The sequence below is a fragment of the Lepisosteus platostomus genome, chromosome 13 (genome assembly GCF_059453375.1).
Source record: "Lepisosteus platostomus isolate fLepPlt1 chromosome 13, fLepPlt1.hap1, whole genome shotgun sequence".
Classification (NCBI taxonomy): domain Eukaryota; kingdom Metazoa; phylum Chordata; class Actinopteri; order Semionotiformes; family Lepisosteidae; genus Lepisosteus; species Lepisosteus platostomus.
In genome coordinates, this window is record NC_142623.1 from 26,267,234 (window position 1) to 26,339,322 (window position 72,089).

Below are 72,089 nucleotides of genomic sequence, written 5' to 3' on the forward strand. Positions count from 1 at the left end.
TGAATTTTGGACATACTGCAGTTTGTTCAAAGTAGATTTAGATACCCCAGCAAATAGAGCATTACAGTAGTCAAGTCGAGAGAACACAAATGTCTTGATCAGCTTTTCAGCCACAGTTAGTGATAGCATAGGGCGTAGTCTAGCGATATTTCTGAGGTAAAAAAAAGATGTTTTGACAATATGCTGCACATGTGGATCAAATGTTAAGCCAGAATCGAATATCACCCCAAGGTTTTTCAATTTAGACTGAAGTACAGAAATATCTACAGATAGGGTTACAGGATTGGCTTTACGAAGTTGATGGGGGGTGCCAATAACCATGACTTCACAGTTAAGATGAAGGAAATTTTGAGTCATCCAAGTTTTTATGTCAGAGATACAATTAAAATAGAATAGAGACAGCCACAAACCAAGAATCAGGTTTGGTATGGATGTATATTTGAGTATCAGCAGCGTAGAAATGATAGCTGAGGCCGTGTGATCTGAAAAGCTGGCCAAGTGGAAACATGTAAATGCTGAAGAGCAAGAGGCCCAGTACTGAGCCCTGAGGAACACCAGGCTTAAGAAGACCAATTTCAGACCTATTCCCATTAAGAGAGACAAAGTGACAGCGATCAGGGAGGTAAGACTTGAACCATTTGAGAGCAGTGTCAGAAACTCCAAACACAGTCTCGCGATGGCAGCCATAGTGCACCAGAACGCTCACCACACACCAGCTATCAGTGGGGAGGAGAACAGAGTGATGTAGCCAATTTATAGATGGGGATTATTAGGATTGGTAAAGGCCAATGGGATATTTGGCCAGGACGCCGGGGTTACACCCCTACTCTTTTTGAGAAATGCCCTGGGATTTTTAATGACCACAGAGAGTCTGTCACGGAACCTATACATGGAATAGGAGGATCCTTATGCGTGACCGGAATCCCACAGGACGCAGAGTAGCAAAGGGACAATCCAAAAGACAAAATCCGAAGGCTGGGTCGATAAGGGAGGCAGAGGGTCTGGCAACGAGAGATATTCAAAAACAATTCAAAAGACAAAATCCAGAAGGCGAGGTCAAGAGGCGGAAGCAGAAGATTCGTAACGGGAGATCAGTCAAAAGGTTTGGAAACATGCACTTGAGAATACTATGAAAGGCTTCTCAATAGTGAGCATGGGAAGGTGTGCGAAGGGGGTTTAAATACTGAAAGAAAAAGGGTGTGATTGGATGATTGGTTAGGGAGTGAGAATTTGAGGAATCTGATGCATGTGAGAATGTGCTGGGTTCAATCAGGGATGAGATTGGGAAGCAGAGGTTCCGGGAATGTAACGTCGTTTGCGAGGGAGAGTGTGGGGCGTGACAGAGTCAGGACCTCAGTAATACATCTCATCTGAAGGACAGCGCCTGTTTACAGTATAGTGTCCCCATCACTATACTGGGGCATTAAGACCCATATAGAACGCAGAGTGGGCACCCCCTGCTGGCCCCTCTAATACCACTTCCAGCAGCAACCTTAGCTTTTCCCAGGAGGTCTCCCATCCAGGTACTGACCAGGCTCACACCTGCGTGGCTTCAGTGGGTTGCCACTTGTGAGTTGCAGGGTGATATGGCTGCTTATAAAGCCACTTATTGCTGCTAAGGACATGGGGCACAATGCAGAACTACACCTTCAACAGGACACCAGTCAATTGCAGGGCAAACATGCAAAACATGTTGCACGTGCACAACACAAGGTCTTGGCTAAGAGATAACAGCCTTCAAAAGTGCTATATAAAAGAAATGTGTTATTATTACTAATTATCATGACATGTTACATAACATTCAGTCAGTTTCAATGGGAGAGGAAGCAGGAATTGGTGACACCCAGTTTACTATATACAACGCTTCAGGAAAAAAAAAAATTAACAGTTTAACAAACACTGAAAGGGCTGGAAAACACAGAACCTAAATTCTGTGGGGGTTCCGGTGGAGAGGTGGATAACATTCTGTTGCTGCAGATACTTAAAAGGAGGCCAGAAGACACAGCAGTCTAACTTAAAATTGTCACGGACGTCCAAAGGTACTAACCGTGGGGAGCAGGAGAGCGGAAAAAGACCCATATGCGTAGCGGCGAGACGGGAAAAAGGCCCGGGCTCATTAGTGCAAAGAGTTCAGGAATGCCGTATAGAAACCTATGCCCTCAGGGAGCGGACGTGGGGCGCCCTGGTGCTAGGCGGGTCTCAGGACATCCGAACGTCAATGCTGAGCAAGGACAGAGTGCAAGACCCGGAAATATATAGCCCAAGGGAAAGAGAGGGACAGGAAGGACAGCAGACCGGAAACTAGGGACAGGACAGAGAAGGAGCGCCCTCTGGCTGCAGAGGGAGTGACAAAAATACCTTCTCAGGATTTTATCTACAGCTCAGTGCCACCTACTGGACACGTTGGAGATCAGAAAAGAGTTGTAGTCACGAAGCTAGTTAAAGAGAATTACCTATTTCATACAGATATACACAGATAGACTTTGCCATTTTGGTCAGGGGTTCAGACCCCTAACAACAACCTCATAAACAAAAACAACATCACAACAGTTTTAGTTAAGTACTGAGGAGACATACAGGCAGTCTGTTTTCCCACTAGAAAAAAAAAGCACAGAGCTTCAGGAATCTATGAAGTAGAAACCAGAGTCTCAGTCAGGGGCTTTATTTTAAGCTTGATAATGGTTTTCAAAGAGAATTCCGTAAAAGCTCTGAGAAGAGTTTAAGAGCACTACTTATTAGTTTTATAGTCAACGTTATTCTATAAATATACATATACTGTATTTACACAAAACGACTTTAACTTAATATATAGAGAGTTTTGTGCCTTGTTTCACTTGACTTCCTATATAAAAATATAGTTGTTTATTTCAATGTATTTTCTAAAACCCTTCTTCTTCTAGAATTGCAGACAGTCTGTTCAGTCTACCCACTTACAGCAGGACTGACTCTAATGCTTCTACTACTGCATATCTTTTCCCTTGCTTCATTAAAAGGCTAGTGCAGAGCACTTACAAAGGAGAGGAGGTCTTTCAGCCTTATTTTGCTTATCTGGATTTCTGTTAACAGAAGTGGAATTTCAGATCACCTATTCATCCACCATTTTCTAACCAATACAGGGTCACGCGGGAACCACAGTCTATCCCAGCAAGCAATGGATGCTCAAGGCAGAGTACAACCTATATGGGACACCAGTCTATTGCAGGGCAGACGTACAAACACAGACACACATACACACTCATAGTTCACATTTTCCCAGAAGCCAAATAAATTGCCAATGTTTTGGAACTGTGGGAGGAAACCTACGCAAACACGTAAACCATCCCAGTAATCAATATCTGCAGCATGATTTATCTATCCCTCACACCAACTACGCTATACAAATAAACATCTTCTGTGCAGAACCTATTTACACACAATCTGCAAGAATACGCTCGTGTCCTAGCATTTTATCCTAGAATTTGATGTTCTTGTTTATTTCATTGGCTCACATTGGAAATGTCTGAGGCCTCAATGAGTTATCCATAAACACCTTTTTACTAAGGAGATCCAGTTGTTCAAAGACATTTCAAAATAAAATTAATGCTTCGCATTTAGAGTCAAACTCTACATTTAGAATCAGATAAACAAAACATGCAAACATTCTCCTACACTCCTGTTGGGTTAAAGCCATGGCAAGTCAGGAGAATTTATTTGGACTTCAATGATGGATTGAAATTGTCACTCGCTAGAAACCCACCTGTTCCATTAACTGCTTGTCAACAGATGTCATTTTACACTTGATTCTGTGTTTCATTTTCACACAAAAGACAGGAGAATGCTGATTATGTGAAGAAGGCCAGGCTGGGGTTTCTTTGGCAGGCTTTAGATGTCATTATAAGGCAATAAAAAAATTTTAATGTGTTAAGCCTTAACAGAGGGTGTGCATGACATACAGTACTTAAGTAATAAGAAATGTTTTCAAATAACCTTTGGGACAGTGAGTTGTCAGAACCCATTTTGCATGGTAAAGTAAGGCAGACACATTCACAGGGCTGGAGGGACAAACCAAACTCTTCGCGCCTTTTTAATTTTAATCTTGAGTGTACTTGCAGAAAACAATGTTATTTCTTTTCATTTAGTGGAAATATTACAGCAGGAATGCAGCTCTTTCAATCATGTGTGCCCTGCATACTTAAGTAGCCATGCCCTTGATTATGGGTGTAAAAATAAATGAATAAATAATGTAAAATCATGAATCAGACTAGTGAGATCAATCAGACTATTCAGTGCTGTCATGTTTTGCACAAACAAACTTATATGCTTTGGGCCTATAAAAATAAGGAGAACAATTGTACTTTTTAATGTAAAATGAAAAAGGACTATAATGGGTTTCTATCAACTAGAAGTATCAAGAAAGACTATAATAACATATGTCCTGACTAATATTCAGATCTGTAATAGTTCTGGTCAATAAAACTAACCTGGACCACAAGTCAATTTTCTTACCACTTCTCCCCTGCAAGCAATAGGTGCAAGGCAGGATACAAGCTTGACATGAAACCAGTCCATTGCCAGGCAGACACACAGACACACACACCTTCAGGCCAATTTTCCAAGAAGCCAAATAGCCCACCACCACGTCTTTGGACTGCGGACGGAAACCTGAGTGAACATGGGAAAAAATACAAACTCCACACAGAAAGCACCCCAGGTCCAGAATAGCAATGTAGCAGTGCTAACCTCTGTGTCATCGTACTGCTCATTGCCAGAAATATATTATGTTCAACTACTATTATTATTATTATTATTATTATTATTATTATTATTATTATTATTATTATTATTATTATTATTATTACTACTATAAGTTGTAGTACTTAGTCTTCATTAAATTAAAATTTTTAATCCATTTTTGTTTTCTGAACATCCATTAGTAGCTAGCTTGCTGTGAGAGCACAGTTTTTTATTTTTGAAAGCCAAGGAAAAAAGGGCAGCTCGCAATCCTTTGTGCTACAATTATCATGTGGTATTCTTCTTCAGAAGGAGGAAAGATGTCTCAATATCATCCTTTATAAATAAAACACTTCCAAACTTGTTATTGCCAGGTAACTTTACTACCGCATTCTGGAAAGCTGATATAAAAAGAAAAGAAACAAGACCTCATACAAGCTTTACAGGACTCTTGTTTAAGGCCAACAAAGGATTTAATTAACAACAGCGTTTTCTGTATTCAGCGCTAAGTAAGCAAGAAGTGCTATGGTGTCATTAAGCACACAGTGTCAGAGTTCTGTGTTTTATTAAGTCCCATTCAATCTTTCGTCCCTTAAACCATGGAAATCTAAAGGTTGCACAACTCACTGATAGGCTGCTAAGATTAGAAACTTGATACCATTGATACACAAGGCACTGGGGTCACCTGACATATCACATGATATGCCTCTATAGCAAGCTATGCCACTTGGGACCAAGCAGAGATTGAAATCACTATAACCCTCAAGCCAATGTATGCTTCGGTGTGCACATTGTTATATTACTGGAGGAGAAGCCACTCTGGATTTAAATTCAACACAGGAAAATAAGAGCCCACACTCAAAAGAGAAAATGGAGGTCAAGGCTTTATAGAAGATAGTTTTTTAAATCATTCATCTCTAGCAGAAACTGAATTGATGTTCAAACATTTTAATGCTTGTCAACTTGGAATTGTGAGGTGTACAAAACATCACACTTATTCATTATCTTTTGTCATATCCTCATTATTCAGTTTCTGTGTGCAAGATAAGGAGAACTATTGCAAAAAGCTTAAAAACAAAACTCAGTAATAAAACTTCAAATTTCAACAGGACCACTAGGCTAATGCTCTTCCATATTTATATTGATGATCTAGATTCAAGTATACTTAGTAAACTTGTAGTCTGCTGTCATCTTTCAAGTCTGCAGATGATACCAAATTAGGAGGATTAGAAAAAACTGTAGAAGAAGCAAAGGAATTTTAAATAGATTTAAATAAAATACAAGAATGGGCAAACACCTGACAGATGACTGTTTAATGTGGATAAGTGAGGGTTTGGTATGCAGGTAGTAAAAATAGTAACTAGAAACCTAAAATGTGAGACAGAGCTAGAAAAGGCTACTTATGAAAATGACTGAGGTCTTTATGTTGAGACATAATTTCTATCTTGTGTGACAATGTGAGGAAGCAATTAAAAAGACAGTTAATATTTAATTATCTATTATATTTAGTTATAGATGTTGAATTTAAATAAAGGGATGATATGTACAAATTGTATAATGCACTAGTAAGGTTTCATTTGATATACTGTGTAAAATTATGGTTGACATGTGAAAAAAAAGCTGCTTTAAAATTGATCCAGAATTGAAGGACAAGATACATTCTAGGGCTTAAGGGAATGCCCTCCTCTTTAGTTTTGAATAGAGAAAATTACAAGGAGGCCTGATACAAGTATTCAAAGTCTTAAAGGGCATTGACAAAGTCAACCCAGTGGATTTCTTCAGAGTGAACATTGTAACACCAGCCAGGAGACACAAATGAAAACTACATTAAAAACTGAGAACAGAAGGAACTTTCATACTCAAAGGGTTGTGGGAGCCTGGAAAGAAGCTACAAAGACATGTTGTTGAAGTTGATACCCTGGATTCTTTAAAAAGCAGTTGAATGAAATCCATCACACTTGGATTACCTACTATCAAATGGATTAGAAAGGTCAAATGACCTCCCGTTATTTGAAAAAATGTATTATGCTCTTATGTAGTATGTATCCTGTAATGATGATATGGAAAAAGCTAACTGCTATTTCTTGGAAAACAATCTATTGCACCTAATACAGCCTGGTTTTCAGATGTGTATTCCTATGTATCTTCAGATGATGATCTCTTTTAAATAAAAATACTTAAAATTATCTCATCATTCAGAAAAAGGTTGTGCTTAGAGAATGGTAATTAGCAGACAAACATTACATTACAAATAACAAATACATAACGATACAAATACGAATGCAAGTCATTAATCAAAATAGTTCCACCAGAGTCAGTAGGAGTAATGTAAGAGAATGTAAATAATGTACATATTCCAGGCTTGAACTGTGAAATATCTTGACAGATGTGTCGTTTCTGTGTTCTCCCAGTTTAATTCATAATACTTACTAGTTAAAAATATTCGTCCTTTAACATACTTAGCTTTTCAACTCGTCCCGTCGTCACAGAGGAATTAAAATGTATCAATAACAAAACAAGGTAGTGTCAGATATTGATGGCAAGATTGACGTACATCGCAGTGAACATTTTAATCTACTAGTTAAAGGAAAAAACAATTGTATAGATGAATGCTATATAACTTGTTAATTGCTGTCTTCAATATGAAATGACCTGAAACTTTATTTGAACTTTTCTTGTTCGGAGAAGGGGGGATGCCCTTATCACTGTAACATCCCAAAAAATTATGTCAAAATGTCACCTGGGTTTTTTTGTGTAGGAAATGAGCACGGCGGTTATGTTTCTTCCCCTTACTAGATTTACCCTTATCTTAAGAGCGTAACTTAATTATTTTACAACAGAGTACACAATATGGAGTGTGCATTCAACAAATACTGAAATATTGTTTTTGCTTTCGGTTTTCACCGTCCCACAACTCCAGCCTTCCAGATCACAGAACTTACAGAAGAAGACCGTGTTGTTGTACCATCGCAAACGACCAACGGCGAGGCGGAGGAGGCGGTGCCAAAATGGTACTGTCCATGTTCTCCTCAGCCAATGGCTGGAAGTACGGTTATCACACACCAAAAATCTCACGGCCGCCATGATGCTTGTTTGCTTTCCGTGAGGCAGCTGCAGATACAGTGAGAGAGAAACAAAGAGAAAACAACACACTGGTCTTTACACATTGGTATGCGTTTTCAGGTAAAAAATATCACTTTTCTCCGATGTATAAATACATATATTAACATTTAATGTGTTTTTTAGACAGAGGTGCAAGGAAAACGTAACAATGAATAGATTTGTGCTGTCCAGGTGGCTAGTGTTGTTAGCGAGGCTTTATTATCGTGGAATACTCGTGTTCTAGAAGAGCAGGCAAGTGAGAGTGTTCTGATAACAAAATCCGAAACAAACGCGGTGGATTAGATCAGTATTAGGCTTTCTTGTATACGTTTTTGTTCTTGTTACATGTTCACGTCCTCAGTTCGTCGAGGTTGATGGTACCCCTTTTCTTACTAAAGTAGTTTAAACTTTTGTTTACTTTTGCTTCATTTAACCGTCTTGTAAGCATTTTTCACACCTTTAGAAATGGCAAACACCAGGAGTTTCTCTGAAGGCACTGCATCAGCGTTTTGGTTCGGAAATTGGAAGTTGAAGGGCTGTTTTGCTTTTAAAGTTCACATGCAGGCTGTGTGTGGTGTTTGTTGTGGCTTGTAGTTCATCGCGGTGAGTTTGATTTCTTTTCACCTACATTTTTTTCACCTGTTTCTGTACAACACAGCAAGTTCAGATAACAAATTTAACACCGACCGTGTATCGGGAATCGCGAATATAGTGCAAACAACGCACGGTTTAATCGTTTCCCCTATTGAGGCCTATCTCGGATTGAAGCCATTTAGATCTAAGCCGAGAAAAAGAAAGTCTTGTGATTGACAGCGCAGTGGCCCAATAATACTAAAGAAATTGTGCCTTGCTGGCTATAAACAAACATATGTTATTTAGAGATATAATTCACGAAAGGAGCCCGTCAAGCTTTAATTATTTTTTGTAGCTCCAATTATTTTTGTTTAATATTATCTTTTCTAAAATAACATACACCCCACTTGTTTTGAGTACTATTATTTTTTATTATCCTTGTTTATGTAACATAATTGGCAAAGAGTAGCATTGTTAAATCTGTACTAGATCCAGATAAACAGCAAGGATATGGTGATATCTGAGGAGAAAGTGTGTTTGAAAATAGTCAGTTCAAGTACAGATAACGCTCTGCACACGATCCAGTGTGATAAGGTATTTTAGAGTAAAAGTACATACTTTCGTAGCTTTTCAGTACCAGCACTTAAGCTCCGGTTTGGATTTTAGAAAATATAATAGGCAGTGGTCAGCATTTGATAATTCACTTAAACATTATTGTAAAGTGAGGATAATTGTCCACATAAGTGGACAGAAGTTACGGACTGTGCTGATTTATTGGTCATGGGTGAACTATAATCTTCATGTAATGTATAGTCATCGACAGTTTATGTAATTAGGCCCAGGTGGTAATTTAATTTGGTAGGGCAAGTTGTAATGTTTTGTCTGATGCAAGGGATCTCATACTATGCATAGTAATAACAAAAAGGGAATGAGAAGAAATTCAGCAGCAGAGCCCAGGAACAAGTCAAAGTATTTATTCACTGTTTATCATGATACTGGGATAATGGGAGAGAATGGGGTAAGCTTTTCATTAAGAATAGTAATTGTAATGCATGAGATCGGACGTGTTCACTAATGTCTGTTCTGTACATTTTAGTGATATTTTTCACAATTGTACCTGTTTATACATCTGGGCATTTTACCGAACAGTGAATGAATCAGTGAATCTCATCTGGAATATGAACCCATCACCCTCCATTGAGCCCAAAACTCTAATCATACCCCACACTGCTGCTTAACTAACTGCCTAGCTCTTACATAATTCCTGTCATAGAATAGATTCCTGTCTAGGAAGCGGAGGGGTAGCATGAAATAAATTCTTACTCAGTTGCCTATAGAAATAATTTCTTGCATGAAAATATTTTTTTGCGCAGTTTTATATTTTGTTCAAATATGACAAACCAATAATTTCAATCAGTTGAAGAAAATTGTTTGTTTGAGATGTTTGATGCAGATTTTTGGAATTTTTATTTTATCGTCCTTGTTTTTATTTTTAGGGTCATAATTTCTGAACCTCTAACTTGTGAGAGTTATGGCAGCCTCCCTTATTATGCAGACATCCTTGTAAAGAGAATGTTTTTTAAAGGTCTTCATTATCAAAAACTGTAAATGTCCTCAACAGATCTGTGAAGCCTTATGTTTATTTAAAAAAAAAACATCTTTTCTAATAAAAGGATCAGTTTAGTTTGTCTTCCAGAATTTGGACACTGTATTGTGTGCTATGAAGGGTCAAGTATGCTAACATGCTTGTTTTTCAAACATTACTGTTGATAGAAGTGCATATAAAATGTAGCTTTAGTTGTTTCAGAAAATGTTAGTTGATATTAAACACATTTGATAGGTGGCACACTGAGGCTATTTTACATTTTATTTTTTTTAATGGTTTTAACTGATGGTTTACGAAATCTCCAATAGGTAAAATGTTGTGGCTTAGCCTATATTTTCTCTATTGATAACCCTTAACAATATAAACTTTTTTATGGTTTTGAGACTCTTCACCACCATGGCATTTTTGTAAGAAACACCAAGTCTGAGAGCACATTTAGTAAAAGGAAGTGTAGGGAGTGTAATACACTTGCCTAAAGGTAATGGGTTTATTGTTGAGGTCGATTGTGGCCCGATAAAGGTGAGAAATAGCCTGCTGCACTAAATGCAAGCAGTGGAAGTATCCTTTATCAATGGTGGCCACCTAAGTTCATTGAGTGCTGACTTTATTTGCTATGTGAAAGCATGCATTTGGGGGTAAAACATGTTGAGTGGGACTTAGGTATGTTTTTAGCACTGAGAGCAGCTGTCATTTCAGTTTCATTAGTAATTGTTCATTTCAGATTAGAACAGAGAGAAGCATTTTGGCCGTTAACCAATTTATGATTATTCCATTTAGATTAAAAAAAAACTGTTGTGATGTAGCATGTTATTTCTTTTTTTTCCCAGGCTTAGTCAAAGTATTGCTGAATGGTTGAGGCTTGAAAAATTGACAAAGGTGATTTTATTTCTTATACATACAGATCTTGGATTCAGTGACAGCTTTAGTATTATGCTTCACAAGTTTGTGGAGTAGATAACATTTTCTTAATTTGTCATTCACTGCTTTGTGTTCATAGTGATCCTTGAGTTGTCCACAGATTAAAGCTCCTCTCCCCTTGACATCCCAGTAATGCATTTTTGTCTTATGTTCATCATGAGTAGAAGAAGCAAGGTTCTCTTTTCTAATGCATGTTAGTTGAAAATAATTAGAGGTGTAAATGAGGGTAAGCTGTTATTAATTTGTTTTCCTTTACATAGAATGAAAAAAGAAAAGGTGAAACTGTCCTGGGGACTTAGCACTATATCAAACACTGTTCACTAGAAGTCTAACTTTGCACTGTTCTTTTCAATTTTTGTCTGATGGTGAGAAGGAGCAGATACAGACTCTGGATGCTGAGTTAAAGAACACACCTGCAATTGTGAAGTTTATTTATACTTTGTAGGGGGCTGTCGTCACTTGGCCTAGCCTAGCATGCCCAAGAGAAATGATGTGGTGCTTCAAAAGAAAATGTAGAGGTAACATCTTCCTGTTTAATGGCTTAGAAAAGGGCTTTCAGTCCTAATTTTTTGTTTTGCACGTAGCAGAAATAAGTGATATGTGCTTGTGCAGAAGTTTGTATTTTCCTGGTAATGCCTTTAACATGTTATTAGCACCTAGGCTTAATTTTAAATGTAGAGCTACCTGTTCAATTTATTTAACTACAGAACTGTTTTTTCTTTTAACATTTTCAGTTATTATTCATTAATAAGAAGGTTCAGATATCCAGCAGCTGGATATTCAAGTATCATATGAATTTGAGTTATTTTCTTAAATAGGCCCTTTAGAGTTCATACTTAAGATGTATTAGAAGTCTTAGATCAGATAGGGGTTTGCCGAATCCAGTTATGCCAGAATTTTTCTTTAAGGCCCAACTCTGCACACACTAATTTCTCTTAAGTGCTCATTATCACACAGGTAGGCTTTGTTGTGCATCTGTCTGCCGACAGCTTTTGATTTCAAATTGTCAGGTTATTATTGGCCAGTTACAATTTGAATGTTAACTAAATTAATTCAATTTACAAGTTTTAAAAACCAGTATTGTTGTATACAATGTAACTGAACTGGAACTACCATTTGATCTTAAGAAGGAGATGCAAAATGTACTTTAGAACCAAAAAAAAAGAATACTTATTATTGAAATTATTCTGGTTACTCCAAATTTAGCACTGCCTAACACTGTAATGTAATGATAATAGTTGTTTCAGAAATTGTCTTCACTGAAACCTTTTAAAAACACTTGGGTCTGTCACACAACTAAAACATCTACATCCTTACGTACTGTACCAAAGGATGTAAGTTGTCTTTAAGTCCTTTCCTCTTACTTTTCTCTTTCTGTCATAAGTCATGTCAAAGCTCTCAAGAAAGTAACCATTTTCAGGAAAGCCAATTCTGAGATGTTTTCAACAAACATTGATAATCCTGTGGGTGCCCATTTCTAATGTGATTATTTATATTACATTTAGCAAAGAACTGATATAATAAAGAAACATCTGTATTGTGCTGAACAGAGCAGGTTGTGCTCAGTGCTGAAACAGGAAGTTTATCAGACATATTTCCTGTGCCCTTCTGGTAAACATGTATTAAGAATGAAATGTTTTGCCTCCAGAATATCAGTTTTTCTTCTCATTCCTCAGAGGATTTATCATTTTAAAATTTTGCTAGTGCATTAGTGCAGATGAGAGCTAAGTAACGAACAAAGGCTTCTGTCTGCAATGTAATCGGCTCTCAAAACCTCTGCAAAAGAAAACATCTCCTGCATGCCAAGAAGGAAGAATAACATAGATACTTAGCAAATGTATTTTCTTGACATGGATGTCAAAGGGAATTATTTTAATAATACGGCTATCTCCCTTTCTCCCTTTGGAACTTTTCTTCAGTTTTCGTCGCAAATGTAGTCTTAAGTGAAATGGTTTTGATTGATCTGAGTAATTGTGTTGAAAGAAAATGGTATTTACCTAATTTGGTCAAATAAGAAAACCAGAAATTAGAATTAGAAAAAAACTCCCTTCTATATCCTTAAATCTGAAGCTTTGTGTAGTTTACAATACCTAAAATCTGCAGAGGCTTGCTTTCTAACTGTCTCAATCAGTAAAGGCAGAAGGCTGGCAGAGCTGCCTGTTTTGGTACTTGTTCAATGGGAAAGAGTAACCAGAGGGCTTTATTTTTACTGGAATAGGCAGGTTTCTGTCTGGTTTCTGTCTCATTTTGCAGTACCTGTATAAAAGAGATATAAAAATCCCATAGTGTCTCAGGCCATTGGTGAACTTCTCATTGGCAGTCTCTTAGGACTTTCCTGCATCTATTAACTATCTTCATTCCATTTGGCTGCTGCGTTCAAAATTGAATTGCTTATATTCATAACAGTACATCTTGAAATCCGTTATTCTCAGTCTCTAGTTTATAAGGGATTGAGTTTTATTCACATTTTGCAGATGCAGTGCTTTTTTGTTCATTTATTGTGGCGAAAGGGTTAAGATTAGCTTATCAAAATGGCTGCTTCATCTCACTGCATTCCTCTGTTCTCTGGACTGAGCCACCTTTCAATAATTCATACACGTCTGCAAGTGCTAACTCACAGCCTGACCTCAAAGGAAACAATGTTATTATAACCATCACTTCAATAGTTACATATATGTTCATCCATTCCAAATACTAACATTTGTCTGTTGCACTAAAGACTAAATTAAACTTCAAAACAGGGCTTTCATGATAGTCTCAAAGGGCTTATCTTTGGAAATAAGTTTTAATTGTTTTAGGCAGTTAATAACAGGGGAAACATGGTTGTCGCTTTCTTTTTTGAGATAAAAAGGATTTTACCCCTTTGTTCTGTATTTTGCTTTAAAGGTTTAATAGTAACTAATATTCTTTTAGAAAGGGGTGGAAAAACTTAAATTCCAGTGCTTTTAACAAGTACAGAAAACTCCAGAGACTTTGATTGAAACTTCTAAGATTATTTGAACCTTTGAAACTTCAGTGTGCATTTTTCTTTATGCTGAAAATTGAACATCCGTTCTTATTTTTGCTCCTCAAATAAGCTTACATTACTATACTGTATGCCTAGGAAAAACAAAAAACTTATGAAGCACAGGGGTTAGCATTGGTGCCTCGCGGTGCTGGGGACCTGAGTTCAATTCTGTATCTAGGGTGCTGTCGGCGTGGGATTTGGTGTCCCATCCAAGTAATACCCTGCCTTGCACCCTTTTCTTGCTGGGATAGCTTCCAGCTCCCTGCTGACCCTGAATTGGAAGAAATGGCTGGAAAATGGATGGATGAATTTTGGGTTTGGTACTGTGTAGTTGCTACACTTAGTTTGTAGATGAAAGCACTTCTTTGCTTCTTCAACAATCTCCTTACTTGAACACTTCCCTTGTCTAACTATTACATTCAGATATGACATCCAGTGTCATGGCCTGCAAGCTAGAAGTTTGCAGAAGATAACAGCTTAAGAGGGAGGTTCTCTGCTACTGTAGCTTCTGTAGGAAAACGAGCATTTTCTTTCAAAAGTCTGTTTGTCACTTTTTTGTGTTTCTGTGAATGCTGTGTTGATATGTAGTTGCATTATTTAAATTTAATTTTGTGGAAAACATTTCTGCAATAAAGGGATTTATTTATTTATCTGCTCTGAGAGTATATGTACTTACATTACATTTTAATTCTGAAAACCATAATTGTTTTTCTAACAGTGTAGTGATTTTGTTAGGTAATTTTCTACTGTTAGGTTTTATAAGTATTTGTCCCTCTGAAAGCTTGCCTTTTATACCCAAAATGAAAGTACTCCCATTACACCTGCTGATCTAGCATGTGTTGCTTTTTTTCGGATAATTGGAAGGTTTCAGTTCTGCTAAATTTGGGTAAAAGATAGGGTAAGGGTATTTCTTTTGCAAAATTAATAATCAGCATGCGATGGATACTCTAGTAACGTCCCAAAGCTGTTTTACAAAGATGTCAAAACTAGAAAAATATCATTTTGATTACTTAATCTAAACTAGCACAAAACTAACTATGCTAGCATTTTTAGAGCTTATTTAGGTATTTGTCAGTGGTGATGTTTAAAGCTTTTCCACACAACAGTTCCACAAATAGTTTCCACCTGTGACTTTCTAAAATAATTTTAAAATAATGTTTCAGTCTGAAAGAATATTCTTTCGCTGTTACAGAACATCTCAGCTGTGTTGGTTTCATTTGTTCTTTGAGAGTGCTATTCAAGCATAAAAATGAGACTGGAAGTGGCATTTGTTTCTAAGTGGCAAGTTCTAGACTTGGTTTTCCTTTGTTTTTAAAGTTGAGAGAGAGCTCTATGAATTTTGTTTCCTTCAGAATGTATGCAAAGTGCACAAGGTATTGATTTTATAGCTTTGTCTGCTATACTGCCCTTCAGTCATGGTCTGATCAGCGTGATGCACTAAAAATAGAGATCTAGTGTAGATGCACTTATCAGGAAGGAGCGTTCCTTGGTGACTAGAATTGTCCGTCTGTTAAGAAAAGCTGCCTGGGATTAGATAGATGTCTGTTGTTGTGAGTGGAGCATGTGTTATCTCACTGGTGGGGCTTTTATTCCAGCCCTTTGCTGAGTGTGGATTCACAGTTCTCTTGCCTCTCCCGCCATGCAAAATGCTGCTCATTGCACAGTAGGGTGAGTGTGCTCCAGTAACGAAGCGCAGCAGCTCTGTGCGCATGGCTGCCGTGTTGGAAGATGGTTAGAAAACTTAAGGCCCACCCTAAACAAATGGCTGGCAAGTGCAGACTAACAGCTGTTTTCCTGCTGCTCTGCTTGAGTTGAGTGGCTTTGTCTCGGGAAAGGGATCACTTTTCTCACATAGCCTTGTGTGTTTTCTCTGCTGTGTCATTTTGATTAAGATACATTGCAGTTGGAACATCAGTTTATTAAACTTTGAAACTCTCAACTTGACATTGCTTGTATGGATGGTGTATTTTTAATAAAATGTGGAAGTGCTATATATTTAACCATACTTTTCCAGGCCTCCTCTGATGTGATGGTATACTCAAGAGTTTTTGAGATGGAGCTTATCATTAAAACTAGTCTATAATGTAGTTAGTCAATCAAGGAAGGCAGCAGTTTGTGTTCAATATTATTCTAATAAAGGATTTCAATTTCTATGTCTTTAAAGGAAAAAGATCAGCTCCACTCTTACAGCAATGTTTGATAAAAGTTTTTGGAACCTTTAATTCACTTACATTGCTTTATAATGATGTGTCTGTGTGGTGTGAGGAAAAATAGTCTTCATAAATGCTAAATGTCAATAGTAGTGTAGCAGAGCTAATTTTTTCTGCTTCTTCATGTGCCCCAACACGATGATCATTGTGCATGAAGAAAATTCTCAACACACTTTTAAATGTAAATATGTTGGCAGTTCAGACACAAACAAAGGCACCTTCATGCTGTATTTTCTTCCAAGGGAGGCAGTTGTGGTCTGAAGTTTAATTGGCTGCAGGGAAAAAAATGAAAACCAGTGGAATCTGTCATGAGAGCCACCAGTACATACCAGGACTTTGTATTGCACTTTCCCTCAAAGCCATTGTAAATGTGGAAGACCGTGTCACTGGGGGCAGAACATTCACGACAAGGTCAAGGTCAAGACTGCCATACTCTGAATGCAATTTTTCCTGAATGTGAAAATAAGCAAGTGATTACCAAATGATAGGCTTGCTCCTTTTTGACATTTTTGTTGTTGCACACAAAATGCTTTTTGAGCTTTATAGTTTTATTGAAGCAACATTTGACTCCTGCCTGTAGGCACCTATGGAGAATTTTACAGGATGGAGAACAAATTGGGTTTGTGGTTTGTTTTAGTCTCGTGCAGCAGAGTAGATTGTTTACTGTTGTTGTTCCTGTCTGTGATACTTTGAAGCAGATGGAATGCTTAGTAGCATTTTAGGGAGCTCATAATGGAAAATATCAGATTTTGCTTTCTGATAAAATACAAATTCAGTAGTTGTTGCACTTCCTATTTACATGTTGCTCTGATTAAGAGAAAAATCAACAGCTAGTAGTTCTATACTGACACTGTATGAGGTCTTTCAAGGATGGCCAAATTCTTGTGAGGAATAGATGGAGCACGTGTGTGAGTTTGCAGACAGCTGGATTTAGATGATTGAGATTTCTTCCAGTGGCACCTTAAACGTCAGTAACTCTCAGAGGAGAACAGATTCTCTTTGGAAGACAGCTGAGAAATAACTTGTCTTCTAATCCACTGTTTCCAGCTGTGAAAATGTAGTGTAATAACTGGTGTCTGCCATAGCATTCAGAGGCATGGCAGTCAGATGCAAGGCCCTGGTTACACATGTTGCTGGAAGAAATGGAAACAATCCTTAATGCCTAACAAAGTTATTCCAAGTGTTTTTAAGGCCTTAATTAGGCACACCTCAACTACAGTGAAACAAACCGTGGGTTAAAAGATCATATATCTGCCCTTGTGCAGCCTACAATGGAGTGGTGTTTCAGGCAGTTTCCACCCTGTAGAACAGGCTCAAACCAGATTCTTACTGAGTTTAGAACTAAAAATACACACAGTGCTGTGTACACAGAGGCCTGGGAACGGAAGAGGCTGTTTTATATTTGGTTAGCTAGCCATTCCTTCTCCTTCAGAGAGGTGTTAACTTGTTGGCACACCACAGCTCTGCTGGCATTAAAGACACCACCTGGGAGACTGACCAGGAATGAGAGTCATTTATAACCAGCGTGTGTTAAACCAGAGTACCTGTCATGTATTTTAGCCAGTCTTCTTGCTTCCTGTAAAAAGCTGTGTGTGCAGCACTGGTATATGGGATATGACAGCAGTGACTATCCCTGCTGAGACTTTTAACAGAGTGCACCCTCAGACAGACCTTGCAAAGAGGAGAGTTGAGTATTGTGATGCTGGCCTGAAGGCTCATTGAGAATGGAAATGTGGAGCTGTCTTATTTTTTTTTTACACAGGCTAGCTTACATGTCCAACTTAATCTGTTTTTCCTGGATGATGGTGGTCATTTGGCTTAAAGCTTTCATTCAATAAAAAATAAGTACATACACCCCCTTAGAAAAGGATCAGTTAAAATGCTGAAGCCTGAAACTGGTGGAATAATAAAAATAGTAAAAGCCTTAACATTAGAGAAACAATGTGGCAGATGTAGAATTAAAAAGAACATTGCTTGTAACATTGTTGGGTATGTTTAATAAATGTTATGTTTTAATATCAAGTAATTTGTAACACTGGTAGGAATCCGAAGCTGATGAGCGTGCCCACCTGAAATGGAAAGTAGAACAATTGGTTGGTGTTACTAGTAGGCTTTATGGGCTGTAATTATTAGTATTCCTAATTTCCATAAGAGCCCACACTGTAATAAACAGCCGGGGCTGCAAGCACAGGGTTCTCAGCTTATGAAGTTCCTTTATTTGCAAGTATAATAAAATCAACCTATGTAGATGAAGTGTTGCTGTATAAACAATTACAACATCCTCAGAATACAATGTAGTGTATACTGTACTCTTAAGGAAGATGGCCTATTTTGCCTAAAATAAATTTGTTTATTACCTTGAATGGAATGTATGCTAAAATCTGAATTTGATGCACTCAATTCCATTCATACACCCTCACCTATATTCACTCTTTTGATTTCAAAATGAGGAAACATGAAAGAGTAAGTTTGTATTCCCAGTAAAATGAAACCCTCCATGGTTTGTGTTCTGTAAATCAAAGATCATGTGCAAAGGTACTAATTTACTATAGGCTTGTTCTCGTTATTTAATTACTGCATGATGTTTTATTTCAAGAAACTGAAAGATGTATATTCATACCTCATTCATACCCTGTTCAATTTGTTAAATTTGTTTGAACTATTAGTTATGTAGCTTCACTCATGTCATACATTTCATGAAAACCCTGTTAGTAGGGTTGGGTACCGCTTCTGGAAAACGTATTGCGGTATGCCGTGAACTATTTTGCATGTTTATATATGGAGACTCTCTCATAATTTGATTTCATGATTAGTAAAGCATATTGAGGTGAATACAAAATAAAGTAACGAAGATGTTTTTTTTTTTTAATTGGAACCAAAGAACTGAAAATAACACTGAACAGTGTAACAGAACAGTTTAACAACATGCAGATTTTTGTCAATCATTAAATTATTAAATCAGGTGCTTGCAAGTTTAACATTTTTTCTTTACAATAAGTAAAGTTGGCATTTACAACCTTGTGAAACATGCTTAGCATGTTTGATTGCCCTTGGCTATTTCATCTAAAACTTCAAGGAATCCTCAATACTTGCTTAAAACATTGCTGAGACAAGACATTCTATATTGTCTTAAACTTAAGACAGTCTTACCTACAATAAATCAAAGCATGTCTAATGGTAGTAATGGAATTAAAAACATGATCAAGACTAGAAATCTTTCCCGACTAGAGTTAGTTAATTCAGAAAAACTAGAAAAAACAGTACGTTCAATGGGTCATGGGAAAATAAGTATGTAACATTTACCAATGTCAACGGTGATCAACCCTCAATAAAACAACAACTGTACTCAGTGGATTTGTAAAGGAGTATTTGATGATAATTTTCTCGGATTCTCCGTTAAAAATGTTTTGATTGGGAATGCCAGTATCAATGAAAATCAAGGTCGTTCTGAACTAATCAGCTGTTATCATTTCTGCGTGATTTCCGAAATCACGTCATATTTCTAATCTTATAGGCCAATGATATGCAAGAAATACCTTTAGTGTGACTTTTTTACTCACCCTTTTAAAGTTTACAACATTTTTATTGCAGTTACTTTGTTCTGTGAATCAACTTTGTTTTTATGAATGTAAGCAGTAGAAAATCTTTGTAAAAATTGGAAAAACAAAACTGCTGCCAGAAATTACTGAGCATACGGTATGTACTGCGTTACTAAAGAACCAGTTTACCAGTATACCGGTTTTACCATGCACCTCTACATATTAGTGTACTATTTTAAATATTTTTCCAAATGTTTTTATTTCCAAAACTCCCCGTGAAGTGATGTTAAAAGGTGATGCATTTTTATCAGTCAAGCTAGGAACTTATTTTTCACCTGAGAGCCATTTTTTGTTCTTTTTGAAGGCTCAAATATTTTCCTATATTTTAGGCCTAACATTTTTGCTATACCTTTTATAATCATTTTTCTATGTAATAATAGCATTTTTCAAAGAAATGCAGATGTCTATTGTCTTGCATCACTGAACAGTAATTATAAGAGCTGGGATGATGTCCAGTGCATGTTTATGCTTCTGGACTGCACCTCTCATGAAAACATTATATGCAGTTTTGTTCTCATTTGTTGAGCTGGTCACTTTTTAGGGTTTTCCCTTGAGGTGTTCTGCACAAATATTTTTATTTGATTTTATTGTGTAAATCTGTTAATTTTATTTTATGTTATTTATAAATACTGAAATAAACCACTCTGACGTGGTTTTCTTCGTAATAGCATTTAATAATAAAAATGCAAATATTTACGTTAACAGAAGTAGACACCTAGAAAGACGATGGGAAGCTTTTTGTAAATGGTGTCCTGAAATAGTTGTATAGTGTATAATTGGGATGCTAATATTTTTTTGAACGTAAAGACTCTGTCTTGTATCAGAAATAGCAGGCATTTGTCTTTCTACTTGAAGGCTGTGAGAGAAATAGTAGTATGTGAATGCATGCTTTAATGCATGTACTCAAGTGCCAGAGAGAACATCAATATATCGAAATAATCAGAAGGACCTGGGTCACTTGGTTAATTATTCCTGCTCTAATTGTGGCCTGCAACTTAACTTTTCTTTTGGCCTTGCATATTTTTGGGTCACTTAATATTTGGAATCCATTTAAAACAGGTTTTTTTTTTAAAGGGAGGTGTGGCAGTCAGAAGTGATTGAGAGCTCCACTGAATGAACGGTTTTGAGTATACATTTTTTTTTAAGTGGAAGGTTATTTTTAAAGCTTCTGTTGCATGGCAATCAGCTTTTGGTAGAATCGAAGAGATTGCAGTAGTTGATTGGCTTATTGCCTTCCTGCACAGTGCATCACAGCTGTCTGGAAAGTGTTCTTGGAAGTCATTAGGGTCTCCTTAGTTACAAGAAGAGGAGAGCAGTGGAAATTGCAGGCCTGGTGCTTTTTCACAGGTTCAGGTTTGTCACTGAAGACCAATATCTGAAATTTGCACAGGTCTGCAGCTGTCTTTTTTTTCCATGTGTAGCTTAACTTTGAAACATAATTGCATTAGCAGTTACAATAGTTACAAAGGTTCTTGCGGCACTTAATATAGCCTAACATTAAAGAGTATTTTTAAAATTTAAACCTTATGTCACAATTGACATGAGCATGTTTTATTATTTTGAATTAAATATATTATTTTGAATTACTTATAAATAATTATTTATCAAATTGCTTTCCCTTCTGATTACTTTTAGGTCTTTCAAATGAAATTTTGGTACATTGTGAATGTTTTAATTGCTTATATTAACTAATGTGTTCTATAATGTGATCTAGAGTGTGTATATTGCTTGTTTAATATGTATTTCATGATGTGGTTTGTACACTTTAGATTTTATTCACAACCCTTTAAGACTTAAGGATTGTGGTGGTCACACATCACACAAGTGAGTAATGTGTATATATAAAAACAGAGGTGTGAGGTGTGGTCCAGCAGTCCTGGAAGTGCAAATTTCTCTTTACTCATTCTTACTATACAACCTAAATTCTCTGCCTTGAAGTCCCCCCCAATCAGTTATAGAGCTAAGACCTTCTTGATATTCATGCTCCAAACATGATTTGTCTGATACTCCTTAGTTGAAACATTGTAAACCTACCCTTTACTGATTATACTGTCAACCCTGGTGGGCAAGTAAACCCTTTGAAAACCATCAACGCGAAAAGTTTTTCTTTAGTTGTAGTCGGTCAGAATTTCAAACAACTGGTCAAGAAAGGTGCTTTGCCACTCCTTTGTTTTTGTGCACCAGTAGTTTCACTTTGCCCACTTTGAAATTTAGATAAACATTCCATTGTAGTACTCAGCAGCCCAAGCCCTTTTTTAAAATGAACAAAAGCCATCATAGGTTAATGTGAAATGAGATGGAAGCCAGGAGTAATAAATTATGAATCAGCATGAATGTTTGAGCTATTAACCATGTTAAGGCAATAAGAGTTGTCATTGACCATTTCAGTTTCATTTAGCTTTTAAATTCTATAAACGCTCATAAGTAACTCTCAGTGAAACATGAGGTAAATATTTTTTTGCGGTTCCATAGTCGATTTTCCCAGGTTTTGGAGCAGTTCAGTGCAGAAGAATATCCACTATATCCATCTATTTCCAAAACCGTCTCATCCAAAACAACGTCACAGGGGAGCTGGGGTTTATCCTGGCAAGCATTGGGCTCAAGGTGGGGTACAACCTGGATGGGACACCAGTCCTTTGCTGCATGCACATTGGCACAAACACACGACGGACAGTTTTCACAGAAACAAATTAACCTGCCAGTATGTTTCTAAATTGTGGGAGGAAACCACCATACTGCCCTCTACACTATATCATGGTGTTAAAACACCTGAGTGATTTTCTCTTATGAAAGGGGCAGTAAGTGTGTATTGAAGGGCCCTGACTTGCCTTTTTCTGCAGTATTACAGGAATGCCCAAGGAAAAATATGACCCGCCAGATCCTAGGCGGATGTACACAATAATGTCGAGTGAGGACGCAGCCAACGGGAAGAAGTCGTACTGGGCTGAGCTAGAAATCAGCGGTAAGTGACATAACTGTACCAGACACTGAGATCAGTGGGAAAAAAAGAAATCATCTTGCATAAGTGCTGAATCTCTCCAGGTGTTCTCAGTGAAAACTGTAGGATCTTTTTACATTTTTTTCCAAGACTATTCTCATCTTGATTTCAGATTGTATCAAATGTGGTTCAGGGTCCAAGACTGCATTCTTTTTTCCTTAGAAATCTTGCTTTTTTTAAAAGGAAAATTGTATTAAAAAAAACAGACTTACAAGATCTCAAAGTTTCACTTCTAAAATGTATGAAAAATGTCCTGTAAATATGTGTATGTTTAAAGTGGCACAAAAAAATCATATTTTAATGGTAAATTTTTATCAATCATGATGCAGTTCGTAGCAATAAAGTTGCCCCAGTGTACCTAATTCTGCATCTCAATTCAGCATTACAACAAACCCATTTGTTTGGTTTTATTCAATGTAACATTTTCCACCCTGTGAGCCTAAAGCTTAAGCGGTGACTTTTTGGAATTATTAAAGGCCCCAGCTCTCATGCAGACAGACAATTACATGTAATTGGTTTTAAATTTTAAAAAATTGAGAGATGTTATAGCTTCTCTGTATTTTTGTTCTATAAATTGTACTCCCTTTCTGAAACAACGTTTGCCAAGGTATGCTGAATGACTTGGGTTCTTAATACAGCCTTTGATGATTTTTCAGTTCAGGTGACTGATAAAACTGGACTGAAAATGTCACCTACTTAGCAGCAGCTTATGAACTGTTCTGTCACATTAGATATAAATATAAAACGTTGGTTAAATATTCATTGCTGGTAGTTCTAAATTGTGGACAGTGCTCAGCATAATAAAGTATTTGAGCACAGTGTTTTTTTTCCCCATCCTTTGCAGGGAACGTAAGGAGCTTAAGCACTGCATTGTGGTCACTGACGCACTTAACCGCATTGCATCTCAGCGACAATTCCCTCTCACGCATTCCGCCAGACATTGCCAAACTCCATAATCTGGTATACCTGGACCTCTCATCCAACAAGATCAGGAGCTTACCAGCAGAGCTCGGAAACATGGTTTCACTCAGGTAAATGGGCTTTTTCTCAGCAGGGTATGAATTGCAGTATGTGAAAACATCTCACTAGAAAGGTTGTGGTGGACTTTTGATATTGGTATAAGGCTCAGGTGCCACCAGTAGGTTTTTAAGATGCCTTTAAATTGAGAGCTCCTCGAACTGGGAATAACTGTTAAAACAGCTCCAGGTAAGGTCATAATTAAGGCAGTTAAGCCAATAATTAGTTCAGTTGGGTCATGATGTGAACTGGAAAAGATGCAGACACAGCAGCCCTCCAGGATTGGGCTTGTCAAAGATTCTGCGACACAATTGCTGGAAAATGTGCACGCCCACTGAACTTGTTTGTGAAAACCTCATTTTCAGGGCTACTGGTAGGTTTTTTATTTGCCCTTTTCAATTTCAAGAAATAAACTTTTTCTTTGACCTTCAGCAGTTTCTTAAGTGATTGTTGGAAAACAAAACTGTCAGGTACAAATATTAAACCTTAAAAGGGTCAGTTAAATAAAACTAAACATCCTGTTGCCATGCTGTCTTGTTGACTGTCTTGTTGACGTTTTAACTATCTTTATTGGTTTTTCCATATTAAATATGAAATGAGATAATATTAACCATGTTCAAACATCAATAAAAAGGGAGAATATGATAAAACATCCAGACAGTTTGCATATTTAGAAATAGCTCAATTTAAAAAAAAAATATTTTTTGAATATTTGAAATATTCAAAAAAAGTCACATGGGTGTTTGTTTTTTAACATAGATACATGTTGTATACAAGGCTTAAATGTATTTCCTTTCATAAAGTAGTTCCCCTAATTTAAGCCCTTACCCCCCTTCTCTCTAGATGTTACCCCTATGATTCTCTAGAAAATTTAGAAATGAATCCCATATCTCCCTGAATTCCTCCATTTTTGATTTTAGGAGATAAATTATCTTTTCCAATGCATGGCATGAAGTCATCCCCTTCAGCCATTGTGACACACAAGGACTTTCTTCCTGTCTCCAAACACAAGCTATAACTCGTTTTGCTTCTAAAATGCAGATGGTTACCAATAAACGCTCCTTTTTATTCATCCTAATCTCTTCTAGGTATATATTAAGAATGGTTCAGGTGGGTAGCTGTGTCTGCATGTGTAGTCTGCAAAGGAACAAGTAATAGGTTTATTCCATGCTGAAAAGAGAAGAGAGAAAACACAATGTTTTGGCTGTTAAGCCTTCTTCAGGTGTCCGACATTTTGACTGAAATAAAACTGACATTTTAATTATATTGATTTTCCCTATCATTGATATGGGCAGTTTGGTCCACCTATTTATTGACTCTATTACAGATTCTGTTAAAGGATTATAATTTGCTGGGATGTTTGTTGACCACTGGGGTAATCTTAATGCCTAAATAAGTAAAACCCTCCTACTTCTCTCATAAGAACATTAAAGCTGATTTATTGTTATTTATCTTATATCCTGAAAAAAATCCCATATGTTTTAATCAAAATATAAGTGAGGGTATGGAATAATTTAATTGGAAAGAAATAAATTTGTCATCAGCATGTAATGCTATCCAATGTTCTACATTACCTATATTTCCACCATTAATGTTGGTATGTTTACAAATAGCCATGGCCAATGGTTCAATGGCCAGTGTAAACGACAAAGGACATCTTTGTCGTGTTCCTCTGCTTAGATTAAAAGGGGTGGATATCAAACCATTGGTTAGAATGTCAGCGGATTGGTTAGCATAAATGGCTTTAATCCTTTTCCTATCCCCATTCTGGATAGAACCTCAAACAGATACTGATGTTCGATCCGATCAAACGCTTTCTCTGTGTCTAATGATAATATTGCATTGTCAGGCTCCCCTTTCTTTTCATATACAAAGTTGAGTACCCTTCTAATATTGTGGAATGCTTGCCTATCTCTAACAAATCCAATTTGGATCACTATGAACTAATTGAGGCAAAAGAGTCTCTAGTCTTTTTGCCAAAACTTTGCACAAAATCTTTGGCATTATTGATCAGTGAAATGGATCTGTATGACCCTCGTTCTAATGGTGAATGCGTTTTAGTAACAACATAATTAATGTACAATTTAAAGGAGGTAAAGTTCCATTTTATGTGACTCCTGATAAATGTCCATAAGAGGCTGAATTAGCTTACTTTTAAATATTTTATAGATTTCAATAGGGATGCTACTGGGCCCTGGTGTCTTTCCTCCATGTTGAGAATGGCTTCAGACACCTTATCAACCTTTAAGTTATCCTCTAAAACTGCGACTAAATCCTCCTCTAGATGAGGAAACTCCAGAGTATCTAAAAAGTCTGACTGCTGGGGCTGGTAGGCCTCTGAATATTCTGAACTATATAGCATCTCGTAATAACATCTAAATGCATTATTTATCTCTGTTGGATCAACCGTAAGATTTTCGTCTTCAGACTGAATTGCATTTATTGCTCTCTTGATTGTTTCTGTTTGATGCGCCACGCCAGTAATTTGCCAGCTCTTTCTCCCTGTTTGTAATAACTTTGTTTCAGTCACAGTAAACTTTCTGTTGCCTGATTTGTTGATAATTCATTATAGAGGGCTTTTACTTTATTCAATTCAGAAATTAATTCAAAGGAGCTAGTTGAAAATATTTTGCCTTCTGGTTCTTTTGTTCTCTAATCTTTTCATTTTGAGTTGGGAGGCTTTAAATTCAGAGCTTGTATAGCTAATCATTTGACCTCTAAGAAATGTTTAAAATCTTCCCCATCTCACACAAGCTGAAGTTTGAGTTGTATTTACCTCCAAAAAGAAATATATTTGTGCTGAAATTTTAAAAAGTCTGGATCTCTCAACCAAGTTGTCTGAAAACGCCACCTAGGAGGTCCTCTGAGAGAGTTTGAACATAGATAATTAAACACATGCATGGTCTGAAATGATTATGCTGTCATACCAACATTTTGTAATTTTAGGCAAAAATTCTACAAATTTCAAGAAAGTCTATACTCAAAGTTTGAAAAGTGTCTGAATAAGAGAAAGCCTTAACTTTAGGGTTTCTAAATCTCCAAATGTCAAATAGGTTAAAATTTTGTATAATGCTGTAGCTCTTTCCTTGTTTGCTGATTAGAAAGTCTCAATTCCAGTCGACCTATCTGTTTCAGGGCAGAGAGTACAGTTAAAATCTCCCCCTAAGATAAAATGACCTTGCAGTTAGGTCAGTATCATGAATACATTTCTGTAAATATTTGTTCCATAAGCGTTTAGTTAATTAAATTTAACAGAAAGCAGTTCACACTGGATAATGACATACCTCCCTGAACGGTCACATATTGTATCTTTTATTTGTAGAGGGATCGATTTGTGTATAAGAATAATGACTCCTCTTGTCTAAGCGTTACACCAGGCAAAAAACAACTGTCCCGGCCATCTCTTATATACTCTATATCCTCAGACATTAAATGGGTTTCCTGGAGAAAACTATTTTAGATTTTAATTCTTATTCTGTTCATTACTTGCTTTAACTTAAGTTTAAGCCTTTAAAATTATGTGATGTAAACTGTATTTCAAAAGGCACCACCATTGCAGCACCATTAATTTATTTATTAGAATTGTGCCATCTGTGTTATGCTCACTGCCTATAATAGTAATCCTACTTTTTAAGATGTATTCACATTCAGAACAAAGAACAAGATAAACCTTGCAAAAACCCTTAAAGAAACACAACCAAAAAGAAAAAACATTGGAACATCAGGAAAAAAAAACACTTCAACAATCGAGCTACCCGTCGCTTCCCCCCTACCTTCCATCCTTTTCCAGCAAGACCAGGCTATGGAGCCTGTTTGGTCCTTGTTCTTAAGGAACAGTTTTAACAGTCTGGGCTGGACCCCTATAAATTACATTTACTAAAAATGAAACAGATCAATAATTTGGTGCAATATCTTAATGAAAACCAGTTCAACACCAGTCATCTTGAACATTACATAAAAATAAAAAGAATTTTAAAATATACAGCATTATAAACTTAACAAGAAATCAAATACTGTAGTCAGTCCGACTGAACTGAGATTAACAACAAACCTTTCTTTCAATAGCTAAGCACTGTACAATGCAACACATTGAAAGGCTAGAAAAGAAACTACAAAGCCAAAGTCATCCGTCACTTCCTGATTTTCATTTTTAAACTTCTAACGAATTTCTGTGCGTCTGACGGGCTATAAAAGGTGCTGTGTTTTTTCTTGTATCTCACACAAAATATTGCAGGGTAGATAATTCCATATCTGAGACCAGGGATATCAAGACCCCAAAGTTCCTTCTTCACCGCGTCAAACCTAATCCGTTTTTGGTGAAGCTCTGCTGAAATGTCCGGGAAGAACATTATTTGTTGATTTTCAACCATTATTGTTCCTTTGTCTCTTGCTGTTTTCATGACCCGAACCTTGTCGCCGTAGTAAAAAATTATTATAACAGCCCTTGGGAAGGACCTTGACAGGTCCAGGGGGGCATAAAAGACAGTCATCCAGCATCTCAGGAAGCCACTTTTGTAGAAAAGCACACATCTTTAGCCTCTTTCTTTTTTCAGGTAGGCATACAAGTTGCAGGTTCGATTGGCAAAAAAAATTTTGAAAGCATTTTTATAACCTGTTTATGTGATTATTGACATTATTATACAGAATTAGTCAATTGAATTACATTTATTTTTATAAAGCACCTTTCACAACAAGGTTGTCCCAAGGTGCTTAACACTGCAAGTGACCATACATTTTATGAATACAGAACAGAAAAGACCAGAAGACAACAGAGGAGATTAGTCCTCACGTAAACAAAATTATAAAGAAATTGTTTCCATGGTAAATTTCTTAACCTATGGTTTAATTTTACCTTGACATGTTTTTTAACAAAGCATATTTACATTTCAGATTTCATTTTTTGAGTATAATTAAAACTATTCATAGAAATATTCATGGGGGCATATATATGTGTGTGTTTCAGATCTTTCTTTTTCTTTTTCAGGGAACTGCTTTTAAACAACAACCTGTTGCGGGTTCTACCTTTTGAGCTGGGAAAACTATTTCAGTTACAGACACTGGGGTTGAAAGGTATGGTGCAACTGACAAGCCTTCTCAGCTCACTAAAGTGACAATCTTCAATTTATTGCTAGCCTGAATGACAGTCACCCAACCTGTTTTAGCAATGCTATTTAAGTGTCAATTAGTTACTGGCATTATCAATGTTTTTTTATGGTATTAATAGCTTTCTTTGATTTACACTCTTTCCTTTGTCACCACACAACTGAATGTGCTAAAACTTGTTTCATGCTTCCATTTGTCTTCTGCTTAAAATAGCAGTGTGAACTGTCTGATGTACTTTTATTTTTCCTCAGGAAACCCACTTGCACAAGAAATCTTGAATCTCTACCAGGAACCAGACGGGACACGAAGGCTACTGAATTACTTGCTTGATAACTTGGCTGGCACTGCCAAAAGAAGTAAGTTGGAGTCGTTTGGAGCCAATTGTGTGTGCTCTTCTGAAATAAACCCCACTTTTAACTGCAAAACCTCTTCTCTTCAGTTCCAACAGAGCAGCCCCCTTCAAGGTCATGGATTGTGCTGCAGGAACCAGACCGGACACGACCGTCAGGTGGGAGAGGCACCACTCTGATAGGGCTGACTGTGGGTGGGCTGTATTCCAGCATTCAGTTCTGTTCTTTATGTCCACTCCTGTTCCTTGCTAAACATATTTTCCTAGCCAAGCTGCATCAGCAGGTGGTGTCAATGGTCTATAAGGAGATTACTGCTGTCCAGTAAGTAGAATTAAACATAGCTTTTTTTCCCTACATAAACAAGTGAGAAACTAGATCTAGTAAAATAAATCTTAAATTAGCTTTTTTTCCAGTATTTTTCATGCCCCACACACAACCTGATCATTTTTATTTTACAGCCAAATAGTGTTTTTTCTTTAAATGCAAGCCTTTTCAATTTTTTTTTTACTTTACTGCCTTTCATACATAAAGCATTAGCAGGTAGATGGTACGCAGTGTTGAGATACGAATATTTATATTTCTCTTCCTAAACCAGAAATTGAAAAGTATGTTCTTTTAAAGTTGTGAAACAGACTAACGGTATTTGGATCAAACAGGACATAGATTGAGAGTAAATGCAGATTTTAATCTGGAAATATTTGCAGTACATCCTTGTTTGCTTGTGCTCTGTAATATTCCTTATTGGGATGTGTTTACCATCCATGAGTAGAGTGGGAGTGGTTTGTACTAGAAGAATCAAATTAAAAATTGGGAAATTTAAAATGTTAGAATGAGGATCTTTTAATTCATTCTATATTATTGGTTAGCTTCTGACACCATGAATGACTGATTGTTCCAGATTTGAATGTGTAAATTTTACTTGGATTTTGTTTTTTCCTCCTTGCAGCTCTGTTTTCTGTTATGTGCTACAATGTACTCTGTGATAAGTATGCTACTCGACAGTTATATGGCTACTGTCCATCATGGGCTTTAAACTGGGAGTACAGGAAGAAATCAATCATGCAGGAGATCCTAAGTTGCAATGCAGACATCATTAGTCTTCAGGTAAAAAAACAACCTAACATTTTCTAGATAGCTTTATACAGTGGTCATACTGGTATATTGTGAAGTTAGATTTAATGACGCTATGGGATTTGGTGACTAACTGAAACCTTATATTGTTGAGATGGTCCTTCCTGAATCTGTCAAACAATGAGTAGTTCATCCAGTGTTACCAATTATTTATACAACATGTGCAGTTACTTAATGGAGTATGCATACAGAGAAAACAGAAAATATTCTTGAACTTTATATAGTCCTGCATGCATAAGAATCAGGTTATATTACTTTTTTGAGCAACCTTAAGTCTTTTGCAAGGCAGTGTAAGTACCAGTAAGTCTAGTATTTCTAAAACTTGCCTGAGCACAGGTATAAGCAGCTTATGTTCAAATTACACAGTGAAGTAGATAGTATTTGCTTTACCTTTGTAACCTTTGGTCCCCTCTATGTAGGAGGTAGAAACAGAGCAGTACTACAACTTCTTTCTGGTGGAGCTGAAAGAACAGGGCTATGATGGCTTCTTCAGTCCCAAATCCCGAGCCAGGACAATGTCTGAGTCAGACAGGAAGCATGTGGATGGATGTGCAATATTCTTCAAAACAGAAAAGTAGGTGGTGCTTCAATCGCAATCCTAACAAACATATGCAAAATGAAACTCTGCTTTAACTGAGTGTTTTTTGTCATAGCCTGCAGTCTTCTCTGAAATCTCACTGTTCATAGACCTGAACTGTACAATGAGACTAATTGTGCAGATTGTATGAAGTGCAATGTAAATTTTCACTTTTATATTTTTGAAGGAGAGCTTCTTAGCTGTATAGTCCTTAAAAAAGTAAGTCACACTCAACAATGAGCCTTAAAATCTCTGAAATATACAGTAATCAGCACTGTCAGTATAAAAATATGCCATTTTACAATTACTTTCCCTTGAATAGCTTGAATAGTTCCATGCTTTCTGTAACTTAGGGGACATAAGCGGCTTGCTTCAGAAATTCTAGAACACAGTATATTTGTCCTGCAGTCCTATTAGAGGTTTTCAGCCTGTAACCTTCATCTTTAAACTTATCAGTCCGAATATTAGCCTTATGTTCTTGCAAAGCTTTACAATTAACTGATGGTACATTCTGTATACTGATCAACATTTTAATGGCATGGTTCAATCAACACCCAATCTACTGTCAAAGTCAAAAGCTAGTTGTAGCTAGTAGGAAGTACATCTGAGATACCTTCTGTGCACCAGGTTACAATTATCAGAACAACCGGTAACTCACACACACTGATTCAGTACACAAGATACATTTATTTATTGTGCACCAAACATATATATCAGGCTGCCTGGATACAGGTGGCAAATCTTATTGTGAGGGTTACCAAAATTGCAAGGTATATAATAACGAAGAGATTCAAACACAAAGAGATACACAACAGAGAATATACTTTGGTATACTGTTCGGCTATACCAGATCGTTAATCAGTCTCATTAACCACTGCTGGTTTTACTTATCCACTGTATATGGATTTGGATTTCCCGGCACAGACACCAAAACCAGCTGGCAGGCTCTGTTGCAAGCTCTGTCGCAGCGGTTGAGCAATAGGCGTTATCCCGTAATCCTCTTGCTACCAGCCAACTAGTCCGGGTGCAGCTCGGAGTAGGACAGAGGGAGGAATCTACGGTGTGCAGTCCAGTCGGTTCTCCCAGGGGTCTACTAGCAGTCCGGCTGACTAGTAGAAAGTCTCTGTGCACAGAGGGTCACCGCGGGTCTGCTCAAGTCACTCTTTAGTTTAAAAGCTTACTCTGTGCCTTACAGGTTTAGCTTGGTCCAAAAACACACAGTTGAATTTAACCAGCTAGCCATGGCCAACTCGGAAGGATCGGAAGCCATGCTGAACAGAGTGATGACCAAGGACAACATCGGGGTAGCTGTGCTGTTGGAGCTGCGCAAAGAGATGATTGAAATGTCCTGTAAGTTGTTCACCCTTGGAACCGTTGTATCATCTTCATTCTTTTGTTATGTATTTTTTATTCTCTCCTGTGTTGATCTGTAATTTGAACTGCTCATTCACCATGCTGTTTAACCAGTAATCATATTTACCAGAAATGAACATACACAGACTAGTCTTGTTTTTTCATAGGGTAAAATGTCTATGTGTTGGGTGTTCTAGACAAGTCTGTTCATCAGTCATGCATATAAATCCAGTGTGCTAGACTTGATTTCATATCACATTATAAGGAGACAGATATATATATATTTTTTTAATGGATTTAATGTAGGTGCATGATGGAAAGGGGGAACTTGAATTCTGCGGGCAATATTTAGTCCCTCCTGGGATAATAGAGTGTCTTCTCTCCAATTCAGCTGGGAAGCCCCTTCATGGCATGGAGAAGCAGCTCATCCTAGTTGCCAATGCGCACATGCACTGGGACCCTGAATACTCTGACGTCAAGCTGGTACAGACCATGATGTTCCTGTCTGAGGTCAAGAACATCATTGACAAGGCCACCCGAAGTCTCAAGTTATCCTCTGTGTCGGGGGAAACCAACGCCATCCCCCTTGTCCTGTGTGCTGATCTGAACTCCTTGCCAGATTCAGGTGAGTGCTTGTAGTTGTGGTGGCCTAATGCAAAGTATATTTTAGTGCATTTTAAAAATGACAAGTTTTTAGAAGGATTTAAATTGTGCCAAGAATTTAATTTGTAAATGTAATTGATGTGCATGTGAATTTCAGTTTGTGAAGCTTGACAAAGGGTTGTTCAAGATCGAAATGGGTTAACCTGTTGCATTAATTACCCCCCTTAAACTGAACAAGGTAGATGTTTCAAAAGCACTCACCTTAAGCTTTTTGATTAAGTTTTCTAAGCCTTTGGCTCTGGTCTATTTTTAACATGAAAGGCCTTTGTTTCCATAGCCTGCTTTTGATTTAAAGCAGCCAGGTTAGTGGTTGTGGGTCTGTTATAACTTAATGTTTACAGTATTAGGTTATGGATTTGTCATGCCTAAAAATAAGGTCTATTCTTACATTGTTGCAAAACGGAGACTTCTATTTTTTGGTCAGTATAGTATAGTACAGTTTGGTCAGTAAGTATAGAATTACTGCATTTTTAGTTAGAATGTGACAGTGAGATGTATTGAGAGTTTGCTGTATGCAAATTTTAAAACCTTTTTTGTTCCCTAGCTCTTTGAAAACAAATATGTTTTTAATATTTAACTCCAGGCTTACACAAATTATTCAAACCACTGCTAGTGGTTACAAAATTAATTAAATTTAAATTGCGGTAATTAAAAGACCTGCTGTTACCTTTAGTTTATTCATACATGTTATTGTGATTATGATATTGTCAATTAGATTGAAACAAATTCATGATTTGTCCATATAGAGAGAGATGTTTATTTTGCATGGTGTGTATGGCTGTTGCCAAAATGTATGGTAAACTTGATGAGCAATTTCATATAAGGTACTTAAATACAGACTGTTCCTTTAACAACCAGCATACAGTAAAGTTTCTAAAGTCCTTTTGATACTTGGGACTTGTTGCATAGTAGTCCTATGTAGATAGTGGGAAACATGAATGTATTTAAGCTATCATATAATTTGTAATTCATTATGTTGTGGAAATGTAAAATATGCAGACATGTGATTTAATTGAGATTAGGTAGCACAGTTTGTTTTAAAGCTTTATTGAAAAAGCATTAAATTTCATGCTGCAGTTACAATGTGTTATCTATTAAAAGGTTAACACCTTTATAGGAGTTAAAATCTAGAACTTGATATTTTGGGAGGACTGAGTGTATACAGAAGCTGATCAGTTCCTTAAAGCTCAGCATCCTGTTGTGCACTGTGTGGAGTTGGTTACACAGCCATGACCTCTGTCCTATTCAGCTCCCTCTTTATTATCCACATATATTACTTCCTAAAATGCTAGGTTATCATTTGTGCAAACAGTTTCTTGATATACAAGATTTATGCATCTTATTTACAATTCAAAGTATAGTTATTAATTGGTTTGTATGTGTGAAAGTTTATAGGTTCACAGCCTGCTCTTGAAAGTCCTGCCTTCAGGTGACTTAAATAATTATTCATACCTTTGGCATAAACAGTGTCCATGACATTGAGAATATGGAGATTTACTGGCACTAGTTTGCGTTTTCCTTCGTTTGGTATTCTGCAGTGTGGTTAAAGCACTGCCCTTTAAGAAATCCCGTTTGTAGCTCTGTGCTGACCCCAGCTGTGTGTTCCCAGGTGTGGTGGAGTACCTGAGTACGGGAGGGGTTGACTGCACACACAAGGACTTCAAAGAGCTGCGCTACAGTGACAGCCTCACCAACTTCAACTGCAACGGCAAGAACGGCACGTCCAACGGGCGGATAACTCACGGCTTCAAGCTCAAGAGTGCCTACGAGAATGGCCTGATGCCTTACACGAACTACACGTTTGACTTCAAGGTGCGATCACACTTCGAAATATTGGATGTGCTTTCTCTTGTCTTATGGCATTTAAAGTTCTTGAGCTATGAGATAAGTTTGGTTATAAAACTGCTGTTAAATCATTAAGTAGTTTAATGCATAAATCTCTATGGTTATGAGCTTAAATATGCAAGCCACCTTCCTTTGTTACTTAGCCTTTTTTAACCTTGCTTATTTCAATAATATGCAGCTGTGTGCCTTCATGTGCACATTCATGCCTGTTGACCCAGAAGCAGTTTCCACAATGTTTCAGATGTTTTAGACAGAAATGAAAAAGTAGCTCAAAAGACACAAGTGGAAGGTTCATTCCATGCTGAAAAGAGAAGAAAGGAAACAACGTTTTGGCTGTAGAGCCTGCTTCCTACTTGAACTACTGCTCAAAAGACATTCTTACTTTTACAGGAAGAAATGAAAGAAAGATGCAGGGAGGCATTGTTACAAAGGAAACTGCTTTGTTTCAGACATTTCAGCATGGGGAGAGCTGGGATCTTGGGTGTAAGCAGCAGTACTGGTTTGATCACACAGGTGTCCTGTAACTTTTTTTTTTTTTACAGGGGGTGATCGATTACATCTTCTACTCCAAGCCTCAGCTCAACGTACTCGGCATCCTAGGCCCTCTTGATCCTCACTGGCTCATTGAGAACAATATCAGCGGATGCCCACACCCGCACATCCCTTCAGACCACTTCTCCCTTTTTGCACAACTGGAGCTCGTGTTGCCCTACCCACCCCCTGTCAATGGGATCCACCTGCCTGGCAGGAGGTAGTTGCTAAGCCAGCTGAGGGCACACCTTCCCTCGAACTATCTTGTAAACAAAATGTAAAATCAAACGTATAGAGGAGTGAGGTATGGCCAACAGGGATTTTTTTCTCCTAATTGTTTTCACGAATTTTAAGTCAATCTTATTACTAAGTTCTTTTCAGGCAAAATTATGAACCCCTTTATGCTTTGTATACTGTCAGAATGGACCTTTTTTTGTAAACACCTTCCTTTGGTATTTGGATTTTTTAACCTTGATTATTATATGCCTTTAAATGTGCGCATTCATGCCTATAGAAGTACACAGGGTTTGCACAATGTACTGCCTCTGTTTTAGAGAAAACATTAAATGGTGAAATCCTGCATTGTATAGGATTAATGTTAAAATTCATATATGAGATAGAATGATATCCACTGTGAGAAACGTAACATCGAGTTAAACATTGTCTCACATATTGAAGCCATTATTAATTTGTGTCGGACTACACTGGGCAAAGTAAGTGCCATTGATTGTGGATTATTTTGTCTTTATTATACTTGGGGTTATTATTTCACATCATTTCATTATTTCCCCTTAACAATATCCTCTGCAGTGCATACTCAGTAACTGGTGACCAAAGTTAAGACCAAGACATCTGATATCTAAAGACATGTTTTCACAGATTCAGCAATGCCGGAGTCTGCTCTCTAGGTGCTAGAAAAATTGCCTTTCTACAGAAATGGTGCAGTTTTTATAAAAGAAAAATACATTAGTGAATTCTGGAAGTATTTATTGGCTCTTAAAGCACTGTTTAAACTTTTGCTGTTTTTATGTCAAAATTGAGCAATCAGAACAGTAAAACGTCTGGTGTGTTATATTCTGCCTGTTAAAATAGTGCTTGAATATGGGGATGTAAACAGCTACACTTCGCCCAGCAGCAAACATGTTATTACTGTTAAATTAAAGCAGCTTTAAAAGTATTGCACTTTGATCACAAGAATGAATTTAGTGATTGATGACTTGCTGAAAGTAAGAAGAATTTCAGAACTGTGTAGTCATTTTAAGAGCAGATGTACCTTTCTGGCATCTAGCAGGTGGTTATAAAGTTGGTCATTTTTAATTTCTCAAAGTACTGCATAGCTCCTGTTGCTTGCAGTTAAATTGTTTAAAGGATATTTATACAAATGGACTTAAGTTTGTGGGTGATTACAGCTACATTTGTGTTGAACCCTATTAAATTGACAGTGACTAATGATTTTACAGTAATATTACCCTTGTGTTGTAATTTAAGTCAAGAAAGTGACCTACTTCGTTGTCACCTGCTTTTGTATGTGTGTGATTGTACTTTTATAGGCATCTGCGCACACAGGGATCTGTAGCACTGTCTTTGAGGCCAGTCGTAACCTTCTAAGGCCATTCTTTCCATACTTCACTCCAAGGTTTTTTTCAGAGAAGTGTTTGTATAAAATAGAATTTGGATTTAGCCTTTAATGATTGTATATGAACCACAAAAGACCTGATTTATGGCATTTTTGTACTTTAAAAATCAATTTGGAAAACAATGATTGTATTGTAAACTAAGGCTAAATTTTTATCTGTTTTGCGTGTTATTAAAAGAAGAAAAAACCAGCTTGTAAAAAAAGATGTTATAACAGGTTTTCTCTGCTAATATTTGCACTGTTCTGGGTTAAATTTCTGTATGTACCATGTTTTTTATTTGTATTTTGAGAACATTGCTTATTTTAAACTTCAAGACTCCACTTATAAAGCAGTTTGAGCCTTATTTCTAGTACTAGAATGCTTTTTTCAGTATCAGTTAGATGGAACTCATCTCTTTTCAGTTCATTTACTGATCATTCATTTCAGAGTTAAAAGACAGGAAAGAAGGCAGTCTTAAATGTCCCGTGCCGTTTTACAGTCATCTGTACTCTTGGAGCAATATTCTAAGACTCTCGGGAAGATCCTCGTCATAATTTGACGGATCCCCTAAACCGAAGGAAAAACCTAAAACATCACATTCATTTCTCTGTCATGGATATACATCATGCTATGGGAGGGAAGTAGTCTTGAGACCCCATTCCCACATAAAAAAAAAATCATTGTGCCTCATCAGTTGTGTTCTCAAACAGCACTGCCTGTGCAAGCAGGGAAAACCTGAACAGCATCTTTTAATTTTTTAAAATACTGTTAACAGTTGTGAAGATTTTATGAAGTTTTTTTTGTATTAGCTGTGGCATTTTTTTTCTTCTTGTCCTCTCTTCTCATGGAGTAATGAATTCCATAGTAATCAGGTTAAGTACGGCAAATGGAGATTTTGTAACTGCCGAAACCTTAGAACTGCTTCTGTCTCTTTGCACAGTGCTTGGATCTTCTGTTTTTTGTTTTTGTATTTATACACCAAGGAAATTTCATGCTATACCTTTGGAAACTTGCAGCCTGGTCTTTAAAAGCATCCTTCCTTGGTTGTATTTTAAACTTCAATTTGAAACGGTATGAAGAGCAACATTTCAAACTTGCAAAACCTATTAAATGATTTATTTAATGAAACAGGGACCGAACCATGCTTTTCTGTAGAGCTAGACCAGTGCTATAGTTTAATCTATTCATTGATAGTGCCATCTATTGTGTATTACCATAAAGCCAAGTGTAGAGATCTTATAAATTTAGTTACTGTACCCTTTTTTGATATTTTTTTAAAAGTAAGACACTTTCATGTCTAGCTTGATCTAGTATGTCATATGAGCCACACATATAGCCTGGTCTAGCTTGAGTTTCATCTGCTGGCAGGGAACCATGCAGGGTATGGTGGTACTGTTAAGATCTGGATAGTCCTAAATTGACAACATAGTTTAATTAGCAGATGTGACATGCTGCACTGAAGAAATGTTTTTCTTTTTTTAAAAAAAGCAAGCAATTGACAAGCACTTAATGTAGATCGATAGTGCAGCTACTCCTTAAAATTGAATCTTATCACCCCCTTTTTTAAAAGAAAAATGTGCAAGTGTAAATTTTAACATTTTTTACAAAGAACGTTTGATCTGTAGTCCTTGTCTGGGACCTGCTCTTTTTTTGCTTTTATTTGAGCAAATAGCAAACATGTCCAGTTTATAATTAGTACCTTGAAATACTGGTAGTATTGTAGTAGATTTAAAAAAGTAGTTTTTTGTAAAGTGTGAATAAAAGGTGTTATCTCATGTTTCCTTTCTTAAAAACAAATTGTGTTGTTAATGTGTATCATGACAAATATTCAATAGTATTATGATTGGTTGGTAACTTTTTTTCTTTTACCCATTGTCATCTTTTTTTATTATCCAAAACTCAAACCAATTTTTTTCTTTCAAAGTGTTAGCAAGCTGAATTCTTAGTGTTTTTGGCTTCTAACTTGGATCAGAATCACTTCTTACCTTGAGGGCATGATTTTGCGTTGTGCCCCCTTTTTTAAAACAAGAAGAAAAGAAGTTTTCAGCGTCACCAAATGGGAATCTCAGACTCATATCTTTAGCTTATTTTAGACGTCACATAGCGCAGGCTAGCACAGTTGTGAAAATAAGTGGGCCAGGTAGACCCGCTGATCAGTGGTTGATGCTTCAGTAGAAAGAGCCCTTTGCAAAGTGGTGTTAACGTGTACGTTTAAACACATGCCAGCAGTGTCCTTAGGACAGAGGTGATATTGTAATGTGAGTCTACTATTGCACCCTCTCGTTATATATGTTATTGTGCTTCTAGTGGTGAGTTAAGTTTAAATCGTGTTCTCTGCTATTTAAATAACTGAATATGCCTAGAGGCACCTTTCTCTTGTGCAATGGTGCATTTGGAATAAGCCCTTAGGACAGGGAGGGGGTGGGGGAATAGGGTGAGGGGTTAAGGGTAACCCTGAACTTAAGCCCTAAACTTGAGTAATGATCAGCAGATGGTGCACATGCACTTCTACTTTAACTTGCATTCATTGTATTGACCCTTTTTTTAAAAAAAAAACTTTTTTGCACTCTGATCAGTTACTGAAAGCACCATCTCAATATTTTGTTGTAGAACAATCTCCCACTTGATTAATTTGCATCCATCCTGTGATATGTTTTGGGGATCGTAGTTAAGATCACACTTAGGACAGTAGAATGGTAGGGAGAACAAGTACTTTCCCTTTGTTAAAATTTTGAAAACACTTCCTTGTTTGGTAAACAGCTTGCAATATTTAGAACAATCATCTTTCAATTTTAGATGATAGGAAATTCCTGAAATTTGGCAATAATGGTTGCTCATTTGACTTTGATTTGTTGTCTTGGTTTTTTTGTTGCTAGCCTTGGATGTTCTGGACCCATTTGGCAGAAATGCTCAATTCCACCTGCTTTGCTGATTCATTTGACCACCCCTACTTCCCTGTTCTCTCCACAAGTTTGTGATTCCTGCTGTTTCCACCTCCTTTTTGCCAGTAGTGTTAGTCGTTCAATGATCAGGATTGCCTATCTTTAGCCGACAGATGAGTACATATATATAATGTTCCACTATGTAATGCACTGGACCAACTCTTGTTTACCATTCGTGGAATACCAGCAAAACACTTGCACAAAGTTTAAAAAGAATGTTACGTTAAAAAAAACAAAGGCAGCTGTTTTTAAATAAATATTAGGAACTGTAAGGGGCCTAATGGTAAACAAGGGATTTTCAATTTACTGTTATCCTTAACAGTTTTCTTGGTTATCTTTGAACTAGTTTTATGTTTATAACAGGGTCAGCTTGTTTCCTTTACACCTATGTATTTTCCTACTTATGGTTGAAAATAAATTCTATATCTGTTTCAGCTTTTGTGTAGTGTACAAGTTTTTGCTATGAGATCTGGGAATCTGTGGCTTTCAGCATGGTTAAGGGAAAACCTGTTCACAATGGCAACTGCTTCCCAAATTTTCATAGACAGGGGTGGATGCTATATTACATTATATAAATACATTTTCTTTTTGAAGGTTTCAAATTCTTCCAACTTGACATTTAAAACGGCTTATCTGTAGATTTTGAAAACATCTGGAAACAAAGGGGGATTCATGTCACTGTAGCACTCGGTAAGTACAATATTGTCTTTAATGGGCAGAAATCTTTATATCTGAACTGAAGTGTTAATGTGGTTCAGAACCACCTGAAGCCAATGTTTATGCAGCTCTATATTGGAATGGTCGATGAACTTCAGCACAAAGGACATTTTGTTTTTGGACTCTTTAAACCCAGAGTAGAATAAAAGCATATTCCCTGTTGGTGACATTTTTATGAACGTTTTCAATTTAATATCTTGTAAAATCTGGTGAAAGATACATTTTGGTGATTTATTATACAGTGTTATCTACTGCTACAGCATAATTAATAACATTACAGGCAATCAAGATATTGGCAGCAGCAGCATATCACCCTGCAACTCGCAACTGGCAACGCACTGAAGCTAAGCAGGTGTGAGCCTGGTCAGTACCTGGATGGAGACCTGAGGTTGCTGCTGGAAGGTTTTAGGGGGGGCACGGTCACCCTGCGGTGTATGTGGGTCCTTATACCCCAGTATAGTGATGGGGATGCTATACTGTAAAAGGGTGCCATCCCTTGGATAAGATGTAAAACTGAGCTACTGTCTCTCTTTGGTCATTAAAAATCCCAGGGCGTTTCTTGAAAAGAGTAGGGGTGTAACCCTAGTGTATTGGCCAAATTTCCCATTGGCCCTTACCAATCATGGCCTCCTAATAATCCCCATCTATGAATTGCCTTAATTTCTCTGTTCTCCTCCCCACTAATAGCTGATGTGTGGTGAGTGTTCTGGCGCACTATGGCTGGAGTGAGTGGAGTGTCCAGAAAGGCGCTACATAAATGTAATTATTATTATTATATTTGGTCAGACAATCCGCAATAAAGCTTGTTACCTCTAATCAGTTTCCTATTGATAAACGATGCACTGATTTATGAAAATCGCCCAATGGGAAATTGAGAGAAGTTGGCATTTGTGTCTATATTTTAAATGGTCTTCAAAAGTTAGAGTACTAATGTGAAATACTTTTTTAGCCATGGCAAAATATTTACTAGAGCTCACTGATATAACTTACATATTTTTTGTACAATTCTTTTATTCAGTGCAAAACACAATATTTAATAGAACAATATCAATAAAGATGATAATTGCATTAGGGTCACAAGGAAGGGGTTAGGATTTAGGGCCAATCAAAGAGCACATGTTAATGTAATAGCCACTTACAGCCTTTAGAGGGCAGCAGTTGACCAAGGATAGAAATGTCAAAGTATGTTTATTCTTGGGTATGTGCAAGTTACCTTGTTCCTTTTACCAGGAATAAAGGACATGAAGCTGAAGAAATAAGACACAAGATCTTTAAATGAAGATTCTTTAATAAAGTGTTATCCAACAAAAGGTTACTTGCATATCATCTAGCAAAGACCTGAGAATGTGTGATGAAACCCTGCTATTAAGACATACAAACCAATAAAGTGCTCTGTTGTTAAATTGGTAATTATCAAAGAAACAAAATAAGATATGAAGGATTTTAATACACATCAAAATATGTAGCATTTCTGGTGAAAACCAGCTAAAAACTTGCCAGTGTATGTTAGCCTCACCTTGTACATCATGCAGACAATTGAATCAAAGATTGACACAAAGAGTTTTCAAAGTTCTTCCGCTGATGTGTTGTTTCAGACTATGGTTATTTCCTAAACACAGAAATACATTGCCACAGGATTAAGGTAATTGTACATTTCTAATATTGAGTTCTTGAAGATCCAAAAATAGAAAATAGAACGTCCAAGAAAACAGCATCTGGAATGAAAGAAATATAATTAATTTTTGAGGGTTGACTACGTTTAGCTTCTGTGGTTGGTCCTTCAGTAGTTCTGCCTTTTGTAGTTCTAAATAAGGCCACTAGATGGAAACATACAAATGCTAGAAAGAGCCCTGCAGTTGCAAAATAACAGAAACTTTAGGGATGCTTGTAAGAGCTCCCCAGTGTCCACAAACTTCAGAGAAACCGAAATTATCTGAAAATAGGGAGCAGATAACACCCCAATGTAATCACTTTCACAATTCCATTTTTGTCCAACATGTCATATCTATGGTCTTATGATTACATGCATGAATATATCAAAAAATGAATTTTATTTAGTTGGAACAAATTCCAAAGTACTAGACAGACAATTCAGTGACAAAGCCTCCACTCAGAGCTCAGGGACAGTCTACATTCTGGATGACATATAATACAGTATGTGGTGTTCAGGCTATTCCGTTAGCTTGTTCGATGCTTCTTGGGATGGAGTGGATTGGGGGATCTTGAGTTCACAGCTGTGGGGAGCTATGAGAAGAAATATTACCATTGAGAATGCAGTAGTGTGAATGACAGGCACTTAAGCTTCTGTTTCCAGCACTATATATATTATCGACTTTGCGAGTTGTGCTTACATCTCCTAACAGATGGGTGTTTCGTCAAATAGACCAGCCCGTCTAATTTAAAGTTAGAGGCAAGTGGAATTTCTGCCTAAACTCAGGGCTAGCATGCTCGGCTTGTTTGTAAATTAATTTATTTGCTGTTGTCAGCAACAAGAATTAACACTTTTTTTGAATCACTGAATTTCTGCCAGTGCATTATATCCAAAAGGCTGAACGTAATTGAATAACAGGATCCATGAAAACAAATTGTTTCATACAAATAAAGATGTGATAGTTGGATGGACAGCCACAAAATTACTACAGACTTTCTGCTATATCTCAAAAAGGTTTCCAAATTAGCAAGTGGAAGGCACATAAAGCAATAACCATAGGATTAAACCAGTAGTTCATTTTTGCAGCAGTTGTGATGAAATCTAAAATCAAACACATCATTATTTTGTTTAAAGGTTTCATTCAAATGATACATAATGAATAGAAAGCAAAAGTCTGTATTCTCACCATCATAAATCAGAAACAGGAGTCTCCATTCCCAACAGAATAGACTGACATCCATTTTCAGCAATAACATATAATTATTAAATCTGTTGAGGTTAATAAAGCCATATACAGGACAAATACCACATTTGTTAATGTATTATATTCCAAGATTTTACATTATTATATTTTTGGTAAATATAATCTCATTAAGCTCTACAAGTCTCAATTGGGAATGTTACCTGTTATTTTAATCTCAGAATTTGCATGAGTACATAAGGCATATGGGAAAAATCAACCAAACATCTATGGAAATGTCTGTAGCACTACACACACAAATATTGGTAGCTCATGTCTGATCCATCTGGTGCTCCTGGAATCTTTAAGACAACATGACGGTACCTTATTAGTTGAATTGTCCCCAATTAAGTGTTCTGACTGCTTCAACCCATAATCGATTATAAGAAAGTTATGATGAAAATCTGAGAGGAAGGTAAACTCGCACTTCTGCTCATCTTTGCATATACTGTAAGTCTCACATCTAGGATTTCTTTTCACTTCTCTCTTGCACAATCTGTCCCCTGCCTTGTCATCTACACCCTTGCTGAAAACTCCCTAGCTTAGTCCTTGCAATTGGCAGGAGTAAGCTGAGGGGGTTTTTGGGTAGATAACTGAGCCTCAATTAGGCTGCCATTCCCTTTAAAATACTTTATACATATACATATGAATTGCATTCATTAAGATCTAACGAATCTACTAAACAGGTATTTATTTGGAGTACTTTTGGAGCATTGTCTGTTTGTATATTGGCATTAATGGACTGTGACTAAGACTGCACAAGCAGAAGAGCACAAATGCAATACAAACTATTGCCACATAGAGTTGCATCACCCCTCTAATCAATACTGATTCTGTTGTACTGTAGATACTGTGAGGTGCAATGTGTGTAGAGGAATCAGAATCATGCAGAGTCCTCAAGTCTCCTGGAAAACTACCAGTGAGCTGGGTTCATTCCCAATCAGTGGATCCAAATTGGAAGAGAAAAAAAATCAGCAACAAATTATTATAATAGTCAACAAATATTTTTAGAATGCTTAATATGTTCTGCTTTAAATATTTTTTAGAAATTATTTTATTAAGACTTTAAATACACTATACATTTTTTGTATGGTTCATAATTGTTTTACAGCTCAGGTAGTTTCTGCTGGTAAGTCATCCATAAAGAAATTGATTTACATAATAGTGGCTGTTTGACTTTGTCTTCTAGGTCACAAGCCACTGCCTGATGAGCCTCACAGAGTTAGCAGAGGGTGATGGGAAGGAGAAACGTCTGCCAGCCTTCCCTTCCCTGCATATCACTTGGGAAAGCAATGCTGAAACTGTGAATTCTCCATGGAGGCCTGACACTTCTTCTAAACAATTAACCACCCAGGCCGATTTTTGCATCAAATGCCCTTGATTTTCAAATGCACAGAGCCAGCTGTCTCAATACTCATGCCAGTATTATTTTATTTACCTAAAACAGACCAGAATTCACTTGATTTTGTTTAATAAAAAACGTGATGTTTCTCCTCATACTGTATCTAAAATATTTACTTTGTTTACATACACATTCATCAGGCATTTAAACGTATATGCACACTAAACATTTCAAGTTTTCTTAGTATCAAATCTTTTTTTTTTAATAAGCAGGCATCTCCTTTCACTTTTACCTGATGAAGGCTCACTTCCCAAGCTGGGCAAAACCACATTTTATAATGTTACAATATAGGGTCTACCACTAAAAACAGACCTTTTTTACAATATTGTGTTTTCAGTTTTTTTTTGCAAATGGCAATTCTTAAAAGTAGCCTTGGTATTTTTAAGTCACTTGGATGAGTAAATACCCTTTGAGGTTTTGCTCTAGTATATTTAACGAGGTCACATTTCACCTCATTCCACTCTGTTGTGTGCACATGACCAGCTCAGATGCTCTCACTACTGCAGAGTGCGTTCAGACAGCACTCAGTACTTTGTGTTTACGTGGCAGTGAGAGGCAGTCCATAAAGCACAAGCAGATGTACGATATTCACTTCTCGCCAGGTCACAGACACCCGCCCCCCCCCCCCCCCCCCCCCCAGAATGCTTTGTGAACCACAACACTGCAATCACACTTGGAGGTGGAGGTAATCTCTGGCAGTCATTTGCATCTGTGTTTAGGATAATTAACTGTCTGGTTTGTTTAGCTCACTGGATACTAGTTAAAATGAAAAACCTTTTTGGAATCCAACAAAATTCTCTGAAACAGTCATTTCACTTAAACAGTATTAAACTGGAATACTTTTTTTACAGGTTTGCAAAAGCCAAGAAAATACAGATGTCAGTCAAACACGTTTCACTCTCAGTCCTCAACTCCTTTAAAACCTTGTGAAGTTATAGGTTCTCAACTTTGACTTAGTGACAGTCTTTGATGGCTCAACAGGACATTAAAGCACACATACAAAAAATACCTCTTGGGATGTTTCTTGGCTTTGATAGGCAGTTTTAAGTTCAGATTTTTTGCTCTGTGTCCCTCTGTGTGTGTTTCAAGAGATGACAAGAGCACTGTATTAAAACACCCCAAATTCAGTCACAAGATTATACAACACAAAAATGCAATCTTTGATGAAAAAGTTGTTGTGTCTGAAATAAAAAAACTCCCTTTTGAGTACAGACTAGTAGTCGTTCAGGTGGGTAGCTGCATCAGCATGCGTAGGCTCCAAAGGAACAAGTAATAGGTTTATTCCATGCTGAAAAAAGAAGAAAGAAAACACAACGTTTCGGCCATGGAGCTTTCTTCGGGTGTGAGAAAGACAAGGCAATAAGCAAAGGTAATGTAGCAGGAGAACAAAGGCTGGGAGAGAGGAGGAGCGAGAAGTGGGAGCAGTGGACAGATTGAGAGGCCAATCAAGAGGTGTGAGGTCAGAATAGGTGTAGAGAAGTGTGAAATGAAACCTCCAATGAATGGAAGAAATTTAGAAGAAAAATAGTCTGTCGTTAAGAGAAGGGGGAAGGTGTGATCCTAGCTGCAGGATAATTTTGGTTTCTGTAGTCTTTCTGATGTATGAGTTCGGAAAACAATATTGTTCTCAAAGACGGAGAGATTAGAGTGGTCTTGGCCGTCAGAGGTGAAATGAGAAACAATGGGCTTGGAGAGATCTTTAATCTTCACAGCCGTAACATGTTCTCTGAAGCGGTCTCTGAGCTGATTTGCAAGGGATTTGCAACAGTTTGCTACTAGTTTAGTTTGCAAACTACCATAAAAATATTGTTTTCCACTTTGACAGGGCAATAGCTCTAAACAACTTTCCATTTAACCCAACAGAACACATATGACAGTACTGAAAATTAAGTTTTGCTGTTGCTAAGAAATAAGTAGGGCAGCACAGTTGTTCAGTGGTAAGCATTGTTGCCTCACAGTGCAAGGGCCCTCGGTTCAATTCCTGGGGTACTATCCACATGGAGTTTGTATGTTCTCATGTTTGTGTGGTTTTCCTCCTGGTGCTCCAGTTTCATCCCACAGTCCAAAGGCGTAGTCTTAGGTTAATTGGCTCATTGGAAAATAATTGGTTCTGGTGTGATTTGTGATTGTGCCCGTGTCTGTGTGTGCCCTGTGATGGGCTGGCAGCCCATCATGGGAGTACTCCACTTTGGGGGCGGTGTGGTGGCTCTGGGGCTAAGGATCTGTGCTTTTGGCTGGAAGGTTGCCGGTTTGTATCCCGCGGCCGGCAGAGGAATTCTACTCCACTGGGCCCCTGAGCAAGCCCCAACTGCTCCACGAGCACCATATAAATGGCGACCCTGAGCTCTGACCCCAAGCTTCTCTCCCTGTCTGTGTGTCTCATGGAGAGCAAGTTGGAGTATACGAAAAGACAAATTCCGAATGCAAGAAATTGTATATGGCCAATAAAGTGATCTTATCTATCTTATCTTTTTGCCTGTTGCTGGCTGAGGTAGGCTCCAGCTCCTCTGTGACCCTAAACTGGATAAAGTGGTTAGAAATGGATGAATGGAAGAAGTACTTATATTAGATACATGAAAATAGAAGTGCTGAGTAGTATTTAGTCTTTAGTTAGTGACAGTCTACCCATACAGATAAAATGTAATAACGGACCCATTGCCATGCAATAGAAAGCATAGTATTGTAAAACACAATTTAGTAATCATAAAATAATAATGGAATAAAGAGATGTGTCTTAAAGCATTGTAAAAACTGTAGATAAATGCTCATAAATAGCTGTTCTGTTTCTTTTTGTATATAAGTATATTACAATATGGCAGCAGTCAGAGTTTTTGTGTAATAATAATAATAATTGCTTACACTTATATAGCGCTTTTTCTGGACACTCCACTCAAAGCGCTTTACAGGTAATGGGGATTCCCCTCCACCACCACCAATGTGCAGCATCCACCTGGATGATGCGACGGCAGCCATAGTGCGCCAGAACGCTCACCACACATCAGCTATCAGTGGGGAGGAGAGCAGAGTAATGAAGCCAATTCATAGAGGGGGATTGTTAGGAGGCCATGAGTGATAACAGCCGATGGGGAAATTTGGCCAGGATGCCGGGGTTACACCCCTACTCTTTTCGAGAAACACCCTGGGATTTTTAATGACCACAGAGAGTCAGGACCTCGGTTTTACGTCTCATCCGAAGGACGGCGCCTGTTTACAGTATAGTGTCCCCATCACTACACTGGGGCATTAGGACCCACATGAGCCGCAGGGTGAGGGCCCCCTGCTGGCCCCACTAACGCCTCTTCCAGCAGCAACCTTAGTTTTTCCCAGGAGGTCTCCCATCCAGGTACTGACCAGGCTCACACCTGCTTAGCTTCAGTGGGTTGCCAGTTGTGAGTTGCAGGGTGATATGGCTGTAGAAACTATCATTGTCAAATATCAAGGAAAATATTTTCCTTCGATTTTTCTTTGTACTGAAAAATTCTTAATGTGTTTTATTTTTTTTTAAATGATCTAGTGGAATATAAGCTGTCATTGCTGCCTTCATCACAGCTCCAGAGTAAAATCTAGACATTTTCAGCAGTTTATTCTGATTGAGTAAGTACTTATTTGGCAGAGAAATCTTGAAGTTTTAAATGTATTTAAATTTAAGTTAGCTGAAAATTGTAATGGTTTTTTCCTTATAGGGTTATTTTGTTAAACGTAATAAATACAGTATTCCGAAACCTAAATGAGAGTATTCAGTGCTGTTGTGCTCATTCTTTGGACAATTAGAACGTATTTCTGACTGGGTTGCAAGCCTTTGTGAAAGAGCCCCTTGTTTTGTCTCATTTAACAAACAGTATCTTTCAAATCCAGACTGAGTGGATTCCAGGCTTTTCACAATTTATCCTCTTCAGAGGGCTTCATTTGTACTCCTTCCTACTCTAGGCCTGGTATCAAATCATACACTTTAGTGATTTATGACATCTCTCAACAGAGAATCGATGCCACCGAGACTGAGCATCCAAAAAGTGTTCTTCACTTAAAACTTCACCCTCTGAGGGAACATTATAGATTTTTAAGAGGGTGTATTGTTTCATATCTGATTTGGGGGGGGGGGGGGGGGGAATGGATCATCTTAAAGAATAAGTAATAAAATGACTGAATGCTAAGACTGAACGTTTGTTTAGGGTTACGTAATACAAGATCCGTAAGGACTTTCATATTTATGCAGGATGTAGAGGGAAATACATTAGGGGTGAAATTGTGAAATGTAATAATGTGAAATTATTACAGCAACTGCTATTAAGATTAAATGGTGTTTCATTTGAAATCTGTGTGATTTGCATTCCATCTCATCAAGCAGCAGGTACAAGGGCAGTTACAACAGGACACCAGTCCATCACAGGACAGACAGACAATTGGAAGGAAAAAAGCTTTTCAGTTTAATGTCCATGGAATACAATCCTTAAAGTCCCTTTGTTTCGCCAAACAAAAAGTGTTATATTTTATCTCAATGTTTGTGTAAGTAGTATGTACGTTTACTTCGAAGAATACTCACTAAATTTGAATTCATGAGAAAAGTTAAAATTGTCTCAATATCTTGACGATTTTGAAAATATAGCCTTTTTCAGAAGGTAATGTAATGTATATTTTCTCTATACTTCTGCAAGCAAATTATTTCAATAAGAAACAGATGCATGTACCTTGGAAGCCATTAATAACATAACTGTACCAGAAGAACCACTCTGCACTTTTCTTCTTTCTTAACTTTCATGGATATCTATTTTTTATTTTCCCCAAGGAAATAAAATAGTACACTTTGTAGAGTGGTGTTCAATGCTAGAGTGAACACATACTCCATACAGAACAGGTCTATACACAGTGACAGCTTACGTGACAAGCACAGAAATCTGACTGCTAGGAATGGCGACTGAAATGAAGCTGGTGTGTGCTTTCTGGTTCCCTAGCTGGGTGCCTCATTCTCTTTGCTGCTTCTTGAATCAGGTACTGTAAGAAACATTTTGGAATATATTGAGTTATTTTAAATATGCTTTGATATAGTTAATAAAACAGATATTTTTTAAATCCCCAACCTGCAGGAGGTTCGATGAACTGAAAAGCCTAACAAGAAGCTTAAGAAAAATCATCAGAAAGGCCCATTAAAGCTAATTATTGTCTTGGTTGGTTAGATTTTTTTGTACATGGTGTAAAACTGAACTTAATAGTTACCTTCTGAAAGCCAGAGCTCTTTCTGCAATATAAATAAGACGGAAGCCTCCATTCCTTTCATTAATTGCTAATTACAGCTTTTCTCAACACAGGACCTCTGTAGTAGCTGCACACCAATCAGGGATCAAGCATGTGTCAACTGACAGAAAATAACAACCATTCTCATTTCCAGAGCTAAGACACTTGAGAGTTTTCATCTGGATATTTTCATATAAGCCCTACTGGAAAAGGTAAAGACAAGATGAAATGAAAGGCAAAAAATTGCCTTCAATTGTTAATTGGAGACCTCGGTTGCTCCCATTTCATACTATTAAACTTCATGATTATCTTTTCAAATTCCAGCAGTGCTGTTGAAAGTAGTTCATTCTTTGGAAGCATCTACTAAGTTAGGTGTATTTTATTTATAAACATATTTTATACACATGCAATATGAGTGAAATTGTGTGGCACAACAGCTCTTTCAGAAAGTGAAAGTAAAAGTTGTACAAGATATATTTGAATATCTTTCATAATTTCATAATTTTTACTTACTTTTATTAAACTTGTCAAGGAAAAATTTGTAAGTGAATAAATCTACTGCTCTTAACATACTGATGAAAACTTTAAAAAAACTAAATCATTCTAAATCTGAATATCTTCAGTTAAAAGTTGGAAAACACAAGAAATTAGTTTAGAAATTATTTGGACTGAGATCCTGTCATACAAAATATACCTTCAGTATGCTGTTTCACTATCTGATGGTAGTCAGATTGTAAGGATCACTTTGTGAATGAAATTGATTTACTTTTTTCTTACACTACAACATTTCTTTTCCACTTTTACACCCACTAATTTTGAATAGTACATTCTTATTCAGTGAAATGCACCATAGCCAACCTTAACAGCACAAGCATGCACATCCTCTGCGATGTACTGTATGTATCATCAAACCATCTGTTTCTTTTCACACTGTGAACCTAGAGTTTAACAGCAGTTTTGTGTCAACAGCAAGAGAGCCATAGACCTTACTGATGATGCTTTAGGCATGTAACAAGCAAAGTGAGAATCCCCTTAGCTGCTTCCAGATTTTCCAAAGACCAGAAGATTCGCTTGGCTTATTGTAAGCCATGCTTCTAGGAGGTTTGGAGTTTGGTCAACAAGTTTTCCGAAACATTGTCCCTAAACTTCACATACTTATGTTCCTATGTAATTGGGCCAGAATGCATTTATTTCATATCAGTAATGAATGTGTCTTTAAAGTGTGGCAATAATAATCTCCTAAAAGACTTCTTGTAATGCCGAAGAAATCACACATTCATTTTATTTTTCCTTAACCTCTACTGTTGTCAGCTTCATTAGTTCCGTGAGCTCTGCTCAGAGTGTTACATGCGGCACAGGGTAAATGTGATGATGGGCTGCAATCTGTCTATGGGAGTAGCCTTCCTTAGCTAAAACTATGATCTTGATATGTGAGACTTCCTTTTTCCAGTAACCAGTGTGTTTACCACATATTTATGTTATGTAGAGTTTTAAATATGTGAAGCAGTGTGGCACTTTTGGATGAGTAGATGATGGAAATCTTCATTATTACAAAATGATTCTTCTATTGTATGGGAAGACATGTTCCTCCAAGCCTGTCATTAATCAGAGAGATTAATATTTTTGGATGCTGAAAGCTCTATACTGCCATGGAGGAGAAGTAGCTCTGAGTGGAGAACTGGAGTGTCTGTCATTGATATCACTGATACCATTAAGTCACAATGATACAGTTTCAGGCGACAATCCCAGAGACTGGATTTTGTCCAGGAAATCTAGAACTTGGCTAACTACTCTTGACTTTACCCCTGCTTGCGGAATCATAGGTATATGAAGTTGTTTCAATTCTTAGAATCATTTTACATATTGCCAGTAATGTTTCCTAAATCTCTGTGTTCTAACAATCTTATTAGGTTGAGGTACTTGATAAAATCAAGAGGCTCTCATATAAAGAGATGGATTACAGTATAAGAAAGAAAGTCTACAACTTCTTAACAAGAAAGACCAGTGATTGGTTATCTGTACATTATTTTAAGCTAATTTAATTTTTATTAGTATATAATGGCATTGAAACTTTAAAATTAACACGGGTCTGCTTAAGCTTAAATTAAGCTCTAGATGCACACATTTGTGAAAGGACATTTTTGGGGCTTAAGGACATTTGCCAGATTGATGTTTGTTGAATTTGTAAAATGATTACAAAAACATTCTAATAGTTTTAACAGGGATTATTGTCCTCTTTTTAACCATTCAGATTGCAAGAAATCTTTCTATTGAAGTATAAATAATATAACAAGCAAAAAGGACATGTGGCAGAGTCTGCATAATTGTTGGAGACAACATAGATACACAGTGTATATGGAAGACGTACTATTATACCTTAAGGAGCTAATGAATGTCAGACTGCCATACAACTCTGTTTTTAATAATAGGCAATTATCTGTACCCTAGCACAGACATATTGAGGAATCCTTGGAATCAATTGTGGCTCTGCTGGCAGTATGTCTACTTTGAATTAGAGTATGGCTTGTTGTCAAGAAAAAAACAAGTTTTCTCAATAGAAATAAAAAAGTATATGCATTTATACAATAATGAGAATGCTAGCCAACATAACAATGTATTTTTACTAAATGACAAGTGAGAAAACATTTCATTTATTTGTCTATTAATAGAGAGTGAAATAAAGGTACAGTATAGTGTCATGGATGTTTATGAGGGTCTATTCGAAGAATGGACATTAGGCCAATGGTGTGAACTTTGTGGGTATCAAAGTTAATTCTGGTTCTGACATCATGCTTTAAAAAGCAAATCAGAGAATATGTCAGACATGTCTGGGTTCAAATTAGCTGCTTATTTATTCATATTTACAATTTACTTTAAAAAAAAAAATGTTGTTTATTTTGTCTCAATTAAAAACAATGCTCTTTTTTTAAACTTATTTTTAGACATAATTTCTGTTTGTGGATTGGATGTTCCTTTGCAATTAAATATTTGAAACAATTATGAGGTGAGGTTATTCTGTTTTTCAGCAGCAAAAGATCTCTTTGGCAAAGATGTTGTAATGTACAATTTACAATTGTACAATGTACAAATTTTTAATTTCCTATCAAGAAAAAAAACTTTTTTAAGTATGTCTCAAAAACTACCTCTCTGTAATTTATTTTCTTGGTGTGAACTCTGATGCTAGCTCAGTAGCTATAACTTGGACAGTCAAAATAAGCCTGTGAACTGGTTCACACTGGTTTGAGGTTCTTGGACTTGAAGTAAGGCAATTATGCAGTGGCCTTACTTTGATTCCAGCTGTTGCTGGACAAGCAACAAATTTATTTTAAGGTATTGGATGACTGCCTTGTGTTTTTTTTTATAAAAAAGTACAACTAGGCCTTTTTAAAATTTCCAATTTCAAATTTCAAATTTCCACTCCAGTAGAGTGCTGCTACTTGATAAATTCCAGCCAATCCCAGTTGAATAAAGACAGAAATCAAACTGGTGATATCTGGACTATAGAGCAGGGTGGCTCCTGTGATACAATTAAGAGTGGTTGAACCACACAGAAGAGACTGTAATATCTAATAGATTGCAGTCCTATCTTGTGGTAGACTGATTCATTGTTTTTTAACTTAAAAAATGGTTTCAGTGTGTAATTCCAAGGCAGTGATTACATGGTAAAGTTATAGATTGCAGGAGGTTATGGTTTATTTTGTGCAGTTATGCCTTCCTTACATGTGGGTACTTATTATCCCAGTCACTAATTATGTTATAAAAGTAGTAATAATTACTTTAGAGATGTTTTGCCAGCAATGAAAATATTCTATTATGTCTGTTTTACTCTCATTCACAGGTGCAACTCTCTTCTTGCTTTTCTTGCTTAGAATGGTATACTTTAATGCCACCATAGTATAGGAATATATATAACATTTATGTAATATAACGTGGCTGAAATGAAGAAGGCTCCATAGCTGAATTTTTTTTTGTTTTCTTTTCAGTTTTCAGTGTAGAAATAACCCCTACTTGTTTCTTTGTAGCTCATACACTGACAAAGCTACCCACAGAATACTTTAGTCTTAAAATACTAAACATTAATAGATACTAATGCAGAATATCTATAGATTGTTTATGAGCTCTTAAAATAGGTTCTTTGAGCAATTTAGAAAGATTTCAGAAACAGTTAAAATGATAAAAATACTGTATACCTTTTACTTCACTTAGATTAATGTACTACTTAAGACTTGGCTGTTCCAGTATAAATGTTACAATCTGTTATTTGTGTTACTGTGTCACAAATCAAACATAGGAACTACAGTAAAACATATTTTTAATTTTGAAAGAAAATTGCAAAAATTGAGCAATTTAGCTCTCATGGATCTAAAATCTAAAAGTATATTTGATTATTCCTATATTAAGCTTATACTATTCTCACACTTAAGTAGACGCACATAGTATATGAACACATAATTGAAAATATTTTTCCTTCTTTTTCTATTTTTCTTTCTGTTGTTTTGCCCTCTGTCAACATTTAAATCAAGCGTGAATTTTACTTTCCATGGTTTTAAAATAATTGAGTTCAGAAGGCAGTTTACTTCATCTCACTTTCACTCTGTTGGCCTCCTCCTCTGTTACAGTCTATGGTGTCTAAATGATTAGATTAATTTACTCAATTTTCAAATTATCACTGATGCTGGATACTGCTGTTTCTTGATTGAGAGTCTTAAAAAATGGACAAGAGTCCAATGGAGTACCTTGTCCAATAATTCCTTCTGAAAGAATGAACTCTTAGCCTGCATCGCTATCTGTAGATCTCATGGCAGTCTTAACAACATGTAAAAGTCATCTGAATATTGACAGTTATCGACTGCCTTTGGTATAGAGCACGTTGTGTTGACAGAGATTGTGATGTGGGTATAGCCTATTTTCCCACAATTAACGAGATGCTTTGCTCCAGTAAGCTGGTGCATTTGTCAGTGTTTCAGACAGGGTTAGTGGAGGGCAGCACAGCAGATGGTGTTTGTTCCCATGACAGCACAGTATAACTTGGTATATATTCAAACCTGACAGTTTTAATTTGATACACAGTACAAGCCTGCCTGAAACTTGCAACAGGTGAGCAACCATTAGATTCCACAAGAGTCTATTTATATTTTCCTAGTCTTCCTGTGTTATACACTGGGTACCCAAGATTTCAATCTGATTGTGTACATCATGCAGCAGCCTGTAAAGAGGACCAGTTTGATATGGAGTAGGTGAAAAATGGTTTGAACATACTGTCTCTAAAGCTTTTAGGTTTAGGTTTAACAGGAGATAGAATATCTGGTTAAGTAATACATTAAAATAGTTACTCTACAAACAAGGGGGACCATCCCGTTTTAGAGGCTAGCAGCTAATTAACTCCAGGACATCATCTTACTTTTTCTTGAAACAAACCAGGATATAGACCACCTCCTGTTATCAGTTTTAAAAGCACTTTAATGTGCATTCCTCTGGTTTCCTCTGGTTTGTGTTTCACTGCTGATCCTGAGAACATCCATTGAATTAGGTTCCTTCATAGACTTCTCTGTTCAAATGATAAAAGTTTACCTTTTTCAGTATGTTAGTATAGGGCATTCTTATAAGCCTCTTTTCTGATCTGATTCCAATGCAGAAATATTTTTATAATGTAGAAATCAAAATTGTACAGCTTTGTCTTAATGAGGTCTTGCTAGTACATGGTATAGTATTAAGATATTGTTACGAGCACAGCCGGCACCAATTAACTCGAAATTATTCAATCTTCATTCCACACCTTTTCCTCACAACTATTTAAACCCTCGGCTCACTGCTACCGGCGCTCGGTATTAGGATTTCATCCACCTCCTGAGCTTGCCTCGCCACGTCTTGCCCCACCCCGCCCTCCTTGAAACCCTCTCTACCTCTTCTAGATCTCTTCACCTACAACTCTTTGGCTTTGGATTTCTCACTACCTCTCTCTCGTCTTCCCCCTCTCGGATTTGTTTGCCTTACTACGTTATCACTATCCGGATTTGACCTCGCTTGGTAATACTGACCACTCTTTTTCATCACCTGTCTTGGATACTTTAGCTTTTCGGAACCCGTCTTGAGACCTGCACAGGGATTTGTTAATAGTTTGTTGCTAACAGATACCTTCAGATTGAATTGCTATGGTTTTAACTATACAACTGTGAGATGGTAGTAGGTTCAGACAATATGAAGGGCCTTGTCTGTACCACATTTCCCAGAATGCTGTGGGGAATGAGCTGCTGCCTTCAGTCATCTTACCAGTTGGCACAAGAAAACTGGATGTGACAAACCAATTTTAGAACATTCAGGCATGCATCAGACTTTTCTCAAGAAACAAAACTCAACAAGGCTTTAAAGCAATTGCTTTCTATTCTCACATATACTATGTAGATGATTATCAAGAAGCTGATCATAGAGTAGCTTAACAGATCACCATTTAAAACATACTGAATGTTACCATGGCATAATAAAGTTTCATCTTTATTTCTTTAGGTGCCAAAAAATACGAATGAAATTAGTACTGTTGCTTAAATTAACTAATAGGAAACAGATTGCAGCCATTGGGAACAGATGTAAAGTGTACTGTACGTTCTGACACGTGGTGGGAGGATCAAATTACAAAATTGAATGCTGTATATCTTCAGCAGTTTAGCAACAATGAAATGACATCAGGTTCAAAACCCTCACTGAAAACAATGCAGTACCTTCTCTCTCTTACATATTCAAAGATCCTAAGTTGTTTTTATTGCTGAAATGCAACCCTTAGTAAATGCCAGTTTGTGGATTAAGAGATTTGAGTTTTGGCAAGACTACAAGTGCACAGAATCTGGTTTGGTAAAATGTTCCTTACTTATACTGGCGAAGTCATTTCCTCTCCTCTGGATTTCATAAAGAGAAACCTTACATTCTAGGCATTTTCTGGTGTCTTTTATTCCACTTTTTATCTTTTCAGTTGTGTAGGATGCTATGCAATTACAAATAATACAAAAATGTATCTGTATCAGTATAGCAAATACTGTATAAAATCACAGAGATTCCAAATCTCCTTATTTACAGTTCTCCTACTTTTTCTTTCTTTTGAGCATTTTCTCTCATTAAATATTAAAAGAAAACTTTTCTGATTTTTAAAGTAAAGTTTGCCAAAATTATGAGAGGAAATTTTCCATAGTGAAGGACTGGAAAGACCTTGGGCAAAACATACAGTACATTTTATTAACAAATATGACATGGAATGACATGGAAGTGTGCCAGTTTTTTTCTTTTCTGGTACATTGGAAGAACCATTTCCCTCTTGCACAACTCTCCAGGTTGGACTCTGTGAAAGCATCTCAGTGTCTTTATATTTATGTCACTTGTACCCTGATTTGTTTGTTTTGCCCCATATTCGAATACTGGAACTTCTGCCCAGTAGTTTAAGGATCCTCAAGAAGGAGTTTTACATGTCTTTGCTTATCCAAAAGAAAGTAACATTTCTATGGAAAATGATTGCTGTTGTATTTTTGCTCTCAGATTTTATATATTGCAGATGTCATTGTTTCTCAGTCCTAGCATGATTTTAGAAAACGCAAGCAATACATGTCACATTTTGATCACTAATATTATATAAAGAAAGAAACCATTCATTTTTTAAGACAGCTAAAACGGTGATGAAACTGAAAGTAAGTGGCCATATTCTTGTATTCAAAGTTCTGTTTAATCTCCATTCATGTTTTAATTTTTTTAAATGTCCCCTTTACCAGAAAAATGTATTGTACTAAATATTTTTCATCAATGTGATCAACCAAAAAACTCTATTTAGTAACATGAAATGTATTAAATGGTACATATTTTCACAACTATTGATCTAAAAAATAGATCTGATACATATTTAATATAATAAAAGATCATGTCTTTCTGTATTTTCTCAAATGTGTATATTGTTTGGGAGTACAAAATTGAATTTTTTTAGATTTAGAGTGTTTGTGTATATTGTGCTCTTTTATTAATGGAGAAAACAGAGCATATTCCCACCCCACTGTTTCACAAAAAGGTATAAGATCATCCTTTTTCAGCTGAGGAAAGAACCATACATTAGTAACTAACTTATGTGTCTAAATTTGTTTATTGTCTGTCATGTGAATTCTCCACAGTTTTTTTTTAACAGTAAATTTAGTTTCAAACATTTGGAAACCCATAACTCTATAAACAAACCACAAATCCTTTTTTTACAGCTTTTGGGTTCTTCAAATAGCTGAGTGTAATGAAGAAGGATTAGGCTTTGTATGGTATTTGTAGAAATCCTATTTGGAAATTGTTTGCCTTGGAGTTGGGCAGAGATATCTAAATCAAAACTCCACATTCTGTTAGAAACTCTAATTTCAGCTCATAATTACACAGACAAGTTAGCAGCATTTGATAATTCCCTCAGGCCTTGGCTCTTCATATCTTAGCTCAACCAGCCATAAACAGGAATTAGTAACCTGCATTCAATCCTCTTCTAGTGCTTAATCATATGTAGATAATTCATATGTAGCGGCCACTGGATTGTATACAGTATTATATGTGCAAACAGGTTCCTCACAGTGAGTCAATAGCTAGAAATGACCAACTCTTTTCATACTATTTGCCACATCAAAATCTTCCATGTTGCTTGTGTTCCATTTGACTATTAATTACATAAAATGTATAGTGTACAGAACTGAAAACCCTTAAAATCATCCATTGGTTGTTACACCGCAGTTACCTGGAGTGCAGTACTGTGGGCAGTCTGACAGGCTGAAATCTGAGTGCAGGGCTTTGGGCTATTCTGAGAAGATCTGATAGAGGTGGTATGTAGGTAGACTGGCTAGTTAAGAAGGGCTGCCCAAGAAGCAGGCAGATGCTGACAGGTCCAGGGCTTGTAAGAGTCGTTAAACCAGGAAGCCAGTTTTCAAGAGCACAGGCAGAGACATTGGAGCCATGTGGAGAGTCACACCCACTGTCCTAGTCTTAAAGGAGGGGTGGTTCTCAGACAATGGTTGGTGGTCCTTTCCTGTCATTGCACTGCCAAACCCCATTCAGGTCTCAGGTGGCTCTGTTGGTGATGGGGAGGTTTGCAGACTTTGCTGCCCAAGGAGGGGGAGTTGGAACCCTTACTGGCACTTAAAGGACAACATTCCCATGCAAATGTTCCTCAGGATGTTCTAGGAAAGCTCAGTCCAGGGTAGTGCCATGTAGTGCAGGGTAGTGCCATGTAATTTTGGAAAGCGGACATGCTGCATGAAGTAGATAAGAATGTCCCTGTTTCCTACAGTAAGCACAAAGGCCCTTACTTTGGCCCGGGCTGCGCTCTGAATAGTTTGGTCCTGGCCACCTAAATGGCTCTTCCTCCATCTTCCTGGTTGAGTCAGACATTCATGGAGTGGGTGTGGCAAGCACCAGAAGCATGGGATGGAAATGTGTCACTGGGTGGTCTGCTGATGTCCCCCGGTATCTTTCCTGGTGGTGCTCCCACAAGCAGGTATCAAGTTGGATGGTTAGGTCATTCAGAGTGTCAGGGAGTTCCCTGCCTGTGAGCTTATCGTTGAGGCTGTCAGACAAATTGGCCTGGAACAGGGCACAGAGCACTTCATCCCTCCTGCTGCTCTCAGTGACCAGTGTCCTGAAGTAGATGGCATTGTGTGGTCTGGTCCAGAATCCTGCTTGATTCCTGTAGTCATTGCAAAGGGGGTCTGATTTGTCCCAAAGCACCGAGCCCCATGCCAGGGCTTACCCCATTAGCAGGGAAAAATGTACACCACCTGGGTCGATTAGAGGGGAAGGAGGATATTATTAAGCACTGGGTCAGCTGGAAGGAGAGCACTCATGGGAATGCTGTGGTTACCCATGGGGAGCCTCTCCCAGGCCAGGTATGATAATGGTACGATTCATCCAATTTCTAACCACTTCGTCATATTTAGGGTTGTGAGCAAGTCTGAGCCTATCCTAGCAAGCAACTGGTGCAAAGCAGGATACGCCGTTGATGGTATACCAGTCCATCACAGGGCAGACACACAGAAACAAACATGCACACATTCATACCAGGTCCAATTTTCCCTGAAGCCAATTAACCTACCAGTATGTCTTTGGACTGTGGGAGGAAACTGTATCACCTGGACGAAACTCACACAAAACACTGGAAGAACATACAAGCTTCACATAGATAGTACCTGAGGTCTGGACTGGAACCCAGTGCCCTAAGCACTGCGAGGCAGCACTGGTATCCACTGCATCACCATATTGGACATGCCACCATGCCACCCTCCATTGGTACCATAAGAACCAAAATCAACATCCACTTTGTAACCCTATATCCTTCTCCCAAGAAGATTATTTATATTCTCTACATGTGGATCAATAGAGGAAAATCTTAACTTACTGTTAGTGAGACTACACCTTCCAAATTAATTTCTTGACCATACAGAGCTTCTTTTTTTCCCACGGGTGGTGATAAAGGCTTTATTTTTGTAACACTCTGTTCCTTAATTTAGTCTTGGTGGGTTGACAGCTTACATTACATCGATAAGAGCAAAAAAACCAATATAAACTAAAAGCATAAAGAACGTGTTTTTAATTACAAAGCCAATGCCATTATGCAACTATTTCTATTGTGCACAGAATGTTATTTGTTTCAAGGTCATAATGTTGGATTGCACGGAGATAAAAACAAAGCTCTGCATGCAATGCGATTTTTAAAAATTGTCTCTTCTGTAGTCAGTGGATGTGGAGGGGGGGCATCTCCACACAGTGGTTTTTAGATGGGAGTTATCCACCTAGATTTCAAACAGCTCCCAAACAAAGCTGTTTTGTCAGTCTCCTCCATCTGCTATTGAAAGTATCAGTGTACAGTCATCACTCACAAAGGCTTTTGATCAATTTGAAAACATTCTGCTGTTTAAATCTATGAAGGTTAAAGATGGCTCAAAATCAAAGTTAGATCATTAAACATCCAGATGTCCGTTTATGGAAAAGGGGATTAAATTTATGACCCTGGAAACTAAACCCATAATCTGTTTATGAAGACAAAATTACAGTTGTTTTCCTCAATACACCGTTATAAGAAAGGTGCCAATACAGCATTCAAGTGAAGACAAGAGTAAAATCACAGCATTAAGAAATACAATGGTACCTTAAAATAAAAGGTATTTGAATGCTGAATCCATTTAGAGTGAATTAGAAAAGGCAGACATGTTCACCAAATTTAATATATATACCCTTTCCCATTTTATCTCTTTAAAAGATATTTTGTTTGTTTTCCACTCTCTGATTTTGGGGGTATCTCTGTGAAGGTACTAAAAATTAAGTTCAATTATAAGCTATAGACTTTTGCTTCAATTTGAACAATTTTCAGAGCTTTTTAAAGTAATTTCTTATTACTAACATCAATAGTGGTATTCAATCTGTTCTTACCCCTTTGCTACAGAAATCACCCCACTTCTTCTCCAGCATGTCTCTTAATATGCCCCTCTGGACTGCTATCCGGATTTGTGCAGTCTTCCGTACCAGTTTGTTTTTGTTTTTTTTTCTACCCTGAAAAATTAAATTGATTAAATCAGGATAGAAACTAATGCCACAGTTATAGCTTGTGCCATTAGTAACCACATGGGTATCTATTTTCTGTGACCATGGAATAAATAAAAACCATGTGCTTTGCTCATTAACACCCTTCCAGGGTGCAGTTCTTCATTGTATGTCTGAACTCTGGTTTGACAACCCAGGCAAGTCAATTTATTCCTTTCCTGCCTTTTCATTTACTGTAATTGGCTTCATTTTATTGATCAAAACAGCAGCGGATGTACAGTAAGTAGAACAACCTTCAATCTAATAGTTTGGAAGCTTTGCCAAATCTTTTCAACAGTATATATGTGACATTTATAATGTGAAATAGCAGTGAGATTTTCATTCCTTGAAAACATTAATATGCACATTAAGGTAATTAAAGTGTTTTAATGCCGCTGACAACAAGAAACTGGTCCTTGCTCCCTACTTTACAAATGACAACTGTGATTTTCTGCATAAATCTTGAGTTCATTTATAAATTAGATAACACTTCTTAACACATCATTCCAATGGCAACACTACAAGGGCATAAACTCCTCTGGGTGCTCACAGATGTCTGTGGAGATATGACATTATTCAACCAAAAGCAGTTGACAAAACTCAAAACTGTGCAACAATAACCATACCTATCGAGAGGCCACTTGCTCCTCTCCTCTATCTCATTGCACAGAACAGTCAGGGAAAAGCCTGATATTATTTTATAGTGCTACGGAATCATAGGACATGCCACAAGCTGGCCTATTCCTGTGACTTAAGACTTGACAGAGTCACTGTTATGGGATATGCCATTTTCTAAACATTCAGCAGTGCAGTATAGTTACAGGGCTATGCAGTCTTTTGTATCATCTTCTCCTGATCGGTGGTAAAATGTTTGACATACAAAACTAATGTTTAATGAGGATAGTGTTGTCCCTGCTGGTATTTCTTTCAGTATAATATAAGTTTCTACAGTGAGTCTGACACACAAATTGTAATGTTCATCGGTATCTGTTACGCATAGAGGGTGATGTGTTTAAATACAAAACAATCAAACTGAATTTGGTCCTACAGGATGTAGACAACTGTGTAGAGTTTGTATGTTCTCCCCATGTTCATGCAGGTTTCCTTCAGGTTTGCTCCATGGTTCCCTGTCATACATACTAGTATACATACTACATACAAAACATACTAGTACTGTATGTTAATTGTATCTGGTGTGTCTGTTTGTATGTGCGCTGCAATGCACTGACATTCCATTCAGGGTGTGCACTGCCTTGTTCCTGTTGCTTGCTGGGATAGGCTGCCCCTCCCCACAGTCCAAAGATGTAACCTACCTGTATGTCTTTGACTTTGGGTGGAAACTGAAGCACCCAGATCCCAGCACTGTGCCACTGTGCCACCCCTGCTTTTATTTTTATATCTGAAACATTTTTCTATTTTTATTCACTTCAGTTTTGAATCCATTGGAACCCTGATTAAAATATTAAAGATATTTATGGCAACACTTTGTTTTTAGACAAATACAAGGGAGTTATAAATTGCTGTGTAACATTTTTATTAGTTTTTCTCTATTGCTTCACATAACAGTAAAGACATAATCACATAACAGTAAAGACAGCCCCCAGAACTGAGACGTGTTGGCCAAATTACACCTTCTTGGTGCAAAATGCACAAAACTGGTTCAAAACATGAACTACATCATACAAAAGCAAATAATACAATCAACAGTATAGCTCAGCATTTGATAAATACCATTCTTTTCTTTGGACAGTCACTTCAAAATGGCACAGTAAAAACAAAGTATTATCTGACATGCAGCCAAAGGTACATCCAGTCTTACAGTGCTCTGCTTGGTGATCATGTAAAAATGGGAATATTTAAGTAACATAAATTGAAATCAATGTATTTACCTTGTAATAATTTAGACTTACGTGGAAGAACTGGAGGTGGAACAATTTGATTTACCAATGAAAAAAAAAAGTTTTAATTCTACGTCTGTAACTCTACAGAGTTAATGTACTGTATTTTCCAAGTAATAACATAAATCAAATCTATCACAAAGCATATAGTAAGAAAACAAATGATATGGTTGTAAGAAGAAAAAAAGGAAAAAAAACATTTCTAGTCCATTCTATGCTGTACATTTTCATCAACATCACACGGGATGGTTTACCTAGCAATACAGAAAGGGAAATACCTCCCGGCATGCCTGAGCTAACCCTGACAAGCTGCATTCATAGCATCTAGAAGTGGCATAGAGACATTTATTGTAGACCTTTCATCACCAGGACAAATTTAATTCCTCCAAGGGGTTAAGGAAAGTAGAGTGGGGAGGAATTGCACAGAAATGCGTGAGTGGGCTTCAAAACACTCTCTCACTTCATGTGAGTGGTGGAGCGGAACATTGTTCCATATCACCACATAGTTTAGACTCAGCCCCAACCTCCTGACCCTCTTCAGGTACAAAAAGTTATATTTATAGAACGTCAAGAAACATGTTTAGGCATGATGTTGTAAAGCCCAAATGTAGGGTGTGGGGAGGAAGATCTTCTTTCTTGTCTTGAGATAGCCACACACAGTTATTCACATATCTTTGGCCACACCATTAACCATTGCCCTGTGACCAATAATGCTCCTCCTACACATTGGTAATATTGAACCCAGCTTCAGTGTATATAAAAAAATACATGTGGCTCCACATTTGCTTCTATCTCCATTATTCCCTAAGTGGGCCATGAACAAGTTACTGTATGGTTAACCATTCACCAAAACGTTTCTACAATGAAATGCAGTGATACTACAGTGATGGATACCAACTGTGATGGCACCTTACCTATAGACACCAGTACCAGACCTCCTTCACTCTCTTTGAAAGAGTACCTCTAGTACAGCTGCTTCATTCCGAGGTTGTGTTATTTCAACACCCAGTCAACTGTTACAGTACTGACACTATTAACGTTTGAAAAGACAGTAATGTCTGCAACAATGACTGCCTGGAGTTCCTGCAAACATATGGCATTGTTTGCTTGCCAGCACCATTTCAACAATTGCAGCCTCCTATTCAGCATTGAAAACCTTGCCTCAGCCACTAGAACGGGGTTTTCTGTCAGTTCTATTAAGGGAAACAATACATTTCTACTGGACAAAAGTGATAACACCATAAATATTAGAAGAGAAGAAAATGCCATACATGCATTTCCATACAGTAACATCTTACTGTACATTGCAGTCTCTTACCCATTCTGAAGTCTGAATATTCTTAATTGATAATACAGCTGCAGTCAAATTGGGCTGCATCCTTTGGCCAGTCTCATACAGAGAAAGACCATGATTTATCATATGGTCTACAATGATTTGTCCATACCTTATTTCTTTTGGCACCTCAACTATACTGTCCCTCTCTGGGCTTATGGTACTCCCTCTTTTTCCTCTTTGACCATCCATTCCCAATCAAAATCAAGTCAATAGTGACCTCTTGTATACTGTATGTGACTATGAACTGAGTGAAAGCTTAACAATTAGGGAAAGATTATCTGGATGTTTAATAGGGTGCGACCCAGGTGGGAGTAATTGTTATTAACTGGGAGAAAATTAATTGTTTTGCGCAAGAAGTGGTTTGCATTTAGATTTTGTGTGAAAGCAGTGATAGATCGCGTACTGTATTGCTGACAACATTTCTGTTTTGCTCATTTGGATTCAAATTGTCTTTGCCATCAAGAAAAAACAGAAAAAACAAAAACAAAACTTAAGTAAGTCTATTGAATAAAACAACTAATTTAACCATAACAATCAAACACTTTGACACTTTGAAACTGTCAAAATTTTCCTTGATTAAAACATTTAGACAAGACAAACAAGAATTGTGTATGGGTGATCAAACTACCTAATATCAAAATTGCTAGATTGTTGCTTTACCCCAACTTTTAATTATCAACCGGCCTTAGTTAGCTACACACACTATTTTATGTAATGTTATGTAGTGTTGGGCTGTGTTACACACAAGACCTTCTTCTTAGCTTATTATTTCAATAGAACTCTCTCTACTCCCCTTAAATGCTAAATAATAGTTAATTACATGTTTTAGTGTAAATTCAAATACTGCGAGTGTTCAGCCTTGTGAAGACGTGAAGTTTGCAGGTTTCCAGGATGGCTTTGTTGTGATAGCTGTACTGGAGCTTCTTTTCATGACTATTTGTATGTTGTATGTCAATCTTAATGCACCACAGATAACATTAGCATTATAGATTATCATTGAAGATGTATACAGTATGTAAAGAGTCTAGCTTGATGGGAAAATCTGAAAGCTGCACCTACCTCAGCATAAAATGTGTTTTTACAATCATTTTATAGTGTATGGTACAGTAGTTCCAAGAAGCAGCATTTCACACAAACGTAATGCCAACAAATTAAGGAAAACAGAAGAATTGAGGAGTGAGACAGAATTCCCAGTTTCTGAATTAAAAAAAACCACATGCGTTATTGAATGAATATGTTTCTTCCTCCCTCCAAACACACTCTGAGCTTTAATTACTGTTTCAAAACCTGAAATGGCCAGTTATTTAAAACTTGACTTTGCAGTCACAACTGTGGATAGAAACAGGACTTGTTGACATGCTCCTCTGACATGCCTGCTCAACAGAGCCATACTGTATTTACAGAACGTTCCATCTGAAGTAGGACTGGAGAAACGTGACTTTTCTCTTGATGTGAAGTGCTTCTTTTGTCCAAATTGCAATGAATATTGGCCCAGCACAGTCCAGAACATGTTACTAAAAGCATGCAATGTTACTTCAAAGCTTTAATGTGCAATGTACATACTGTATAGTATGCAAGGTATACAATGAAGAATGAATATTTATTTTTCTGTCTAATAGGCTGTGCGTGTGAAACGTGTCCCCTACACAACAGTAGTGCACATATTCCAAAGAATGCTCAGAATATATATTTTGGTGTCATCCTTTGCTTTTGCAATATAATTTTTATATGCTGTCTAGAGAGAGGACTGGTTAAATTCTGAGGAACTGCCATTGCCTTCTGATATGAGTGTTCTTATAAGGGCCCCTTGATGTTTGTGTGCTGGTCTGAAAACACTGACATTCCTTGGTCACTTTTTAAAATGCTGTCTTAGAAAGGTTGAACAAAAGCTAGCTACAACTCCAGTGAAAATCCCATATGCACACATTAATTTGACTTCCAATAGGAGGTGTATTGGTTAGTTCTAGTTTTCCATTACTATGCAGGCTCATCCTCATACTAACCACAGCTATATTTCACTTGCAAGATACTGGGCTGTTTCATGCTAAATTGAAAATTCTCTTTCAACATTGGATTTGTAGGCATTTTACAGATCATTAAAATAGCACTGCAAGGAGAAAGGAAAACAGAACTATATGCAAATGCATTTTTATGAGCCAAACAACACAAACTGGGCCAAGATTCTCTGCGAAGAGATGCACAGATTTCTATGTAATGTACTATAGATTCCATGTGTTACCATGACTGTCAAACTTGCAAATTTGAAAACACCCCTGTATTGTACTAATCACATGCCTTATTTACTTAAGAAACTAACCATCCTTGCTGATAGTGATGCGTGTCCAACAATCTGTGTTTATCATGGAACTGGGAGATTTACCAATTTATCTTTATATGCTTATGTTTTAAAAATGAAAGGAGAAAATTACTTGCTACTTATAATATTTAGCTCATGAAACCAAAACGGTCTGCCATAGAGTCTTGTTTTCTATATACAGAGAAAGAAAAAACAAAAAACTTTATATATAAAATTGCACCAACTACATCAGAAGTTTTATTTCTTTGAGGCACTGGTTTTTAATTATTTTTCCATTATGTTACACAAGAGACTTAATTTCACGACATGGTAGGTGGATATGTTTTTTTATTTGTAACCACAATTTTTTTCCCCTTCTGGCTAACATATGGACAAACACTGAGGCATTGCTATAGAAATAATCCCATGTGAAAGTGGAAAATAGTTTGTCTCCAGTGAGCTGCAGAATAAAGTTCTTCAACAAAAGTTTATACTTCCATTTTCATAGATAATATAGTTTCTTTATGCAAAGGGTTGCTCTGCTCTGCACAGCTATAGTATGTTGCAAAAGCTGATATTTTGCTTTCTGTTGAATCTATAGTTGCTAATGAAAAAAAAAACAAGTTGATGGGCTGAATAGCCTCTACTCATTTTTTACCACTCTTATGTACTTATCTTGTGGAAGAGTTTTTCTGTCATCTGAAGTAAAGCCTTATTATATCCGCACAATATAGCCAGCAGCCATATCACCCTGCGACTCACAACTGGCAACCCACGGAAGCTAAGCAGGTGTGTGCCTGGTCAGTACCTGGATGGGAGACCTCCTGGGAAAAACTAAGGTTGCTGCTGGAAGAGGTGTTAGTGGGGCCAGCAGGGGGCTCTCATTAAAAATCCCAGGGTGTTTCTTGAAAAGAGTAGGGGTGTAACCCTGGTATCCTGGCCAAATTTCCCATTGGCCCTTCCCAGTCATGGCCTCCTAATAATCCCCCTCTATGAATTAGCTACATTACTCTACTCTCCTGTGGGGTGAGCGTTCTGGTGCACTATGGCTGACGTCGCATCATCCACATTGGTGGTGGTGGTGGAGGGGAGTCCCCATTACCTGTAAAGCGCTTTGAGTGGAGTGTCCAGAAAAGCACTATATAAGTGTAAGCAATTATTATTATTAATATATATAGTGCTTTTAATTGACACAAAATTTTAAAAATCCTTAAATACCCCATATCTGTGACATGAGCTGATAGTGAATATAGCACTGTACAACTAACAATATAATATTAAACATCTTGAATTGTTTGCTAGTATCTCCTGATGATATACAGTATAATTCAATCATTTTCCTGAAAATTGCAGTAGTGAGGCACTTTTAAACTTATAGGACCAAACCACATCACAAAACTTAACCTAATCAGAGTTAAAATACAGAGAACACCAATCGTTATGTGCTTTGTCTCATAAAATGTTAATACTGTGATTATTGGGATATAATAAAAATATTAAAAAAGTGATTAATTCATTTGAACATAATCATAATTTTAAACACTTAAAGTCATAAAGTATTCAGTGTGTTTGACAACAATTACTAAATCAAACCTCTTGGTCTCCGGAGTATCCTGGTAATTATTTTTTTCAGTTCTCCCCTCATTGTCAATTCCACAGCAGATACCTTAACTAGTTCTGTAGGAAATAAAGCAAGTCATAATTAATCAATGAAATGAATATTGGAAATGTAAACCACAGTTAATATTTTTGTCATTTTTCAGAACTGAAATTGTGTGTTAGAGATGAGGCCAATCCCTTTATCTGTATATAAAGTGTGACAGTGGAGCACATCTCCCACTGCACCCCTTACTCCGTGGCATGTGGGAATGCGCAGCTACAGCACCTGAGGCTCATCAAGTTTACTACAGTGTTTAAAATCCCCACGAGAGTGCGGACGGGGTTCAAGCTCTTCACCAGCGTGGTAGTGGAACCGCTACGGAATTATTTATTTCCCCTTTAATGAAAAACCCGATGTTGTATATAGCGAAGAAGAATCGCCTTACAATGCAACTACACACCGGCACACTGCTCACTCCCTGGCTAGGGAAAAGAAGCGCTTTGCCGGTGTTTAGGCAGTACACATAACCCGACACTATTACAAAAGACGTTTTTGGAAGAGTTGCAACAAGATGTGTTTATAATTTCAGTTCATCTCCTTATGTTTGCCCTGGGTTCAGTTCCTAACCTGGGGTGCTCTCTGTGTGGAGTTTGGATGTTCACCCTGTATTTGCGTAGACTTCATCTTGGTGCTCTGGCTTCCTTCCACAGTCCAAAGATATGCTGTAAGGTTACTCAGCTTCTGTAAAATTGTCCCCGGTGTGCGTGTGAGCATGTCTGTCTTTGTCCATGTGTGTCCTGTGACGGACTGGTGTCTCATTCTGAGTGTCCCCCACCTTGTGCCCAATGCTTGCCAGGATAGACTTTGTTTCCCTTGCAACCCTGTATTGGATAAGTGGTTATTGAACCACTTGTATGAAATAATAAAATGATCTAAAAATATAAAACATAAATAAATTATATAAATGCATGTTTAAAGGCTGTTGAAATAATACATTTGCATACATGCCATTTGTTCACTGCTATTTATTAACAATTCTGAAGTATATTATTTTATTTCTCTGGTTCTATTCTCTGATACAAGGCAAGGATAGATTTTGTAATTTTGCCAACTTTATTCAAGAAATGCAAAACTCAGTTTTGTAAAACTGATTTAAAATTAAAATGTCAGTGTGTAGATTTTTGTACACTATGGAATAAAACCAGTATTTTGTACAAATCTTTGTCTTTATCATGTTGCACTGACTTTTTAAAATTTAGTGTCAGGCAGGTGTCATTTGTGTTCTGAACTAAGGTATGCAAACAGGACTTTGGATACAGAAGAAACAAGAAAAAAGATGGAGCAGGAAAACGAAGCATGATTTCATTTGTTCTTAGTAATTTCACCTCCTCATCCTTAGAACTGCTTCATCTGATTTTTGGGAATAGGGTGTTGTTATTTAATGGAAACAGCACTGTATTTATTGAAATTTGTAGGAAAAACATTGCATAATTTTCAGATTCTCCTTAACTTACAGGTCCCTCTCCATAGAGTGATTTATTGTTTTTTGGGGAGAGAGGTATTTTTTATCATAGTTAATTAAAGCAGACAGTATGCGCATTACCAATTTTTCCAGTAAATAAAAGAAAATCAAGTCATGTCTAAATGAGTCAGCTCATTTAGGACAATCATTTCATTTGAAGAAACAGCAGCCCTGCACTATAAAGTAAATATAATGAAACATTTTGACAGCTATACTGTATGTACCTATGTGACCTATCAAGTACTTTTTGTGAAATATTTCATGTTTTACACTCTCGTCCCTCATTTGCCCAAGATTAAATGAAAAGGGATGATGTCTTCATCCAGGCGTTCACCTCCATCCTGGTTCCCATGGAAATTATCCAAGTGGAAACTCAGAGAACAGAAGGAGCAGAAAAAAACCTCAAGGACAGGTACATTTGTCAACCGGCAGAGCTGATGCGGTTGTCATACATGAGAAGTTTAGACTAGGTTATGCAATTTACTTCCATAGCAATTTATAAAGAGAACCTTAACGAGACAAGATGTTCTCCAGCACACTGACAGGGAAGATCCTGAGTATGAAAAAGAAATACATCTCCGCCTTTCTCATCAGCAGTGTAGCTTTAGGGCAGGCATAGTATGGCATCGCAGATGAGGTTCTAGCATCTGAATGCAGGATGGTTTTATTAAATTGTGTACAATTACTGGAAACACATAGAAATTAATGTGTATGAGGAAGACTGAATTTAATAAAAAATAAACAGAAAACCACACTTTGAGCTAGAAGAGGTATGTTTTAGTTAAGTTGAGCAATGTTTTAATTGGAATTTATTGATGGTGAGATTGAAAATACATATATACTTATATATATATACTGTATATATGTACAGTGGTGTGAAAAAGTGTTTGCCCCCTTCCTGATTTCTTATTTTTTTGCATGTTTGTCACACTGAAATGTTTCAGATCATCAAACAAATTGAAATATTAGACAAAGATAACACTAAAATGCAGTTTTTAAAAGAAGGTTTTTATTATTAAGAGAAAAAAAAAATCCAAACCTACATGGCCCTGTGTGAAAAGGGGATTGCCCCCTAAACCTAATAACTGGTTGGGCCACCCCTAGCAGCAACAACTGCAATCAAGTGTTTGCGATAACTGGCAATGAGTCTTTTACAGCGCTGTGGAGGAATTTTGGCCCACTCATCTTTGCAGAATTGTTGTAATTCAGCCACATTGGAGGGTTTTCGAGCCTTAACCGCTTTTTTAAGGTCATGCCACAACATCTCACTCAGATTCAGGTCAGGACTTTGACTAGGCCACTCCAAAGTCTTCATTTTGTTTTTCTTAAGCCATTCAGAGGTGGACTTGCTGGTGTGTTTTGGATCATTGTCCTGCTGTAGAACCCAAGTGCGCTTCAGCTTGAGGTCACGAACAGATGGCCGGACATTCTCCTTCAGGATTTGTTGGTAGTCAGCAGAATTCATGGTTCCATTTACCACAGCAAGTCTTCCAGGTCCTGAAGCAGCAAAACAGCCCCAGACCATCACACTACCACCACCATATTTTACTGTTGGTATGATATTCCTTGTCTGAAATGCTGTGTTACTTTTACACCAGATGTAATGGGACACACACCTTCCAAAAAGTTCAATTTTTGTCTCATCACTCCACAGAGTATTTTCCCAAAAGTCTTGGGGATCATCAAGATGTTTTCTGGCAAAACTGAGACGAGCCTTTATGTTCTTTTTGCTCAGCAGTGGTTTTCGTCTTGAAACTCTACCATGCAGGCCATTTTCGC

The 72,089-nt window shown here is 37.1% G+C and overlaps 1 protein-coding gene across 1 annotated transcript; it reads left to right on the top strand.

Annotated features, from left to right (window-relative positions):
• Window positions 1-7,740: 7,740 nt before the first annotated feature.
• On the top strand, window positions 7,741-40,285 carry cnot6a (CCR4-NOT transcription complex, subunit 6a). The gene is made up of 12 exons (XM_088603856.1): window positions 7,741-7,893; window positions 22,566-22,687; window positions 23,568-23,754; window positions 28,725-28,810; window positions 29,095-29,199; window positions 29,283-29,351; window positions 30,140-30,297; window positions 30,744-30,898; window positions 32,097-32,251; window positions 32,646-32,879; window positions 34,527-34,729; window positions 35,305-40,285. The coding sequence occupies exons 2-12, from the start codon at window positions 22,576-22,578 to the stop codon at window positions 35,515-35,517; spliced, it is 1,677 nt and encodes a 558-aa protein (XP_088459982.1). The 5' UTR covers window positions 7,741-7,893; window positions 22,566-22,575; the 3' UTR covers window positions 35,518-40,285.
• The last annotated feature ends 31,804 nt before the right edge of the window (window positions 40,286-72,089 follow it).

Excerpts from the sequence above, each read along its gene's own strand:
- cnot6a (XM_088603856.1), top strand. The coding sequence starts at position 22,576 with ATGCCCAAGGAAAAATATGACCCGCCAGATCCTAGGCGGATGTACACA. Across the intron at positions 29,200-29,282 it reads GGCTGGCACTGCCAAAAGAA|TTCCAACAGAGCAGCCCCCT; the intron begins GTAAGTTGGAGT and ends TCTTCTCTTCAG. Across the intron at positions 30,899-32,096 it reads ATATTCTTCAAAACAGAAAA|GTTTAGCTTGGTCCAAAAAC; the intron begins GTAGGTGGTGCT and ends TGTGCCTTACAG.